At 42.0% G+C, this 72,089-nt stretch overlaps 2 protein-coding genes across 5 annotated transcripts; one reads left to right on the forward strand and one right to left on the reverse strand.

Annotated features, from left to right (window-relative positions):
• The first annotated feature begins 1,604 nt into the window (after positions 1–1,604).
• Positions 1,605–38,728, forward strand: STAMBPL1 (STAM binding protein like 1). Of its 4 annotated transcripts, none has more exons than XM_045024222.1 (11): positions 1,607–1,918; positions 19,910–19,993; positions 21,245–21,462; positions 22,678–22,753; positions 24,331–24,426; positions 26,083–26,437; positions 26,988–27,070; positions 28,298–28,435; positions 30,504–30,616; positions 33,845–33,944; positions 38,421–38,728. In XM_045024222.1, exons 2-11 carry the CDS (start codon positions 19,910–19,912, stop codon positions 38,475–38,477), a joined length of 1,320 nt encoding a protein of 439 aa, XP_044880157.1. In that variant the 5' UTR covers positions 1,607–1,918; the 3' UTR covers positions 38,478–38,728. The 4 variants fall into 4 exon arrangements, 3 of the variants coding, with proteins under 3 accessions (XP_044880158.1, XP_044880157.1, XP_044880156.1); XM_045024221.1 differs by having other exon boundaries at positions 1,611–1,918; positions 26,988–27,112; XR_006581074.1 differs by lacking the exon at positions 30,504–30,616 and having other exon boundaries at positions 26,988–27,112.
• Positions 38,729–41,655: 2,927 nt separating this feature from the next.
• On the reverse strand, positions 41,656–57,033 carry ACTA2 (actin alpha 2, smooth muscle). The gene is made up of 9 exons (XM_045024226.1): positions 56,981–57,033; positions 54,155–54,325; positions 51,589–51,717; positions 49,705–49,815; positions 48,368–48,452; positions 48,104–48,265; positions 47,656–47,847; positions 44,094–44,275; positions 41,656–41,951 (listed from the first exon to the last, which is right to left on the reverse strand). The coding sequence occupies exons 2-9, from the start codon at positions 54,281–54,283 to the stop codon at positions 41,808–41,810; spliced, it is 1,134 nt and encodes a 377-aa protein (XP_044880161.1). The 5' UTR covers positions 54,284–54,325; positions 56,981–57,033; the 3' UTR covers positions 41,656–41,807.
• Positions 57,034–72,089: the final 15,056 nt, after the last annotated feature.

A 72,089-nucleotide genomic window follows, 5' to 3' on the forward strand; every position in this document is an offset into this window, starting at 1 on the left:
TTCTCCTAAGGTATTTCTCAACATGTTATTTCTTTAGTTCATATACTGTCCTTTTAAAAAAAAACACATTTTGCAGACAAAACACATACCATGCCAACCCATAAATACATTTTATTAAATCTTTGGCTAACTAAATTAGCACAATGAACCCAAGGGTGGCGAATGGAACATATGAGACACACTATCTAGAGCCGGTGCCCCCCACCAGCCTGCCTTGGGCTCTGATCCTGCAAATACTTGTGTATGTGTGTATATATATATATATATATATATATCCTCACTATATGTTCCATTCTATGCAGCTGAAGAAGTGGGCTACAGCCCACGAAAGCTTATGCTCAAATAAATGTTAGTCTCTAAGGTGCCACAATTACTCCTGTTCTTTTTGCGGATACAGACTAACACGGCTGCTACTCTGAAACCTGCAAATACTTGCAAACCTGAATAGTTTTGATCAGGAGAGTGTCCCCCGCCCCCCACTGCAGGGCCGCCCAGAGGATTCCGGGGGCCCGGGGTCTTCGGCAGCGGGGGGCCCTTCCGTTCCTGGACCCGCCGCCGAAGTGCCCCGAAGACCCGCGGCGGGGACCCCCCCGCCGCCGAATTACCGCCGAAGTGGGACCCGCCGCCGAAGCGCAGCCCGGTCTTTGGCGGTAATTCGGCGGAGGGGGGCCCCGCCTCGGGTCCTCGGGGCACTTCGGCGGCGGGGCCCGGAACGGACGCGCCGCCCCCCCCCCCCCCCCGCCGCTGAATTACCGCCGAAGACCGGGCTGAACTTCGGCGGCGGGTCCCGCTCCGTCTTCGGCGGTAATTCGCCAGCAGGGGGTCCTTCCGCCCTGGAGCGGAAGGACCCCCCGCCGGCGAAGACCGGGAGCGGCAGAAGCTCCTACGCCCGGCCGCACAAGAGTTTGCCGGGCACCCCGGAGCGAGTGAGGGGCCCCGCTCCAGGGGCCCCGAAAAACTCTGGTGGGGTTCCCCGTGGAGCTCGGGGCCTGGGGCAAATTGCCCCTCTTGCCCCCCCCTCTGGGCGGCCCTGCCCCACTGAACCCATCCTGGGCGCAGTTATTCACAGTGCAAGTGTCTGCAGCCTTATCAGGCCCTTATCAGGACGGTCCATCCACAGAAGGTTTGGTAGGATGCGGCCAAGCAAGGAGATGGGAACTCGGTACGAGGTGGGGGCTTTGCCTTGCCACATACCTGTCCCATTGTCCGCGCGGCGGGAGCTAGGGGCGAGCCCGACCCCGCGCTTTGGGGAGGGGGCTCCTGCGGCGAGGGCCAGCCCGACCCCGCGCTTTGGGGAGGGGGCACCTGCGGCGAGGGCCAGCCCGACCCCGCGCTTTGGGGGGGGGGGGCTCCCGCGGCGGGGTCCCCTGTTCTGGCGCTGGCTCCATCCGGGAGGACGGTGCCCCGTGACTCCCAGGCGGCGTTTCCAGGCTCGCTCCCTGCAGCCGGACCGGCAGCGGGGAGGGAGGGGGGGAGGCTGTTCCTGCCATGCTGCTGCCTGAGTGGCAGGGCGGGCTGCGGAGCTCCTCCTCCCCGTGCCTGGGGCCGCGGCTCGGCTCACTGCGGCGGGCTCGCGTCGGTAGCCGCCGAACCAGCTCCGCTCTGCCGCAGGGGCCGGGGGCGCCTGTGCCCCGCACCGCCTTGGGCGTGGGGCTGCCCGGCCCCGCTGCTGCCGACGGGGACGGGACGCCCTGCCTGCGCGCCGAGCTCGCTGGAGCGCCCGGGCGGGACGCAGGCGGCAGGGCAGGGCATCCCCCTGCCCCGGGAGCCGGCTGCTGGCCGCCGGGAGCCGCCCGCCTCAGGCTCGGCCCCTCGCATCGCGTTCCGGTGCGACGCGCCTGCCGCCCGCAGCCCCCGCCCGCCGTCCCGCGGATGCGAGCCCCAGCAGCCTGCGCCGGGGGACCAGCCCGGCTTCCTGGTAAGAGCCTCCCCCCGCGCGCGCATCTGCCTCTCCCTCCAGCGGGGCGCTGCGGCGGCTCCGGGGCGCGCAGCGCAGGGACTGGGGCGCCGCCGCTGGCTGCAAGGGCGCAGATGCGCTCGGAGCCGGCGTGGGGTGCGTTGGGAGGAAACGAAACCTACCGCATCTGGGGGTTGCTGGTAAGGGGGGGAGGGTAAGACAGAAATCTCCTCCCTAAAGAATCAGGAGCTGTAGGGGGCGGCATCCCCTTCCCTTGTGCGCCTATTGTTATTGGCTGCAGGTGTAGTAATGGCACATTGGGTAGCCAGGGGTGCAGCCCCTGTCATAGGTGCTGGGACTAAGGTGCTGCCACACCCCCTGGCTTGCAGTGGTTTCCATTATATCCAGGGTTTACAGTTTGGATCAATGGCTTTCAGCATCAGCAGCCCCACTGTACAAATTGTTCCAGCACCCCTGGCCCCCGTAGGCAGCCGCAACCAGGAATGTCCCCGATCCATTAGCGATGGCGTCCTGTTGTACCATAGCCAATTCTGGGTCATCAGAGTGCCTTGACCAGTGGCCCTGTGGCAGAGGCACTGGAACAATTTGTACAGTGGGGGTGCTGAGAGATATTGAACCAAACTGTAAATCCTGTGTAATGGAAACTGCTTGAAGCCATGGGGAGAGGCAGCACTTCCAGGACCTCCAGTTCCAGCACCTATGCCCTGTGGAAAACAACAGCTGTAAGATGGCACCGATAGCATGCACCTGGAGAGACTCTGAATAGCATAACCCTGTGGCAGAAAGGGGGTCAACATCCGTGTTAGCTCTTGATGTGCCTGGGGCATGGCCAGCTCTGACATGGTGTCATAACCTATGACACTACATTTTGCAGGGCTAATAGGAATGGGCCAAATTCTGCCCTCACTGCCCTCCAGTGTAAATCTAGGAGCAAAGTTTGATCCAGTATTCTTTAGTTTTTAAAAATATCATGGTAATAGATTTTTTTTTAATTGCACACATTCTTAGGCCCTATATATGGTCTGGGCACTACAGTGGCATAACTGCAAAGCTATGCTGCTGTAGCATCTTAGCGTAGATGCTTTTTACATAGAAGGGGTTTTTGGTCAATGCAGATAATCCAGTTTTTCAGGAAGCAGTAGCTAAATTGATGGAGGAATTCTTCAATTCAACCCAGCTTCATCTACACTGGAGGTTAGGTTAGCTTAACTGTGGCACTCAGGAATGTAAATTTTTTTACACCCCTGAGCAATGTTGTTAGGTCAAATTAAATTTTAAGTGTAGGCCAGGCCTTATATATGCAGTCAGGCAAAAAACAGAAGCATCATGATAATAGATTTTTAAAAATTGTACACACAATCATGCAAAGAACATGATCAGTTTGGAAAGTGGAAGAAGAGGGTAAAAAGAATGAAATAGAAGCAATATTTAATTGTAGTGTCTGGAAACCTGAGACTTTTAAAGTATGCAGGTTCTTGTACTGTGGTCCATCACCCTAGTGTCTAAGTGCCTTTCAGGCTTGCATTAAGCAATGTGACTAACATCTGTCATGTGTTTGTTCTCTCATGCACTTCCAAGGGGGAAAAGTGTGTAGTAGAGTGTTTTGTTTTGGAATTTATTTAAATATATTTATTTAAATAGTCACATGTTGCTATGTGTTTGTCAGAGAAGGTACGGCCAAAGAAATGTGCCTTGCACTTGAAATGGAAAGTTCATGATGGTTCTTATTTCTTGGGGGAGTTCATTCCAGAGTCTTTGTCTGGTCCCCCAAAAAGCTTTGTCTCCTGCAACGATGAGCTTTACCCTTAATATGAGTTCCATGGTCTTAGTGGAGTGCAGTTGTTGACCATGGTATGTATCAGGGGCAATGGAAGGTCCCTAAAAGTGAGGGGGGGCCACCGGCACCCGAACTGTCTCCCCAAGCCTCGATGTTGCTCCTTCTCCCTGAGCACCCGTTGCGCCTCTTCCCTGGAGGCCCCTCCCATCTCTCCTCTTTGCCCCCCCCATCGCTCGTCCTTATGGCTGGTAAAAAGTGGGGGGCATAGCCCTCCCACTTTTAAAAGTGATGGGGCCTTGGCCCCTTGGCTCCCCCTGTTCCAGCACCTCTGGTATGCATCCTGAAGCTTAAGTGGATCTTCTAGATATCCTGGGCCCAGGCCATAGAGCACTTGAACATAAAGGCTAAGACCTTGAACATGATTCAGTATTCTATGAGAAGTCAGTATAGGGAATGGAGGACAGGTTTTAGCTTTTACGGTAGCCTATGTTGCTGAGTGTTGCAGGGCTGGAGCAGCCACGGAAAAAAATTAGCAGGTACGTAGCACCCACCGGCAGCCAAGCTCCCCTCCCACACCCCCCCTCCCTCCCTGCCAATCAACTCTTCCCCCTCCCTCCCAGCACCTCCCGCCCACCACAGATCAGCTATTCTGCGGTGTTCAGGAGGCGCTGGGAAGGAGGAGCAGGGATGGGGTGCTCTGTCGGGGGAGGGGACAGAAAGAGGCGGGGAAGAGGTAGGGGGTGTAGGGTTGGAGCAAGGGGTGGAGTGGGGACAGGAAGAGGTGGCAAGGGTGGGGGGACGGGGTGGAGTGGTGGTGAAGTCTGCAGCTGAGCACTCCTGGGGAAAATTAGAAGCCGGCCCCTGTGGTCCCATAGCCAACTTGAGATGGTAGAAAATGTTTCTTGTAGATACTGCTTAATTATAATCGCACAAATTTTACTGAACATATCACAGATAATATTGTGCCAATTAAAATAATTGTAAACATGAGATTTTTATTTTAAAATATTGTGATAATGAAATAAATAATGGGATGTAATGGCTTAATCCTGCAAACATACATAGAGTAACTTTACTGAAGTGAGTAGTATAATAAGACTTCTCATATGAGTTAACTTACATGCATAAAATATGCGCAACATCAGGTCCTAAGGCATTTCCTGGAAATTGATTACCATCTTAGGGAAAATTGATAGCCCAAGGTGAAAAGATATAATTAAATCCTGGGCTGTTGAGGGAATGACAAGGCAAATTTTGTTAAAAAAAACTTTTAAAAGTTTGATAAAAATAAATACTGAGCCTTTGTTTTCTTTAACATTTAAACAAACAGGTTTCGTTGTACTTATCTGACTCAGATGTTATTTCCTTGTCAAATATTATATTGATACTGTGTGTTACTTTCTAATTAATGTATTTTTCTTTATTTTTAATAAATAGATAAATGTTAATCTTTAAGAAAAATTTTCTGGTCACAATTTCCAATGTTAATGAAATTATCGCTTCATTATATCAAAGCAATGGGTGCTTGCTTCTAAAATTCCTGGTAGTTGGATATTATTTCCTGATTAAAAATCATTAAAAATGATTAAAAATGAATCAGAAACCAGCTTTATATTATTTTTAAATAATACTTTTATCAATAAGATGATTTTTGCTTGATTGAAGGGAAAATGTTTTCTGCCTGTTCTTCCATTAAATTATAGGAGCTGTATCCCTAATTCTCCAATAAACAGTAGCTACCAATTAAATCTCCAAGTTGATGGTGGTGAAGGGAGGGATTATCACAATACCCCAATCTTATTTATTAATTTTATTTATTAGTGACTGGAAGAGGAAACCAATATTGATTATATGTCCTATATGAATGCAACACTATACAGAATAATAGCTTACATTTATGAGTAGTTACATTATTTTTTTTTCAGTTCTCTGTAAATTGTAGATTCTTCTGTAGCTCTGATTATCAGGTCAGAGGAAATGTTCAATATGGGTATTACTGAAGTAGAACACCTTTGTCTTAGGAAAGAAAAGTTAATTGTGCCCTTACTACCCATTGACAAAAATGTCTAGTTTCCCACAGAACTGGCTGAATGATGTTTGTTTAAAAAAAATTATTTGACAAATATGATACATAGTGAATATTTTTTTAAATTATTTGCCTGGCTCTGTTAAGTAGTCTAGAAGTATAATCCAGTCACAAGTGCCTTAAAAACACTATTCACAAGCCAAATTTAAAAGGATGTACTTTGCTCCCATTTACATGTTTACCCTACCTGTATATAAAATGAATTATCCACTAATCAAAGTGCCTGAAGTCAAAGGGACTACTGATGTGCTTAAAGTTAAGCACGTATGTAACTGTTTGCAGAGTTGTGGCCAGAATTCACACCTTTAGCAAATATATAAAAAATTAAGTGTTACAAGTATCTGCCAAATTTTTTTTGTAAGAAAAATGGTACTCGTTAAAGCACTCTAAATTCTTCTGTACGTGATTTTCAGTATGCTTATAAACATGAAATATTCTGAATCATCTAGAACAAATCATTTAGGTCAGAGGTTCTCAAACTGTGATCCGTGGACCACCAGTGGTCCGTGAGTTCCATTCAGGTGGTCTGTGGATAGTTCCCTCTAAGGTGTGCGCGTGGGCGGCTGCACATGAGAGAATGAAGGGCAGGCATGGCTCCACTAATTAGATACCTGGACCCCGGAGAAGACACACATGTAAGGTGAGGTGGTGGCCTTGGGGGCAATAGGAGGTAGGTAGGATGCAGTGGGGTCAGAATAGGGGGTGGGGGGAATTTGGGATGTGCAGGGCTGCGGCGGCCAGAGAAAGAGGTGACTTTCCCCAGCTTGGGGGCTTCGGCTGTCAGGGAGAGACCCACCCCGCCTTCTTCCCAGCCCCAGCCTGGGGACTGCGACTGCTGGGAAGAGACAGCCTTCCTTCCCAGCACCAGTTCAGGGGCTGCCGCAGCAAGGGAGAGAGGGCACATCCATCGCATTAGAAGGGTAAAACTACTGATATGAAAATATGAGTTGTGTGCTTTTATTTGTAGAAAAAAAAGTTTATTATTATTACGTGTTTTTTAGATCGCGCTTTTATCCAAATCGCTTTACAATAGTTAGCTAATGGTACAAACAACATTTGCTAATCTAATTAAGTGGTCCGTTGAGACCCTCCGCAATTTTCAAGTGGTCTATGGAAAAAAAAGTTTGAGAACCACTGATCTAGTTTGTTGTTGTAGTAAACTTAATATTTTAGAATGGGAACGGCTAACCGCAGCCACTGGGAGGTGCAAGCGGTCGTACCTGCGGACTCTCAGGTAAACAAACATCTCCCGGCCTGCCAGGGGCTTAATCTGAACAAGTTGTGAACCAAGTTTGGGAACTCCTGGTCTAGACTGAGCACTGAGTCCCATTGGGTAGATAGAAAGATTAACCTAAATAATCTATACAGAAGCCCCTGGAACCCCATAAAATGTCCCTAATCCATGAACTATTGGAACTCATTTACAAAGCATTTCTTAAACATTACATGAATATATTGTCTCATATTATAGAATTAGAATTTATAATCCCTATTCCATGATGAGATGTCTTTGAGCTATAATGAATCTTAATTAAAACATCTTTAGATAGGTGTTTTCCTCAAAAAGCATTTTATAAAAAAAATCAGATTTAAATTTAAAAAAAATCCATTTTTTTTAAATAATTGTTTTTTATCCACCCTGCGTAGGAGCGCTATTCATAGACCATAACCTCACTGTGCCAAGGCAATCTCCCCGAAGAGGACAGGGATACTGCCTTGAAACTATGCAACCAGCAAATCTGCAAGGAATGCTGCATCCAACACAGCAGGTCCTAGCAGTCTATGAAGTGTGCCAGTCCCTCCATGCTGCTCTTTGCCGCTTTCTCATTTACCTTTGCAAGGTCTTCCACCCTTTAGTAGGTCACAAGACACAGTATGAAGATTAATTTTGCAAGTAGTATTTTAACTTGGTTGATGCTGGTGGCACCATTTCTGGTGGTATTTCTGCTGCTTAGTCAAGGAGTTTGTCATGTGAAAATGACTGTTTCTTTGGCTTCCCCCGCTCTCTGGCCCCGCCAAGCTGTGATGCCCTACCTGTGCAGTGGTCTTGGGGAGGGACTTTAGCAGGTCTCTGAGGGGAAGGAGGCTGATGAATTTTAGCTGACACTTCTACTCTAGCCCATTTTCTTTGATTTTGGGGTTTTATCTGCTACTCCGTGCCTTTTTGTTTTCCTTTGGGGATTTTGACTGTGGGATTTTACAGACATAATTTTGATGGACCACTGGAAAGATGGTGTAATGAGGCATGTAATATAAATATATGAATGGCTAGTTCAGAATGTTGTTACTCCTAAAGGAATATCTGCTTCATGAAATTTTGGCACTGGTGATATTTTATCAATGTAGTAAAAAATCCTTTTCTGCTTGTCTTTTGAGATCTTTGTGCAATGTTATCTGAGGAAAAAAATACAACTTTTAGTTTGACACCACAAGTCAAGAAAAGAAGAATTCTCTTAATAACTTACATGTTAGTGGCCAGCAGTTAGCATTCTGAAAACTTTCCCTTAGAAATGACCAGCTGCTTGCCTCCCATGAAGAAACTATTACAGAGTATCTTAATACATTTGAATCCAGTCACGATTGGTTCAGAAAACTCAAATGAACAGGCATTGTGAGGGTTTTCCATAGTTTCTGGGAAAGCATCCATTCTCCTCCCTCACTAAACTTCTGGATCATGCCACAGCCACTATTACAGCCTCATGGCCCTTCGCTCATCCAGGGTGTGATGAGACATGAATTTCTCAATGGATTACTGGCTGCATACTTCCCCCAGAAGATGCCTTTTTTGCCTTCAGAATTTGGCCCTTTAGTGAACTAGTTTATGATAATTTGCTTCTTCAGTAGCGTCAATATAAAGGTGGAGAGCATGTGTACTAATATGCAGTTATTTATATACAAGTCCCCAGCTGTCTTCATTAGAAACTATGTGCACATAAAGAATGTAGGATAATTATTAAAAAATATGTGATTTGTTTGAAATGCCACTTAAAATACTAAGATTTGGAGAGCCAAATTTCTGTTCTGGAAGTCACAGTCTTGTTCTCAACTCCAACTGAAGTAAATAAGTATTTGAGGGCAGTATTTGGCTGTAAGATAGAGAATTTTGTTTCAGTTGGTTTGGCTGTAACCCCACAAGGAGAGGGGATGCTGGTTCCAACCCCCTATTCTAGTAGGGTCGTCTGTGCTGGAGGGTGGGTGGTGTCACTGGGGACGCCATTAAGGAAGTGTATCTTTAATTAATGATGAGATCTCTCTGTAGGTGCAATCTTGGCAAGAGCTGCACAGCAGATGTCTTGAAACCAGAAATAAAAAGTTGACTACTTGTCTGGCTGTTGTCTGTGTTCATGGAGTGTCAGGAATCTTAGCGCTGTCCCTGTGCCAGACTGGGCTCTGCTTGCTTTCTGGGCCACACTTCTCAGCTTTGTTCTCCCCACCCCACAGCAGCTTCCCCTCCACTTCTGGATGGAGACATGACCACATCTACACGTCATTGTGTTTTAATTCTTCATTTTAATCAGGACCTGTAATCGTATACGGGGGCGGGGGGAGAGGCGGGGTTTAAAAAGTGGTGTAGTCATTAGAAACTTTATATGTGATGTATTATTAGAGCTGAGCTTCACAATATTATGCATAAAATAGATGAAGATTAGAGTCCTGCTTTACACTTTAAAGCTATGTTGAATGAGGTTTACTACTGTCTTTGTCACTGAATTCAAATTTCACTTTACAATGAGTGGAATTTCTGTTTTCTTAGCAGTGGTAATTTTTCTTTTGCCTATTAAGCCATTTGGCATATCAACTGTATCAATATGTTGAATTGTAAACATGTGTCCAGAATTTTTCCATTTCATCTGTCTGCGTTTGTTAACCATTGATCTCAGCGGCTTGGTCTAGTGATCTATGAATTGAGCATGTAGATGCCACAAGGCAGGAAAAAACTGAAACAATACAGGCCTCATAAAGTTAAGAATGTGCCGAATAATCTAGGAATATAAAGATAACTTTAATATGTTGTTGTTAGTGCCCAATATAGCAAATGAATAGTCTGTGATTTACATTGAATGGAAATGAGAAAATCAGTAGTTAATGAGAAACTAGTTTTATTATCATGGACACAATACAGCTGAGTAAAAATTGTGTTGTCAATCTCCAGATTGCTGATAACTTGATTTGTGTGCTATTAGCAGTATTGCACCTGGATATCTGAGCCCTTGGACACACTGTAACAAATCTTTCTCATTGTATTGCTGAAGTATCTCTGTTTCAGAGTCAACCTTAAAGTGGTAACAGTGGTATTTTTTAATATAATATATGGAGATATACCTAGCTCATAGAGCTGGAAGGGACCTTGAAAGGTCATTGAGTCCAGCTCCCTGCCTTCACTAGCAGGACCAAGTACTGATTTTGCCCCAGATTCCTAAGTGGCCCCTTAAGGATTGAACTCACAACCCTGGGGTTAGCAGGCCAATGCTCAAACCACTGAGCTATCCCTCCCCCCATGTAAAAAGTGAATCTGTTCCAGAAAGAAATCTGTTGTTAGAAAACAAGTAAAATAGATGGTCTTGCACCAAAAATTGAACTTCAGTAGCTTTCTTATTCTGAAGAATTGCAAACTAACTTTAAAGTATAAGTCTTGGAAGGCTTAGTATACCCTTTCAGCTGCTTTTAAGGAAAAATCTATTTTAATTTCACTCACATTTTCTTGTAGAAGTGAGGTTGAATTGTTTGACTGTAAAGAGTAGCACAGAGAGGTTTAATCACTTGGACAAATGGTGCCAGGCTTATGCCCCCTAGCACTGCACATAGGGTCCTCTCCAGGTAGGATCTCCCCCTTTGTGCTAATTTGCCATTGCAAAACTATACCTCTCTGCCACTAAGCCGGCAGGGAAGCCTTGCTGCAGGTTTAGGGTTGCCAACTTTCTACTCACACAAAACCAAACACCTTTGTCCTACCCCGCCCCTTCTCTGAGGCCCCACCTCTGCCCCACCCCTTCTCTGAGGCCCCACCCCCTCATTCCATTCCACCTCCCTCTGTCTCTCACTCTCCCTGCCCTCACTCATGCACTCATTTTCAGGAGGTTGGCGTGTGGGAAGGGGAGAGGGCTCGGGGTGTGGGCTCTGGGGTGGGGCCAGGGATGAGGGGCTTGGGTGGTGTAGGAAGGTGCTCCGGGCTGGGGCCATGGGGTTCAGAGTGTGGGAGGGGGCTCTGGGCTTGGGCTGAGGGGTTCAGAGTGTGGGAGGGGGCTTTGGGCTGGGGCAGGGGGTTGTAGTGCAGGAGGGCTCCAGCTGGGGGTACAGACGTTGGGGTGAGGCTGGGGATGAGGGATTTAGGGTATAGGAGGTGCTCCAGGCTGGGACCAAGGGATTCAGAGGGTGGCTAGGGGGATCAGGGCTGGGGCAGGAGGTTGGGGCACTGGAGGCTCCGGGTGGCACTTACCTGAAGCAGCTCCCAGAAGGAGCGGCACATTCCCCCTGTGGCTCCTATGCGGAGGCGTGACCAGGTGGCTCTGTGTGCTGCCCCGTCCGCAGGCATCACCCCTGCAGCTCCCATTGGCCCCGGTTCCTGGGCAATGGGAGCTGCAGAGCTGGTGCGGCAGGTGCAGTGTTCAGAGCCCCCTGGCTGCCCCTACACATAGGAGCTGGAGCAGGGACATGCTGCTTCTTCCAGGAGCCGCACAGAGCCACAGCAGGCAGGGAGCCTGCCTTAGCCCTGTTGTGCCACTGACAGGACTTTTAATGGCCCTGTTAGCCGTGCTGACCGGAGCCGCCAGGGTCTCTTTTTGACAGAGCGTTCCGGTCGAAAACCAGACACCTGGCAACCCTATACAGGTTATGCACAGAGGAGACGGCAAAGACTGGGCAGATATAGGTGGAGGCTGGGATGAAGCACTTCATCCCTCTTCTGGTTCATGGAAATTATGTGAAAAGAATATAACCCTGCCCACTATAATGTCTCTTGTATTGCTCTCCAGCTTTCCAGTTGAGGTGGTCATAGGGACTGCCAGGGCTCAAGGGAGACTCTGCTAGTCAGTTCAAATGGTGGTATGCTGCTGATTAGAAGCACTGGGGGCAGAGCCTGCATGGAGGCAAGGTTCTCTAAATGGATGACATGGATTCCTGGGGATCATCCAGACTTATCTTCCATCTAAATTAACAGAACACTGCCATTGTGGGCCGAAAGAGTTAAAGGTGCCAGCTACTGTCCATGATTAAAGACTTTGATACATAAAGACTTCGGCCTGCTTAAGACCATGGCAAACACACTAAAAAATTAATCAGTCATGACTCATGGACAGATGCTTTCCGACAGTTGGTCAGCCACAACAGCTATTGCTCTGGATCCTGACTTGCCTCCCTGGGCAGAGACATCATTTGGTTGGTCTGGTCAGGTCCTTCTCCTTCACTGGTCCTTCTCTGACTGAGCAGAACTGGATAGGCTGTCTCCTCTCGCCATGATGCTGCCATGCGGTTAATTTCAGGATCAGGTGAAAAGCAGAGAGCGAGAGGACAGGTGAAAGATAGCATGGGCAGGGGGCAGAGTTGGAGGGGAGCTGGGCTGTGCAAAATGAGGCACACGAAGGAAGGGAAAACTGAGCAGGATCTCATCTGTATCATGTTGGGACCCTCACTGATACAGCAGCTATGGTTAGGAGTGTGCCACTTTCTGGGCATTAAAATGAAAAATCTCTTCACAGTGGCTGTTGTAGTGTTGGTAGTAGTGTTTCCCCCCATTCCCCAAAAAAATCTCTTTTAACGGGTCCCAAAAGGGGTGAAGATGGAATAGCTCATGCCTCATTATTTTGTCCACCAATTAGGTCTAATTTCTGGTTTCACCTGCCTCTTGTTTACCAGACATGATCTTAATACAGTCCTTGCACAGTATCAGTAGACCTCTTTGGTTAAATTAATTTAGTCTTTCTATCTCCTTCTCACATCTTTGTCTGAAACAGGCTGTTGCTCTCTTTACGCTAACTGAATCATTCTGGTAGTGAACACTTATTCCAAAAGCCCATGTTTATTTATAGACAGCCATCTTCTGTACAGACTGAACTGTTAGAAGGCAGCTGTTGCTGTTTTGATTATCTTCAAGTAATCTATAAAGACAGAGTTTCTGTCCCATGACTTAAATTTTCAAAGAAGCCTACGTTATTTAAGTGCCTACCTCCTATTGAAATGCAGTGGAAGATGGGCACTTAACTTCCTTCAGCTCCTTTGAAAAGCTCAGCCAGCCTGTACTTTCTGTACAAACTATTTATTTTTACTTTTGGGTTTGATACAGTGGATTTTAAAAATGTAGGGCAATGCCATGCCACTAATTTTTAAGATTACCACCTATGGTAATCATGGTCTTATTTAAAAGTTGTTGAGACAGTTTGGGCCTGTAATTAGGAGTTTAAAAGTTTCTTGTGTTTTTGTATTTCTCCTCATTAAATTGATGACTTCAGTAGTGACTGAATTCTTTTCCTAGAATGCACACTTTTACATTAGAAGAAAATCTGCATTTTTGATACATCATGGTCACTATAACATTGGTAATAAAATTGTGGTATGATGGGATAAGTGCAGGGCAGAAATTGTAGGTACCATGCTCTTTGTGAGCAAGTTGATGTTCTGTATGTAGCTACCAGTGGGACTGGGAGAATTTGCTTAATCATTATATGTATATGAAGAAATAGCCATTCAGTGATTATGTAAATCTTGTGTTCCATTTTTCTCAGGGCATTTAAGTAATCGTTACATGGACTTGCACACTGTCTGATTATTAAGAAATAACTGTACACTTGTTATGCAAATCTGATTTACTCTCAGCCAATTGAAATGCCCAGGATTGGATAAGTGAGAAATATGCCAATAGCTCTATAGCATTCCAACACTCTAATTGGCTGAGATGGTTCCCAGTTAGTAAAATGGCTCATATCCCCTGCATTGGGGGTTTTACACAGGGTGGATTTGATTTAAATCACTAGTGAGGAAGACTCTATTTAATCATGGATTTCTACCTAAAAGTCCATTCTTGTTGGTTGTTATAACATTAATACATATTCTTCACAATTCAGAGATAGGTATAGGTTTCATTTTTAGAAGGTACACACTATACATTTTTAAGTGATTTATTTTGAGAACTTTTCAGATTAGTTTTACAGCTATATCAGAAAATGAATGATTGTTTGGTTATTTCATTTACCAAAGGTAATTGAAGCAGATATTTATGAAGTCATTGAGAGGTGAACTATCTCCAGTTCAACAGAATAATCATTAATATTTGAAGGATTTTCTTGCCATGCTGTATTAGAGGAGATTATCACCAGACAGACGTTTAAATTGTTTTATTTAACTAAAACAACGTTATGTATTCTGGATTTTTTCTCTTCAACACCAAACATATTTTAACAAAACAAGCATGTGAATTTTTGAAATTAGTTAAACATTCAAGTTTTTTAAAATCAGGTTTGTTTTTGTTAAAATTGTTTTTAACTAAAATAGTTAAATGAAAAATTATTAAAAAAAATCTTTAAATAACAAACCATTTTTGCTGTTAACAAGCATGTTATCTCTGGAGACACAAATCCACAGTTTGAGAACTGCAAAACTAAGCATTTCTGATGGTATCTTCTAGACTGAGCACTGAGTCCCACTGGGTAAATAGAAAGATTAACCTAAATAATCTATACAGAAGCCCCTGGAACCCCATAAAATTGGGTCTCTAATCCATGAACTATTGGAACTCATTTACAAAACTTTTCTTAAATATTACATTAATATATTGTCTCATACTATAGAATTAGAATTTATAATCCCTATTCTACGATGAGATATCTCTGAGCTATAATGTTTCTTAATTAAAACTATCTTTAGATAGGTGTTTTCCTCAAAAAGCATTTTATCAAAAAATCCAATTTAAATAAAAAAAATATTTTTTAAAGAAAAATCATTGATTTTTATCCACCCTGGTTTTACATATTAGCATAATTGTTTTCTGTATCTGAAAAATGAATAAAACTATACTCCATTTCACTCAAAAGGATTACACATTTGAATTTCTCTTTGATCTATAGAGTACTTCATTACTCTTGTTATTAACTTATATTTCAATAACACTTAGAGGCCCTAATCAGGATAAGGGTATTTCTTTTGCTGTGCACTGTACAAACATATAACATGTTCATGTGCAAATGCAAACAAAGCTGGCCAATGTCGTCGTCTTTTTTTTTTTTAAGAGTCTTAATCTTCTATATAATAGTAGTCTCCTCATTATTCGTTACACTTGGATACATTGGTCAGAAAGCATATTAGAATCCTTATAAAACATGCCAGTGCTTTTGTAGCCATATTTTTTTTATTTGTGCTGTATGTGGTATTAGGCATAACATTTGTATCTTTTTACAGTATTTTTTTACAAAAATGTCAAGTTTGTCCTAGCACTGTATTTATTGTATCAATTTTAAATATTGTTCCCCAACCCAAATTGCCTTCTATGTTGGAATCCACGAGGGATTTTTTTTAAAATCAAGTGCTTCACTATTTGTCCTGACTTTTCTGCTAACCTCTTTTGCTGTGTCTTGGCACGGTGTGCGTACATGCAGGAGTTTTCTCTTCAAGGCTTTCACAAACACCAGTGCATCATTTGAGGAAGTGTGAGTTTCTGCTGCCACCAGATGTCTCCTCTTAATATGCCTGAATTTGTAATTGAACTTTATTTCCTATTAACACTTCTTTATTTTAAAGAAATTAATGAGGCAGATGTAAACTTTTGTACTGTTAGTGTTAAGGCATGCTGGGAAGGTTGGGGCTGGAGGGGGGGGAGGGGAGGGGAAGGGGAATTCCTTGATGAGTGTTTGTGCCTCCCCGAAAGAGGAATCTGTTTGTATGGGGGAACCCTGTCCCAACAGAGACCTCTTCTGGGATGGTGGCAGACAAAGAGCCCATCATTGGTGGCCTTCCTGCTCCACAGCCGACTGCTTCCTGTTTGAGAATGGACTGTGGTGTGATCCAGGAGGAGGGGAACCTCTGTTCTTCTTCAGCAGAGGGTTCCATATGTGAAGCCAACATAAAATGATTTATTGGGTGGGAGCAGAGCAGCACTGATTGATTCATTTAGTGGTGGTTGGCATTGTGGTTGGCTCAGTGTTCAGCCCTCAGGAGACTGGGAGCTTTGGGCGAAAGCAATGGGAGATGGGGCAGTAGGGGGTGTGGCTCAGGGTAGAAGTGTGCTTCAGCCTGGCTAGTAAGAGTGGAGGAAACCGCTAAAGCCGTGGTGGTACATTGTCACCACTGACCCATGTTGGATTCAGGCCAGTAACCTAGTTATGAAAAAATTGTCCTTCTCCTGAACTGGCAACTTCTTTAATGAACTTCTACATTTTATAAGGAGAAAAATGTTTTTAAAATGAAATTTGATCTACTTTATCCCTCAAGCAGTTCGTTGTAATACAGATTTTATCTCAGACACATGCTCATGCACAGGTTTTTTGTTTTTGTTTGTTTAACAGACTTATTGGAGTGTTTCACTTGTTGTTTAAGGTTGGTTGTGTGGGATGGGAAATACTATTTTTGATCCAAGGTAAATGCTCGTTTCTGATATCTATCCTGATCAGTTTCTTTCCCCCCTGCCCCCATACTTCCTCAGTTCCTTAAAGAGTGAACAGTAATGCTTTTGAAAAATAATAGAAATGTAGCAGGGGTAGACTTAAAATTAATAATTAGTTCCTGCATAATAGATGAGACACTGAAGTCCTTGCACAGGTAAAATGTCTGTTGTCTCCAGTGAGGGATTTCCTAAGTAAGGACTATTTGGTTCAGGATTTGATCACATTTTATAGGTTGAATCTGCAGATACACAGAAAACACAAAATATTGAGCTTGGGACTTGACAGGTAAGTGAAGGAGGGAGTGATTTCATACTCTTTATTTTAACATGAATATATATTGTAGTAAGTTTTGATCCTTCAGAGGCATTTGCTTTCTGTGCCACATAAATCAAAGAAGACTGGATTCTGTCTTTCATGCTGAAGATCAAAAAATACTTCTCCATCTCCCCAAAGGGAAACTGTGGGGCCGCAGGGGTAGAAAAGCTTATGAAAATGAGTTCCTTGTCTCCCGTTATTTTCTTCCTGATTCTTGACACTGTCTACAGTACTGTAGTTCCAATAGTCTGGCTGAGCTGAGTGGGTCTGCATGGAGCTGGCCAAGGGCCCCTTTAGCCCTTGGTATATGTTAGAGCAGGCGCAGGCAACCTAGGGCACGGGTGCCGAAGGCGGCACGCGAGCTGATTTTCAGTGGCACTCACACTGCCTGGGTTCTGGCCACTGGTCGGGGGGGCTCTACATTTTAATTTAATTTTAAATGAAGCTTCTTAAACATTTTAAAAACCTTATTTACTTTACATATAACAATAGTTTAGTTGTATATTAAGATCATAGATTATTAGGGACCTCAAGAGATCATCTAGTCCAACCCCCTGCTCAAAGCAGGACCAATCCCCAAACGGCCCCCTCAAGGATTGAACTCACAATCCTGGGTTTATCAGGCCAATGCTCAAACCACTGAGCTATCCCTCCACACTACTGAGCTATAGAAAGAGACCTTCTAAAAACGTTAAAATGTATTACTGGCACATGAAACCTTAAATCAGAGAATAAATGAAGGTTCGGCACACCACTTCTGAAAGGCTGCTGACCCCTGTGTTAGAGCAAGTAGCATGTTGTGCCCAGCTGCTGTGGCCTCAAGGGTCTGTTCTACAAAGCAGGATTAGGCAGTATTCTGGCATTCTCCCTTTCCCAATTTTGTGTGTGTGTGTGTGTGTGTGATTTTCCAAGGTACCAGCAGCTACCGTGGATTTCTTTTTTTTTTTTTAATTTCATTACGGAACTGTGTATTGAAGTCACAGTACAGCTTCTTGAACAGTGCTAGCAGTGGTAAAGACTGAGCCAGGAAACATGACAAAGTAACACTTTGAACAATAAATCTGGAGACCTTAGTGGCTTGTCACTAGGGTTACAAAGCAAACAAAAAAACCTCTCACTTAGCTGAGGGCTATTGTGATTGATTGGAAGATGATTAAATTCCCTTGTGTAAAATCTGTTCATGTTAAGGTGATCTTTTTTAGTTAACAGAATTCAAAATTTCCCCTGAATAAATTGACTTCTGCATTTTATATCTAGGTTGTGTAAAAGAAAAGGTCCCTCTTTGCAACATGTAGCAAAACTTCTTGCTTTATAAAATTTGGTGGATTTTTTTTAATGTTGCCCTTTGGATGCAAACACTTCATGTAACAATCATACCTAACTCATTACAGGAACATGGTTTATTCTTGAAAAGAAATTTCACTGCTTATAGTATTCCATGTTAGTATATGGAGCACATTTTCACTGTTACATATAATAGGAGAGTCTCACATGAAACAGGAAGCATCATATTACAATCAGGTTTCATCGTCGTGTTTCTAATGTCCTGTCCTGAGAATTTTAATTTGGCTGAAGTTTAGAGTCTCTAGAATAGAACCATTTTTGGGGGTGTACATACAACAGTAAATGCGAGTGAACCAAATTTACATTTTGGATCCAGTTTTCAAAGTAGCACTGCAAAAGCATGCAAGTATTATGCACACATCTGCTTGAAAATTTAGGCCTTAAAATCCAATTCACAGGCTCGTAGCACACTTAGCAATGATTGTAAAAAGAACCAGGTCTGGCAGTGGAAAAAGTGGGGATGGACCCAAGCAAGAATATATAGTCAGTAAGACTTATTAGGTAATTATAATGACTGCAACAATGTAGAATTAGTTATCTAATCAAAGAGAATAAGTGGATTAGTAAAGGAATTTACGAGTAAATCAAGGAGGAAACAAAACAAAAAAGAAAACTGGCCAGTTAATAACTGGGATGAAATTGTTGACTCTAAAATGGTTAAGATAATGGTTAAAACTAAAGGCTGACCTAATATATATGATTAGCCTTTGGGAGGCAAAGACAGGAAGTAGTGGAGTCACAGAAAACATAACTAATTATTTCTTTGTAAAAAGGCACAGAAAAACAGCCCTAGGAGCTGCTCTAATTTCTGCCAGGGTTCAGACTAGCCTCCAGAGAGGGAGAAGTCCACATTAAGTCTTTGCTGCAACTCCTCTGAGTCTGGGGCTTCTGTGATGAACCAGTCTAGCCTTTAGATGTTTGTAATGTGCATTTTCTATATTGCACAAAACCTTTGACATTCAAGACCAATCTTCTAGCTTGAGCACTGAAGTGTTAGGAATTAGAGCGCCCACCTTACCAGATTCAGATTCGTATTAAAGTATAACTTAATGAATCATTTCCTTGTCAGAAGCAGTTTTTGTTGATGGCCCCAGCACTTTTAAATATTTGCCTTTACTTGTTACTATTTGCCTTTACTGACGGGTTGTGTTAACTCTCATCTCTTACATGCTGAGTGCAATTTTCGATCACTTCTTGCAATTAACCAGTGCTAGATGGTTCAAATAGTGCTAGAAAGATTTCATATACTTTTAGTTACTAAACATGTAGTTTCCATATTGAGATAGGACAGTTGCCTGATTTAATTTATAATTATAGATCTGCTAGAAAAAAGTGCTCAAATTCACACTGTACATAGATACATTTACCATGGCATATGCAGATGGAAAAACAAATGCACTTATTAGCCTCTGAACTTTTGATTTGGACTCTTTCTCCCCCCCCCCCCACTTAGTGTTTGAAAAGTACTAGTTTATCATTTAAATTACAACTTAACAAAATATGAAATCAATTTATTTTAAAACTACTTAATATACTATTATATACTGAGGCCACCTGTAGTAACATGTTTATTAAAATGCACAATTTGACTTGTTTGTGTTGTGTTCGATTTTAAACTGTTACGGTACTTGGCATGGCGTAAGAACAAGATGTTTGAAGACATTTCCAGTTAAAATGACTTCATTGTCATATTTCATGTTAGCACATGGCGACAATCAGAATATTTGTACTGAAGTTCCTCTTTGCCCATTAAACCATGACTCATGGGCCGGGGGGGGGTGTGTGGGGGGGGTAATTTACTACTAGCACTGAACATTACATTGATTTTTTTTCCCGCCCTCCTCCCCTGCACCCCCCCCCATTTTGTTCTTTGTGACCAGATGGAGAGATTGAAAAGAAATAGTAATCTTCTTGGTTTGCAGACCGTGGGCAACATGGAACAGCCATTCACTGTTAGTTCATTGGTATGTATTACATTTTGATATTTAATGCTTTGGCATCCAGAGTTTCAAAAAAGCAGCAAACTATCTGACACCACCCACACTAGTTTAGTTGTGCTGACCGCCAGCTCAAGGGTTTTTCCAAGGTTCTAACCACCTTTCCTGCTACCACCCTTATTCTCTGCCCAGCTGCCCCTTCGTATGGAGTGTAGCACGCTGGAATTTAAATATTTTTCTAAAATATTATGTTGAATACATTTGATTTGTTGGGTTTCTCCCTCTTTTAGTTACTGTGTACTTCCTCTGGGTGTGTGTTTGTATACACATTCTGAATTGAAAGACTGAAGCCTTTAAAATATAATAAGGTGAAGCAGTTTCTCAGCAGCAGTTTCATTCAGGAATGTAATCAAAATTGTTTTAAGTAACGGTATGAAAGAGAAAATGTATTAAACCTTTTAGAACATGAGTTCATGGCTTTTCTTGCTGGCTTCTCTTCCTGTCCTGTTAAATAGCTTTAGTTTATTCAGCTGTAAATGAATGCTTTAATCTGTAAAGTTAACACTGAAATGAACTTCTGGTGTGATCCTGCAAATTCTGACTGCTGTCATCAGTTAAGCTACACCCAGTAGTAAACATTATATCCAGTGGTGCCTGCACTTGAAATTCTACAGCCACAGCGCTGCTGTAGCATTTCCAGTGTAGACACAACCTATGCCAACAGGAGGGCTTCTCTCCTTGCTGGAGGTACTGCATGTCCCTGAGAGGTGATAGCTAGGTCAACAGAAGGAGGGGAGAAGGGGGGTGATGGCATAGCTACATCTCTCCAATTTGTGGATTTTTCATACCCTTAGGAGATGTAGCTGTGCCTGTGTAAGTTCCAAGTGTAAATCAGGCCTAGGTAGAATACTTTAAATGTCTATAAAAATGGGACACTTTATGGGAATTCATATCTTGGGAAATCTAGGAAACTGCCAAATCAGGCTTATTCTTTTATTTGTTTCACTCTGGTTAATTTAATTTTATCTTTATCTTGTTTCACAACTTTTGTGCTTTTAATATAATTTATTCATTGTTTTTAATGCTATTTAAGAAGCATGATAAAGTTTTTTCATTCTTACTAGCATTTGTGGTTATTTATTGATTTGATTTGATTTGATTTAATTAATTTATTGATTTAAATTTAAATTTCCCACAGTGTCTTGAAGAAGGTCATGTATGAATGGGGTCAGCTGTCCAAGGTGAAATGTAATCTGTGATGTGTTGCTTGTTTTTCAGAAAAAGTTAGCAGCTATGCCTGACCACACAGATGTTTCAGTGAGCCCAGAGGAGCGAGTACGTGCCTTAAGCAAGCTTGCATGTAACATCACAATCAATGAGGATATTACGCCACGTCGTTACTTTAGATCCGGAGTAGAGATGGAGCGCATGGCATCTGTATATCTGGAGGAAGGAAACCTGGAGAATGCTTTTGTTCTTTATAATAAATTTATAACGTAAGGAATAATCTGTAGGTTTTTTTACCTTAATGATTCTGATGGATAGATTGATTTGGTAATTTCGCCCAGCCATCAAATAGACACAAAAAGAGTGGCTTTTTACTCCCTCATTCTACTATTCTTCCACACAAAGGCTAGACAGAGTCTGTCCCTGAATGAATAAGCCATTGCAAAGTGTCCTGTGCATACTTAGCATGTGATTTTTTTTTCAAAAGTTCATAACTCCATCAAATCAAAAGCAGATTTCACTAGAACACTCAGTTACTTCCTAATTGACAGCTAAGTCCACACCAGATTTAAACTTTCTAAGCAGCCACTTAGGCTGTAGAGCTTTACAAAAAGTTAAATATATAATAATGAGGGGGAATTTCCCTCACTTTGGTATCCTGTTTGTTTGTTCAGACATTGTTTAAAAACAACAACAAACAAAAGCAACAAACACAGGCAACTTTTGGGAACAGAGAGGGCCAGGAAATTTCTATTCTGGAAGATGAACTTTTCAGAAAGCTATGGGTGGCTGTAAACAGGGGTATCCAGTGTGCATCCTACGTGCACAATAGTGATTGATTCTGTCTGTTCTATATAATAATTTGTTTCACCTTATAGCACAGGTTGGTCTGGTTAAAAGTGAGCTGCATTAGTGCATGTCAGTATGACATGCATGACTTCACATGAAGTCTCTACAGAGACTTCCTCTGTTGGCAGCCTTCTCTCCTACACCTTTGGCACGTTATCATTATTATTATTTGCATTGCAGTAGCTCGTGGAGGCTCAATCCATGAACAAACATAGAATAAAGGACATTCACTGGCCTGAAGATCTTAAATAAGACCTAACAAGTGTGTTCAGAGTGAAAGGGGGATGGAAAGACAAGAATGATGCTGATAAGATCTGGTTACAAAGGCTAGCTAGTGCCCAGCATGGTGATTTCTGGTGCCATGTGTTAGGCAGTCCTGTTATTACCCATTGCTACTAAAGAACAAGGAAAGGTGCATCCACCTACAGAAAATAATATAGTGGGGGTTAAGATTTGTGCTGTAATTTCAGTGACTGGTTTAAACCTGTGAAAGCATAGAAAACTGCTATAAATCAAATTGGAATGCAGTGTTCAACATCTGTGATATGCAAAACTTGTTTTCCTCCCAACATAAAAGCTGTTGTGGATCTTCCTTTGGCTAATAAGGGGGAAAATGTGTGTGTTTAATTTTCTAGTTTATTTGTAGAAAAGCTGCCTAGTCACCGAGACTATCAGCAATGTGCAGTACCAGAAAAACAGGATATCATGAAGGTAGGTTTGCTTTTTCCTGGCATTTCTCAAATTGCTCTCTCAGTAACTGTATTGTTCTTTCCCCAGAACTAACAGATACATTCGGAACCAATTCAGCCTACCAAGACTAAATTCTTATAACTAGCTCCATTAGCAACAAAGTTTCATTTCAGTTTAGTCACTTGATCATTGCTGGGATTCTAATTGCAACTCCTAAAATGTGAATTAATTGGTATCACTGAACAGAGCCAATAGTATATGAATTGTTCGACACTTAGTTAAATCTGTTTATAAAGGATACATATATTTTAAATACCTTAATTTAAAAGCATTTAGGATCTCATCCTGCTTCCATTTAAGTGAATGACCCTTGACTTCAGTAGAAACTAGCTTGACCTCTGAATGCCGGAGGAACATTTGGAATTATTAGTGAACTGTATATTATCTACTTAACATGTGCTGATAAGCCAAAGTATTTTCTGCTTTCTTTAACACTAAAATATGTACTCCGTTTCCTTTTAATTTTTCCCCAATTTCTACAGAACTATATTGGTTTCATCATTGCTTTAATTAATGGATGAATTTTTTAATTAGTTCCCTCCTTAGTTTAAAACACCTGAAATTATCCATTAATATTCACTGAAATATGGAAAACTGTCTCTTCTAGCAGAACCTTGTGCCTCATGCTGCCATTCCACAGTGTATTCCAAGTGATTCCAGAAGGGGGCAATGCACTGATTTGTATATACTCAGATTCATCTGGCAAAATGCTACACTGATGTTAAATTTTCCAGTTTGTTTGAATTATTTAAACACCCCAATAATTATGGGCCCAAGCTATTGAACTCAATAGAAGTACTTATGTGAGTAAAACTAAGCAAGTATATATAAAGTGCCATGTGATTGAGGTCTATCTTTGTAAGTTTAATACATTTAATAAGGTTCCTTTTGAGGCTTGGTCCACATAATTTTCTTCCAATTCTTATTCTGCCTTGGGCCTTGAGTCAGAAAAGCATTCAGGAGAGGTGACCAAACATGTGCTTTAGTTCTGTTAATCATGGGATTAAGTACATTCTTAAGTACTTTAAATTAAGGTCTTGAAACATGTAATATCAAAGACCCCATTCCTGTGGTGAACTCTCCACAAGCAGAACCCTACATCTGAGTGGAGTCCCATCTAGGCTCATCCCAGACAGCTCGTTGCAGGATCTGGGCCAAAGCTGATCTGAAACCTAGAAACAAATTTCACCTGAGCCAGTAATGCCATTTGTCAAATGTTATTTGTGCCTCAGACTGGTTGGAAAAGTGATTTTCCTTTTCTATAAGAAATCTGTTGGCCAGATCTCAGTTGGTGTAAACTGGCATAGCTTCAATGGACTGTGCCAATTGATAACAGGTATGGACATGGCCTTATATATTTGACATGCCTGTAATTAGTATTTTTAACTTTGTTTTGAAATGATTGACTTTTTAAATCTGCCTTCCAGCTGGTTTTCCTTCCCAGCTAATTGTTTGTTTGTTTTTGTTTCGAAGGCAGGAAATCAGTTTAATTTTTTTTTATTTCTCCTCCCCTTTCCCCCTACCCCCAAACCTAAAAGAAACTGAAAGAGGTTGCATTTCCAAGGACAGATGAATTGAAGAAGGATCTTTTAAAGAAATATAGTGCAGAATACCAAGAATATATGCAAGACAAAGTAAGTCTTATCTGAATTCACATTTAATTTTTAAAGCATTTTTCATATGAATGTTTACTTATTTAATCAGGTAGTTATAAATATTACGTAATCAAAATTCAAATAAAAAAGCAGTTGTATGAGCAAAACCTCAAAATTTTACAATTGTTTATGCACTACTAGAAACTGCGTCTTTTGAACTTCTAATAAAGCAGTTTATTTGAAAATAAGTGATGTGTATGTGTGATTATATAGAAATAAATATGTAAATATTTTAGTATTTACTTAATAGAAATGCTTAATGTTTGGCTGTCTTTATCTTTTGTAGAAAAAGCCTCTGTTGCAGTTTGGTTAATACTATTTTATTTGATAAAGTCAGATACTGTACTAATGAGTATTTGAATCGGCTCCTTTTCCCTGAAGAAAAAGCAAAATTAGACCACAACACAACTAGTATTCCCCTGAACTCTGACATCCATCAAGGCATTATGAAAGGTACAAAGTTAGGCTAGGTTCTGGTCGACTCGTGAGTGTATTTAAGTAACTATTAAGGGCTGATAGTCATATTCCCACTTTGTGTAATAAAGTCACTGAGAGTAGGATTTGTAGTTCAAAATCTTGTAATGGAAAGAGGTAGAGGAAGTAAGGAACACTGTTCTTTCTCCTATAATGTTTCTCCTAGAATTTGGAATAAGAATCCAAGTTCCCATTTATGATTTGTTTGTGAGGTTTTATTTTGTTTTGTTTGTTGGTTATTGATTAAGTATCTATATTTTAACTTGCTTCTGAAAGTTTGTGTTGCTGTCTCTTTAACAGAAGTGGAGAAGGAATGTTGGAACCTGAAAGTTCCCTGCAGTTTGTGGAATAGCAGTTGGTGTTGGGGAGCTGGGGGGAGATGCGAGTACAGTGAGGACCTATGTGACCGAGACAGAACAATAAGTAGTGTGGAAAAATCCATACAATGCAAGGTTAAGGGTTGATCTCCTTGAAAACTTACATTGGCATAGCTCCACACCCCCGAGAGGCATAGCTATGATGACCTATCACCTGGTGTAGACAGTACTAGTCAATGGAAGAATTCTTCCTTCAACATAGCAACTGCCTCTCGGGGAGGTGGATTAACTACAGCGATGGGAGAATCCCCCTTTCATTGAAGTGAGGGTCTGTGCAGTGGTTTAAGTGTAGACATACCCTAGGTTTCATGGAAGCAGCCCAAGGGAAATTGAAGTGAAGAATGGAAAAGGGCAGGAGAAGGTGCCAGAGAGAGAACTGTGCTGTGAAATCCACCTGAAGATAAATGTGTCCTGGATGATAAAGGCTTGTTTGTGCCTCCTCCCTTTACCCCCCCTATTCAAAACTGACTTTTTTTAGACTAATTATTTCTGCTAAAATATAAGTGGGTCAATGGCAAATACTATTAATACTGAGGTAAATGCATAATGTATCAGAGGTGTGCAAAATGGGAGATCTCTGTCCTCTATCCCTAAGTACATCATGTTTATTATTTTAGAGCACTTCTGTGGGCACAATTGTATTGGGCTGTGTGGCTAACGTATTCCAAACAGTGTCGTTATTGTCTGATAATAACTAGTTAATCAGTTAGCTTTCCCCTCACCATTTTGTGACGCTTTTAACATTGTCTAAAGGACCTGACCACTTTATTTACATACGTTGCAGAACAAGTGTAAAGCTGAATTCTTAAAGAACCTGGAGCAGCAGAGGTTGATAGAAGCAGAAAAGAAGAGAATTGCGCAGATGCGACAACAGCAGCTTGAAACAGAGCAGTTTCAGTTCTTTGAAGATCAGCTTAAGAAGCAAGAACTAGCCCGAGATCAGAAAATTAAAGAGAATATGGTTATGTCTGAGCAGATTGATGGAAGTGTGTTGTCTTGCATTTCTATGCATCAGAATAACTCCTTATCTACCACATTTTCTGAGAAAGCCAGTAAGAGTGATGCCTCTGTTTCTGCTGGACAGTCTCCTCCAGTAAACCAGGCCTTAAAGCCAGCAGCCACTTTAAGCACTGTTCAGAGTAAGTGTTCAGTTGGGCTGTAATGCTCCTCTTCCTCTCCTAACATACTATATGATATCGACCTGCATGTGTTTATTTCATTGTAGCTTTCTCTGACATGGAGGACCAAATGTTCCTGGAATATGTGTGGGTCTGTGCATTACCCTCACCTAAAATGGATACGTACATCTGAGATTACCCATTTCACACCTACAAGTTCAAATAGCTAGGCCTGCAGACATCAGGCCCAATTGCTGTAGGAGCAGGACCAGGTCCACTGTGGTTGCATTTTTAGAGTTCTTCTGAAAATTTGGACCAGGAAGTAGTGCTAGTTCACTGCCTTAGTGAATGCAAGCCAGTTAACATTTTGTATTCTTTGATGTACATCTAATAGAAGAAAGGTCATGCTCTGTAAAGTTCTATATTATTCTGAACCAAAACTTCTTTGTGGCAAGTATGGCACTCCCCTATGTAAGTCAGTTCAGTTGATCTTTAACTGTGTAAACCTGTTACCTTAGAAAATTTTGCACTGAAGACTAAATTATAAATGCCCTTTCTCCTTGTTTATTAGATCAAGTGGCTGAAGCACTCCGAGGTGTAGTTTTACCCACAGATCTTTGTCACAAATTTCTGCTGCTAGCGGAGGCAAATACAGTAAGAGGAATAGAGACATGTGGAATTCTCTGTGGAAAACTGGTACAGTTGAACTTTCACATTTGTATGGGGAAGGCACTTTTGATAGTACTGTATTTTCCTGTAATGAACTGATATCAAAGCAAAAGCAGATCTGAAGTGTAAGGGCTAGTCTACACTACCGTGCTACATTGGCATAGCTGCCTTGATGCAACTGCACTGCTGTAGCACATCTGGTGAAGATACACTATGTCGACGGGAGAGCGCTCTCCCATCAGCATAATTACTCCCCCTCAACGAGAGGTGGAATCTGTGTTGGTAGGAGAGTGTCACTCAGGTGGGTGGCTTTTTTCACACCCCTGAGTGACATAACATACATTGACTTAAGCAGTAGTAGAGACAAGCCCTCCGTGTGTAATGTAATTAACTTTATAAAATAATCTTACAAATCCATAAGATTATTTTATTGAATTGTGGTCTGCTGTTTGCATTATTACAGACCTATTTGATTTTAAGTCTCCGTAGTTATTGTGGTCATCTACTGTTGGTAAGCTGTACAATTAACCTCCACTACAGGATTTTTCAAGAACATTCCCTGGTATTCATCAAACAAAATGAGGTTTAGTTACAGGAAAACTGGATATTAAAAATGTTAGAAGCTATTGGTGGATGTTATCAAATTCTTAAAAAAAAGATCCACCACTGTCAGCAAATAAAACAAAAATCACTGCTGTTTGTTTTTGCCTATATCCTAGATAATGTTTAGTGGTCAATTAGCTAACTTTGCAGCAGTACTTAATTATCAGATTGCTCCCAGAGCAGGAGGGATAGCACCACTGATCCTGATGCACAGACAGGCAAGTACAAAGAAGTTCAAAGTGCGTTAGACACACATAAAAACCAAGAATAATAAAAACAGGGAAGCATGTTGTGTTTCTAAGCTTCAAAGAAAGTAATCGTATTTTTAACTCTCTTGCTTTCATTCTTAACAGACATCATCTCTCCTTTTAACATTTTTCTGTGTATACACATTTCAAATACGTTTGTTGCTTCTCTGTCTATTGCTGTGATGAAATGCTGGCCAGATTCTTAGCTGGTGTAAACTGGCATAGTTTAATTAAACTCAGTGGAGCTACTGCAACTTATAGCAGCTGAGGATCTGACCCTTTATGTCCTCCGATTCATGTTTGGCATTTGTTCATTAGAAGACCATTAATTCAAGTCATCTTCCTACCATGTGTTTTACAGACACACAATGAATTTACTATTACCCATGTAATAGTGCCAAAGCAGTCTGCAGGACCGGATTACTGCGACATGGAGAATGTGGAAGAATTATTCAGCGTTCAGGATCAACACACTCTCCTCACTTTGGGGTGGATCCATGTATGTATGCCTTGTGGATGTTGACTTCTCTGTATTGGCTAGACAGGATATACAGAACCAGCACTGGAAACCTCAGTTTAAAGAAATAATTTGCATTATTTAAACTAATTTTCTCTCTCAGTTTTTGTGCTGGTGACGTGATTTGACACAACGTCATCCACTGATACAAGCTGTTCTTTACAGCTTCCTAGAAATAAAGTGCTGCTTTGCCAGTTTTGCTTGTGCAACTTCTATTTAAGACAATAGGATCTGTCTGTTGGCAGAATTTGGCCCAAAATTCTATCTTACATACACCTCATTCAATACCATTTACATGTCTGACATGTATCCTCAAAAGGAAAAGAGACAGAGACTTCATAAAGTCCACTAGGACTTTGCTATTGATTTTATATGGAATTCACTCCGCTGCTACGGTGACGGACAGCCATTTAAAATCCTAGTGTGTACAAGATAGAATTCAGTGCAGAATTTGGCCCATTTGGCCCTGTTTCTAAAATCATTACCTGCAGGTTTTCAAACTGCAGAGTTTGGATCAAGCAGTTTTGAGCTTTGTGAGTTTATTCCAGGCATGGTGAGAAGAAGAGTTGTGAAATAAATATTAAGAAGTAGAATACTTGACTGAGTATGTTACATAATTTTTTTAAAAAATCAATAGTGAAGAAGATTTTTTTTAAGATAGTAAACATGACAAAAAGAAACCTGCATGCAAAAGAAATTTCAGGCTCTGTTTTGTTAGACTATCTCTTAGATTTTTTTTTTCTATTTCTAATTTGGCTAGTCTTGTAGTCCATGAAATATAAAATGAAACATTAAACATAAATATCTTTGGAAATGAATAAATCAACTCAAAAGTGAACTTCCAAGACTTAGTGCATTAATGACTAAGATCATAAATGGTGAAGTAATGGCTGACCTCTTTGGAGTTCAGGGGCCTGATTGTGATCTCAAATACCACTGTAAATCGGGAATAGCTCCACTGAAAGCCAGAGCATCTGAGATCAGAAGCGCACCCCAGATGTATAAATCACGAATTTGTATAGCTGCTCTGGAATTTTTTGACTATACTTTTTTTGTTATTGGAAAATGCGAAATTGTCAAAACTGAAACTTCTTGGGGAATGGTCGGTTCTGATGAATTTCCAATTTTGAAAAAAAATTTAAATCAAAGTTTTATGAAGTTTTTTTTAAACATCCCACTTTGACTTTTTCTAAGAAAAGTTCAGTTTTTCCTTTTGGAGTAACTTTTTGTTTAAAAATTTTAATTTATAGTGTAAAATTGTTAAATGGAAACAAAACATTTTAAAATATCAAAACAAAATATTTCAATTGAATTGAACTGAATAATTTTGGTGAGTTTCAGGACTCAAACATTTTTGAGATTTCAATTTTTGGTCCTGATTTGAGTCAGGATTTTTTTTATTCTTTTTAACTTGAAAATTTTCATGGGACAGGAAAATGGTTTACTGGGGCCACCCAGCTATGTCAGTTTCATATTAAATCCATGTTTGCATTGGAACCAAAGACAGTGATGTAATGTGAACACCATGTAAAATTTCAACCTCCTTCATGCTTCCATTTTCTTATAGGTATTGATTCACTTTTTACCTTCTAATGACAGTTACTTTCAATTATGTTCTAATTTTTACTTTCTACTTGATGTGGTTGGTGTATGATCCCACTTATAGGGATTTTGGACAATTAAATTAAGTCCTTTGCTCTCTGTCTGCCATCTTGTTATATTCACACATGCCTTTTCAATCTAGATTTGTTTCCTTTCATAAGAACATTAATCTGACAATGTAAGCCTTCATACACATGGTATTAGGGATTTACTCCTGACACTGTAGCATTTAGCTTTGGATTGCTGAGTCATTCATGAAAATTGTCCTCAGAGGTGTGTTGTGCCATAGAAAAGTTAAGGTTTACTAGCAAATAATAAAAACTGAATCTGGGGGAAATGCTAACACTTTCTCTTGTTACAAAATCCTGTTTCTTCTTGAATGGATTTTTGACCTTGACTTGACTAAGAAATACTTTCACTATGCAGAGCTTTCCCTTTCTTTTTGTAGACGCATCCAACACAAACTGCATTCTTATCCAGTGTTGATCTTCATACTCATTGTTCTTATCAGCTAATGTTACCAGAGGCTATTGCAATTGTTTGTTCACCAAAACATAATGAGTGAGTTCTGTTTTTTCTAAGTAATGTTTAGCTATCCCTCCCAGCCTGCTATCTCAAAACTAGATCACCTGCAAAACAGCATCTGAATGTCAACTAAGGTGAAGGAGATAAAAGGTTGTGGTTTTTTTCCTTGTGTTCTAAATTGATCTAGGCTTGCATTCCAGTGAGCCTGTGTGTGCAATGTTATTTGACTTCACTTTGTCTCCTATTTAATTTTAAAATTCTGTAAATGTTGATGCTCCACTCCACTTGGTAGGTATGACTGCATTTGACTGTAGTAGTTCTAGACTTCATGGATCTCCTTGTCAGGTGTCTCACAGAATTCAAACTGCACTCTCCTTAGTGAAGAAGGTGGATAGTGTAGGTTTTTTAGCTTGTTAATGAAAAACACTGAAGCGATGGGAGGCTAGAGATAAGTCACACTTTATATTAAGGTTCTGTTTTACCAATAGTTTATAAAGTACAAATAAATTACTCAAAGCTGTTTCAAGTACATTTTTTTACAGGCCAAATTTGTAAAGGTATGTTAGCATTGCTCCTCTCGGCATTACAAGGCCTAAGGTCTGGATTCACAAGGGGCTTAGGCATTGCAATGCTGAGCATTGCAACGTGTAACTCCATGGTACCTGGAATTCACACACCCAAGTTGGGTATCCAGGCTCCTCGGGGGGCGAATTAGGCATTAAGAAAGGCATCAGAAGCCAGAAAACTGAACTGGGAGCCACCTAAGACACCCAGGAGTGAAATACAAAAGAAAGGGCAGGGCTCAAGGCCCAGATCCACCTGCAGCTGGCCTGTGTCAGCAGGGCTTGGGCTAAGAGACTGTTTAAGTACAGTGTAGATGTTTGAGCTCAGGCTGCAGCCCAGGCTCTGGGACTCTCCTACCTCACAGGTTCCTAGAGCCTGGGCTGTAGCCCGAGCCCGAACTTCTACACCACAATTAAACAGCCCCTTAGCCCGAGCTCCAGGAGCCTGAGTCAGCTGGCACAGGCCAGCCGCAGGTGGCTAATTGCAGAGTATATGTGCCCTTGGGTGCCAGAGGCTCCTGTCTGTGCTCCAGCTTCACAGGCTTGACCCCTCTCCTGGAGTTAGGTGCCCAAGAATGGTCAGCCTTTTCTAGCAAAAACAAGAGTAATGAACCTTCCTTCCCCCACTGATGATAGTTCATACCCAGGGATTAGGGTGTTCACTTGGAATGTGGGAGACCTGTTTTCTAATCTCTGCTCTGCCTGATGTGGAGTAGGTCTCCCATGTTCCAGGTGCATGTCCTAACCAAGTTATTTGTTATTCCAGGTTCCCTTTAGAGGCAACATGAGTGCAAGAGACTGAGACTGTATATCCCAATGGTTAGGGCACACACCTGGGATGTTGGCCAGTCAATTTCAAGTCCCTGCTCCAATAAATATGTAGTTATTTATACAAAGTGTAACCACTCTAACAGGAGCCATTGAGCGATACCTGCCTCAGAATAACGTGAAGTTTAGGGCACTCACTTCTGAGGTGAGAGAGCTGGGTTCAAGTTCCTGCTCCAAATCAGGCAGAGTGGGGATTGCAGCCTTCTGAGCTATGGGGCATTCTGGGGCACCCGTGTACGCCAGCAAGCCCTGAAAATTCCTGGCTGTCTTTGTGCAGGTTGAGTATATTGTAGCACACCTACCGAATCGGGTCCTGAGTTTGAGAATCCCACCAGCCAGGGCTAAAGCATGAGCAGCTTGTGAGCTGTGGGGTGGCTTCAGGATTTAGGAGGCTTGGCACATGCCTACCAGCAGAAATGAAGGTGCCTTCAGGTCAGTGGTGGTTTTGTGAATGCCAGTGGCACCTAAATGTTGAACATAGATACCTAACTTCCTCTATAGGCACATATGTCCCCCTTGTGAATCTAACCCTTAGGAAATGCTGAGTGGAGCAATGCCTACATGCTTTTAAAAATAGCCATATGGAGCAGGTCAATAGATTGCTTGTAATCATGGCTTTTAAACATCTATAATACCTTCTACTGCTATGCTTTAACATCTATTGCATGTCTTACTCATGTCTAACATTGATTAATCCGTTATTAATCCTTTATAAACAATTTATAAATATCAGAGGGGTAGCCGTGTTAGTCTGGATCTGTAAAAGCAGCAAAGAGTCCTGTGGCACCTTATAGACTAACAGACGTATTGGAGCATGAGCTTTCGTGGGTATCTGACAAAGTGGGTATTCACCCACGAAAGCTCATGCTCCAATACATCTGTTAGTCTATAAGGTGCCACAGGACTCTTTGCTGAATTTATAAATAGAATCTTAAAGTGTGACCATGATAAAAAAGCACATGTATGTAATCACTAGCAATGCAGTTTTACCCAGGAGCTGCATGTTATCTTAACTCATCGTGGCTAAAGGAATACAACCAGCATACACATTCTGTCTCCACATACCCCCTACATGTGGCAAAGATATAGCTCTCTGGAACCCCTGTACAAAATTGCCCTGTACAAAAAGCATTGCTGGCTGTGATGGCTCCTGTGGTCTAGAAGTGGCAGTAACAACCTGGAACATGGCTGTGCCATGACCTGGGTGGTGGAGGGTAGGCAGGATTCTGTTTCTCCTCCTTTCCCTGCCCCTCCAGCACATGTAGTAGGGCCGATCTGCATGGGCTTTGGGCAGGGGATAAGAATTGGTCTTTCATTATTCTCCTCAGACATACAAAAGTAATAGTCTTCAGCAAAAGTTTGTACATCAAATGTGAAATGATGGGCCCAAAGCCTTGTGTAACAATGTTTCTAACTCAGTACTCAAAGGAGTACTCAGGTACCCACTCATGTGAGGTAGGAACTAATCATTGAGTAAGAGTTTATATAGGACCAGCCCCTCCACTTGTATTTCTGATGTTCTATTTTTTATTCAGTTTTAGGAACATTAATCAAAGTGAATTGATTTGTAGTCAGGTGGCTCTTTGTTCTTCTGTAGAATTTCTTTTTTACTAGTAATAAAGACTCAAAGCAGAGTATAGATCAGCTGTATCTGGCAGGATATTTTCTACTTCATAGACTCATAGCTTTTAATGCCAGAAAGGACCATTTTATTATCTTATCTGATTTCCTGTACATCAGAGACCATTAAATTTCACCCACTTACTCCGTATTGAACCCAGTAACTTGTGTTTGACTGACTGACTAATGCTTGTTTGAACCAAGTTCTTTTAATGCTACAAACCTTAAGTCAGTTTTGTTCTTTGCTTTCCAGCACTGGGATCTTCAGACTTACTAATGCTGGCATGCTTGAAGTTTCTGCTTGTAAAAAGAAGGGGTTTCACCCACATACTAAGGAGCCTAGACTATTTAATGTAGGTATATTACTTTAAAAATATTCTTAACATATTCCAAAAAAATAATCTAAGATGTGATCATTGTAATCATCGTCTGACTTCTGTATAATATAGGCCATAGCACTTCCCAGAATTAATTCCTGTTTGAACCAGAGCTTATCTTCTAGAAAAATATCAGTCCCTTCAAATTCTCACCAGTGCCTGTGCTGCAAGCAGAAGTTATACCAGCATTAGGTTGGGTTTCTCTATATTTTTCCTTTGATATCTTTGGCCATGTGTAGTTCATGGTTCTTTCCTAACTGACAGGTGCATTCCTGATGCCTCCTTCTAAGAGCCATTCATGCCTGACATTTGCTTCTGTCACCTGTAAAAGTGATGTTTGTTTATGTTAAATAGAATTGTGCTAAAATGTAAGTAGAGAACTTAAATTTAGGCTTGAAGATAATGAGGCCTGGTAAATTGTGGGTGAAATAAAGTGATATAGCTCAGAGGTAAGTTAAGACATAACCACAGGTCATGTTGTAAACATGTTTGGTTCTAACTGGTTTTAACAAAAGTTTTGGATGTAATGTGAATGTTTTGGAAGCATATTATCTACAGTGATAGTTATTGGAATGGTATTTATGCAGATGTTAATTAAAGATACTGTTTAATATTAAATAGCCCATGAGAGAATAGAAGGTATTTTAATTATGATAGTAGAAATATAGATATGGTAAAAAGCAGGTTTAATGCTAATTAATTAAGTGATTATAAAAAAGGGTAGCACACTAACTTTTAAACTAGCGCACTCATTTACCATCATGGTACGGTTAATGAAAGGATTATACACCCATTCTTCTTATCCAGGGACTGATTGCCTCTGGATGAACTCTTTCATCTTGGAATGTGAATATAACTGCAGCGCATAGTTTCATCGTCATTCCTGTTTGCTTTAACCAACTATTCTATTTTAAATAAAGTCTTTCATTCTATGACTCACAGTTCCCCACTAAACTAATTTATCTGTAACCACAGCAGAGAGCCAAACCTAAAGAAATTAATTTGGTTATTGAGATTATGACTATGTAAAATGTAAAACAAAGGTTACACTTCTTATCACTACTTGAGAGGCAGTAACCAGTAAATGTTATGAACAGCTCTCTGACTAACTTGAGAAATAGAATATCAGCCAGAAAAGCAGCTTTCCCACATTAGGATGTCTTAGTGCTCCCTAAGCATGGAAAATATACTCCTGTTGTCCTTCTTAACAGCTGGGCAGTAGTCCCATGCCAAGAGGAAAGGGCCAGAGAATTCCCACAGAAGTTTTCCATGACCACTTAAAGAGATTTTTTTCCTAACAAAGAATCACAACTGGCTTCCCCAGCTGTGAAGTCCAATAAGCCTGCAGAGCTAACAGCCACCATGAAGGATAATTTTCTCTATTGAACCTCTTCTTCCTTTCACTCTTTCCACCAGCCTCTCAGAATTCATTCCAGTAACCACAAAGTAGTTCTCCAGTTAGTTGGGTGGTCAAAGGTTCTAGTGTGCTCTTTACATGGCTAAAGGGTTTATAATGAGAATCTGTGACTGAACAGTTAAATAGTCATTAATGATGATCAGAAATGTCATTCCGTTGTTTGAAATAAAGGCAATATGCCTTCTCTTGGCAGAGTTCCCAAATATGGAAACAGGGCTACTGGAGAGTTAGCCGGAATTGATAAATAAGAGCACAGACTTACTGCATGTAGAGGTACAGCTTCTACCTTGGGGGAGTGGAAGTGGAATACAAATGCTGGAACCCAAGCCCTAGTTTCCTTTGGGGTGGGATTTTCAAAAGTTGACCATGAGTTTAACTCTGCCCCTGTTGACGTTAATGGCAGTTTTCCCATTAATTCCCGTGAGAGCAGAGTTAGGCAAATGCTAACACTTTTGGAAATCCCACCCCAGGTTGTTTTGGCTCTTGTAACACTGGCTCTTGCTACTGAACATTACAACCATGTTTTGAAAAGGCAGTCCCAGGCTACGTAGCTCACTTCCTTCTCTGTACAAGGCACCAAGTACACAACTGCTATCACAAAGCATGGAGCTATTACATTTCCCATCAGAGACCGACGTAGCTCACCCTGTCATCTTATAAATTGTCTTTCAGTGTTACAAGTCTGTCCCATGTTTCAAGTCTCTGTCTTCCATTGTGGGTGTTTCTGCTGACACCATAGCCTTCTCCTTTGATTCACAAGTATTAAAGCTGATGTATAACATTATCAAATCCTCCTGTCAAGCTTCCTGGAGTGGTTCAGGAGCATGAGTATCAACCTCAGGACAAACTGTTAAGGAGCAGGGCACACATCAGAAATTGGTTGTGAGTTCTATACTTAGATTTCACCAGCCAAGGATCAGGTGTGAATGTTTCAGGCCTTAACGTGGAGTCACAGACAGTCCCTTTGGGTACTCCAATCTATCCTGCCACTCAGGTAAGCTTTCCTTTGTGAGAGATGGTCCCTTACACCAAAAATAACAACATTCAGGTTACCCCAAGTCAACTGCACTAATGATCCTATACCAAAGACAATGCGTGTAGCCAATCCTATAATAAATTAACCAAATATTTATTAACTAAGAAAAAGTAATGTTTTTACAAGGTTAAAGCAGGTAAACATACACACACACAAATGAGTTAGTCTTAGGTTCCAGAAGGATATGAAAAGCTGCTGTAAGCTATGTCCTTTAGGGCTAATCCAGGCCAAACACTGGGCCGCTCTTGCTTACATTAAAAAAATCGTTGCCCTTCATAGTTCAAGCAGAATCAAGATAATTTCTTCTTGGCAGGGATTTTATTCCCCTTCCCAGGAATTCAAGCTGATGGGCTGTGCTCGTGCATGCCTCCTCTTCATGTGCGTGGAGGGAAGCAATTCACAATCTCTTGTCTCTTGTTGCACATTGGTTCAGCTGGTGTCTATGGGCCGCCTTTTGCAGGACACAAGATGACACCGCTTGTGATGAACTAGTATTTCACACTTGTTAATGCTTCTCTTCTGCCTATGGGGGTTTGCAGTTCCATTGCAATTGCTTCTATAGTTACAAAGCAAACATTTAAATATTACCTTAAACATGGACTACAGTTATTGTGTGTGAGATGAATACAGGCAGCAACTTACGAGCATTTCATAGAGCCTAAACACATTTTTTAAAAATCTACACATATTTTAACAATACTAACACACAGGTGAGCCAGACTGCTTTCCTGCTATGTGTTTGTCAGTGTTCAGTGAGACCTATGGGGTGCCGGCATGAGCTGGCACCTAGTCTGCCAGTGTCGCACTCTCTTGAACCAGAACATAATGGTAATGTTTTGAAGCCAGTTTATGGCCAACAGTGTTTGGCTGTTTCCAAACATAATCTTTTAGGGCTAGATTACATCTTTAAGCACAATCTTGAGTGAACCGTAGGGGGTAAGAGGAAACTCCGGAGGCATTTTGCCTCAAATACCCCCAAAAGCCACAGGTCCAGCTCCACTTCCCCCATCGGAGTAGCAAATGGCAGCTGACCTTATATCAGCTGAAAATTCTGACACATCTTAAACTAGCTCAGTTTGGCTGGCTGGTGCATTACTAGGGTGGGAGTATAGACTCTGCCCACCTGTCCCAGATGAGGAATAGTGGGCACCCAGCTCCCCCTTTTCCCTGCATATCCAGCCAAGCTACAGGCAGCCTAGTCCGATACATAAGTGAGAGCACAAGAGTGATAGCCTGTGTAAAAAAAATCTAACCCTTCAGCACTATTCTCGTTAAAGAACACATGGCCTTTTTTGCAGCTATAGTCACTTTTCTGTTAAACTTTCAGTCCGTGCTTGAAAAGTTAACCCTGTACATGTTAACAGGCAAACCTGGGAGCCAAAGAAATTGTGCCTATATAAAACAGGCTCAAAACTTAAGAGGAAGTCCCAAACCACATAGCTCATTGGAGTCCAGCCCAGTTTGGTAATGTACAAAAGTGGCTGCCATCTAATGGGTGCTTGTGGCCTATATGAAATGATTTGTGGGTTTTAGGTCTGTGGATACAGCAAGCCTCCAAAACCATACTGACAACACTGGTCGACACCCTTATTAGCAGTCTCATCAAAGACATCATGATGTGAATACAAATAACATCAGAACTACCCGTTTTGCCATGGTGGTAGGGCTGGTCAGGGGTGAGGAATATTGGCAGAGCCATATGAAATAATGTGCAGTGCCACTGCCAGTGGTTTACTGTTCTGTTGCTAAATGGAGAGTGTTGGTATCCAGGGCTGTTACTCAGCACCTTAGAAAGTACTGGGAACACTGAAGTAACTTTTTTGTAGCTGTCACCGAGAAGAAAGCAGAAAGAACATACAGGATATGGAATAGCTCTTTTATGGTTTGGTTTGGTTTGGTCTGGACCTGGTGCTCATGCAATTTTGCCTGACATTCAAATGATATATTACCTTCATTGGCTGCTGTCAGTGAATAATTAATGGGTTGATTTCTTTTACAGACCTGTAAACATGTAGTTGGGACAGAAACAAAAATAATTGTGCTGGATCTGAGGTGATGCTGATGGAAGACAAATGGCCTACCAAACAGATGCCCAAGTAGAAAAATGGCTGCCGGATTTTCCAATGATGTTTTTCAGCAATTACTGATGTTTTATATTTATACATTTTAGATTTAATGATTTGATATTTATTGCTCTTGCCATTTTCAAGTTTTGTTGTTCTGTCAAGACAGAGTTCACAGTGAATTAAAACAAAAGTTGTACATGTATCTGAATAATATGGTACAACAATAAAATGAGCTTCAAACAACAACACTGGTAAAACATGTACAGTGCTGCTGAGGTGAAGGTCCTTGTCATCAGCTATTTTCTGTGCAACAGATTTTTCAACAATGGTGTTCTATAACCCTGGCCTTCCACAGTCAGTCTGACAAACACGTTCAGCTGACGTGTGCAACTAATATGAGCTAGGGGTTGACTAGGTCAGATGTACTCCAGTAGTTGACGAAGCACAATTGTCTGGGCCTGTTGGGCGTCCCAAGCTGACTTTTGAGACATCTAAGAGATGGGTCTGGGGGTTGAAATGAGGACAGAGAATACAAAATAATGTGCTCCTCTCAGAGTCCTACTCAGAAGCTGTTCTGAGAATCGAGATGGCCCTGCCCCTTCCACCATGCCTCCTACTAACATTTATTTTCCAGTACCATGTAGAGGCCAACCACATTGGAGCCTGTCATGGGAAAACTGGCCCCTTTCAGGGCAGTCATGACCCAGTCTGCCTGTGACTACCTTTTGCTGACCCACCTGGGAGTCACTGACTACACCAGATTTCTGAGTAAGGGTTAATTATTAGAAAACAAGCACCTGGACCTAATAAAGTTTACCCAAGCTCAGTTAGAGGGAGATTCCCAAGGAAACGCGAGACTCCTGTGAAGAGGAGCTCTTATGAGGGCAGAGCCGGGAGCATAGAGGGTGAGTTCCTGTCGGCAGAGGATATGGCTACACTGCCATAAACAACCTGGCGCTGACCCATTGCAGCTCATTTGGGCTGGGAGTGTAAAATTTCAAGGTAGATGGTGGGGCTTATGCTGGAGGCTTGGCTCTGGGAGCTCTCCCCGATTGTAGGATCCCGGAGCCCAGGCTCCACCCTGAGCCTGAAAAACCTACACTCCAGTTACAGCCCTGCATGCCCAGCCCCATGAACCCACAGCAGCTGACATGGCCAGCTGTGGGTGGTATTTTTGCAGCTTAGCCATCCCCAGCCAGGGGCAACTGGAAAAGCTGCTTGTAGAGAGGGGAGACTCCTAGAGGCAGAGCTGAAGTTGTCAGCCCAGGGAGGTCCCCTAGACCGTGTCAGGAAACTTAGAGATGCTGCCGCAGGGAACAGCAGATATTGACAGTCCACCACCGATGCCTGACTCCAAAGAAGGCCTCTACCCATGTACAGACCTTCCTCCTGGGGTAAAGGCTTGAGTCAAGAGGCACCAGATGGGGCAGGGCCTGGAGAGAGGAGCGCAGTGGACTCGTGTGACAGACAGAATTAAGACTGCCACAGTCTCCCAGCAACCATATAAAATGGACTTGTTATTAATCTGAGCCCCTCCAAAAGGATATTCATGTTATTTAAAGGTCTTTATACCCCATGTGTGGGGAAATCAAGGCAGTGCTTGTCTGTGGTGTCACACCTAACCACTAAGGGGGAATCCAACATGGCCTGCCTTATGACAGAGCCCATTGTGCTAAGTGCTGTACAGACATAGTGGGAGCCCCTGTCCCAGCTAGGGCTTGATTTTTAGATTGTAGCCTAACAGCTGGAGGAGACTAACAAGTGGGTCAGATGAGGGAGGGGGCATGCAGGGTAGCAAAAATAAAATGTAATCTGAATCCATGAGAGAGAGAGAGCGCAAGGTAGTCACTCAGTGCATGCCCCAGATCTGTTCGGCTAATGATGGGGTTTTCCAAAAAAAAAAGACGTGCCCTTGATGGGACGTGTTATATAGTTATTGTTCCCAACTTTGTTGTAAGGCACAGTTATAGCTGCTCCCTGGAAATTGCTGAGAAATATATTCACCAATATCTGACAAACTCAGTATGTACGTTCCAGAGACAAGGTTGCAGCGGTACTGTCTTTTATTGGACCAACTTGTGTGGCCGGCTCTAACTTTTTTGCCGCCCCAAGCGCCGCACCGCCCCGCCAAAAGAAACAATCCCCGAGCACCACCCTGTCGAAACAAACAAACGAAAAAAACCTTGAGAGCCGCCCTGCTACCCGAAGATTGGCCGCCCCAAGCACGTGCTTGGTCGGCTGGTGCCTGGAGCTGGCCCTGTGTGTTGGTGAGAGCGACATGCTTTTGAGCTTACAGAGGACTGACCTGAAGACAAGCTCTGCGTAAGCTTAACAGGTTCTCTCACTCCCCAACAGAAGGTGGGCCAATAAAAGTCACACTTCACCCATCTTGTCTTACTACTAGCCTGGGACTGACACAGCTATAATACCACTGCATATGCACTTTCCTGACAGCGTCATTGACTCAGGCTTGAGCTTCCTCAGATCCATTGAGAATAAAATTGTTCAACATTTATTTCATCTAAAACAATAGTCAAAAATCAGCTGCAAATAAAATTTACCAAAAGGAAACCGAGAACTATCAATCATTTTAGCTGTTCAGATTGTGATTCCAAGGAAATGTTATGTGATTAACCTATAGTGCTTGTTCTAGAGGTAGCCAAAAATCACAGCACTAAAATAATATTGCTGCAGTCAATCCAGCCACCTAGTGACCTGGTCTGAATTGAAGCCCGAGTTCACCCTGATTGCCACAGCTTAGACACGTCAGAAATAGGCTGTTTAGGTCCTGTAGAGAAGACAATACCTTGACAGTACCTTTCTGAGCCATGCCCCTGCTTTGGCTGACACACACACGCACCACTGATGCTAAAAGAATGCGTCAGCCCCACACCAAGCCTGTGTGTATCAATCAATAATACTAAGAGCTACAGTGTGGTGGGGGACCAGAAGCAGACTACAACTGGTTGTGATGACACCAAATTGATGGCTCTGCTTGGGGCTACTCAGCATCTCTGCAAATCAGGTCTTTGGTTTAGGTGCCTAAATGTGAAAAAGCCTGGGACAGGTACTTAAAGTGTATTCTGACATTACCACTTGAATGAAGACGAAACCAGTTCAGAAGCCTCCAAGACAGCCCACACCCTTTTGTAAAATAAAAGAAGTTACTAGACACATATTTACTATTTATTCAAAAAAAATACATCATATCCAATTAGAGCCATTATTATGAAAGATTTTGGAATGAAATTATAAGAACGTGTTTATTCCTGAATACATTCACAGCAATGTGCTGAAAAATACATATACAGCTAAGCAGATTAAAAGCATTTGCGGTGAACAATGGATGGGCCAGCTTCATCATACTCCTGTTTGCTGATCCACATCTGTTGGAAGGTGGACAGGGAGGCAAGAATAGAGCCACCAATCCAGACGGAGTACTTACGCTCAGGAGGAGCAATGATCTGATAAGGAAAAATACCACCTTGTGTTATGGGGTAAACATGTTTGGTGACAAAGTGACTTAAGCAGTGATACTGATGTTGATGGAACCCCTCTGGAAAAGCTACAGTGGCATCCCTGACATGTGAGTTATGGGCCAATATTTCCTAGTCACTCAGTGTATAGTCTGACCCTAGCTGAGACTGAGAATTTGAGCGCCCTCCCAGTCAAAGCAGTACCAGTGACTGCAAGCGAAGCAGGGGAAGCTACAACCCTTGAAACATTTAACGCCAAACTGGCTAATGGATTGGAAATATATCAAGGGACAATCCTGCAAGTGCAGAGGGATGGACAGTGGATCTCACGCTGTGGTCTGTGGAGCCCTTTCCTGATGCCATGGAGAATATGATATTTCAAGAGCCAAGGAATGGAGGGATTGTGGTGCCAGGAGAGAAACTTTTTTTTTTAAGAAAGTGATCAGTTGAAAGAAAAGGTTGGAAAATGCTTGGAGTAGGGGCAGGGGCACCAGAATGGGAGGAGAGGGGGAAAAGGAGGCCATGGTCCCATCACTTTTTACCTGCCTTAAGGGCGAGCGATGGGGGGAGGAGGTGGAGAGGCGTGAGCAGGGGGCAGGGCCTCGGGGAAGAGACAGTGTGGGGCGGAGCCTTGGGGGGGAAGGGAAGAAATAGGGGCGGGGCCACAGTTTGGGCACCGGTGGCCCCACCCCACACTTCTAGAACACTTCCGGCACTCCTGAGTAGGGGCCTGATCAAAGCGCAGGAAAAGCAATCGCAGTGTCTTTGAGTCTTTAGATTCCTGGCGTCAGTGGGAAACATGTTAACTTAGGGTAAAATTTCCTAAAGTTCCTGAGAGTGGGATTCACAAGGAGGACTTAGGCTCATCACTTCAGCACCTAACTGTTAGGTGCCCTGCCGCCATGGGAATTCACAACCCTGGTTAGGCACCCAGGTTCCCTGTACATTGCAGCGGGCGCGTTCGTCCCCTAACAAAGAGATTCATAGAATCCAGCATGTGAAGAATGAACGGCCTAGGCTAGCCAGTGCAAAATGCTGAGGAGCTGGGTGTTGCCTAAGCCCTGCCCCTCAATAGGGTTAGGTGCCTAACTCTGCACAGGAGGGCGGCAGCTCCCTCCAGTCAGGCTTCTCAGCTGTGAACCCCCTCCTGGAGTCAGGTGCCTGAGCCAGGCCAGCCCTTTCTTAAGAAAAACAGAGGAGGATAAAAAGCTGGTGCTTTCACCCCTCCCCCCACTAGCCCTGTGGTTAGAGCAGTCACCTAGGGTGTGGGAGGCTTGGCTTTAAATCCCCACTCTGTAGAGCAGGGGCTTGCACCTGGCTGAGTGCTCTACCTACTGGTCTATTGAATATGCTGGGTGGGTCTCAATCCCACCGTGGAAGCTGCCCCACTTTGTATAAAATACTTAAATATCCACTGGACGAGAGAGCAAGATTGATTCGATAGTCTGGTGCTTAGAGCACTCACTGGGACATGGGAGACCCCCAGCTCCAGCCCCTTCTCCACTGGGTATAAAATCCTTAACTAGTCAATGGAACGTCTTCGACTGGTGAGATAGAGAGACTCACCCCAGAACATCCCATCGCGCAGTGGTTAGGGCTCTCGCTTGAGAGGTGGGAGACCTGGCTTCAAATCCTGACTCTACATCAGGCAGGAGGATTGGAACCTAGATCTCCCACATCCTGGGGGAGTGCTCTAACCACCAGGTTATTGGCTTTAAAGGCAGCTCCACATCCTCAGGCTGGGCTTTGTACAGAGCCCACTCAGGTATGTGACAGACACTGGCCAGGCCCACGGGGGGAGTAAGCTCCTACACACAAAGGGCTGATGTAACTTACTCCATGCTGGGAACAAGGGAGGAACTGGGATTCAGTCACAATTCATTCTCTGCTCTTCTTCTGGGGCAATGCAGTTACCTGCCACCCCTTACTCAGGGCAGATTATACAGGTACAGTCTAGCCCAGAGTAAGGTACAGCTCATCATGGATCAGGGTGGCAAAACTGGCCTTTTGCTAGCAAGCAGAGTATGTATTAGTGATTACTTGAGAAAATATGCACATGAAAGAGCTGAACTCCTCTGCCCCACTCCCCCCATCTTTGCAAAAATCTGCCCACAAATAATTGTGCTGTACCTTGATTTTCATAGTGCTGGGAGCCAGAGCAGTGATTTCCTTTTGCATCCGGTCAGCAATACCCGGGTACATCGTAGTACCGCCAGACAGGACGTTGTTTGCATAAAGGTCCTTTCTGATATCAATATCACACTTCATGATGCTGTTGTAAGTAGTTTCATGAATGCCAGCAGACTCCATGCCTGTGAAAAAATAGCAGACGGTTTAGAATAAGCAATAAGTAAGTGAGTAGTCTTAACACTATTAAGTAAAATGAATAGAAGCTGCTGTTTAGAAGGCACCAGTCTCCAAGGCTTGTGCAGAGTCATTCTGCTGCTAGCTAAACTATAGGGCATGGCTACACTTGCAGATGTACAGCGCCGTGAGTTAAACCCGCCTTCAGAGAGCACAGTAGGGAAAGCGCTGCAGTCTGTCCACACTGACAGCTGCTTGCACACTGGTGTGGCCACATTTGCAGCACTTACAGCGGCATTGGGAGCGGTGCATTATGGGCAGCTATCCCAGCATGCAAGTGACTGCAACATGCTTTTCAAATGCAGGGGTGGGGGTGGAGTGTGACAGGGAGTGTGTTGTGTGTGGGTGGGGGAGAGTGGGTTTTTGTGGGGCTGAGAATATGTCAGCATGCTGTCTTGTAAGGCTCTCTCTCTCACACAGCATTCCTGGCTGTCAGAAACGGAACCTTCAAAGGGCATATCTGCATTCCTACAGTGATTCAAAACAATGACAAGAGTGGCCACTTGATTTAAGGGGATTATGGGACGTTTCCAGAGGCCGATCAGAGTGCAGTAATGCAACACCTCATCCACACTGGTGCCGCAGCGCTCCAGCGGAGGCGCAGCAAATGTTATTCCACTCACCAAGGTGGAGTACCAGGAGCGCTGTAGCCGTGGAGTCAGAGCGCTCTACATGCCTTGCCAGTGTGGATGGGTAGTGAGCTAGGGCACCCAGGGCTCCTTTATTGTGCTGTAACTCGCAAGTGTAGCCAAGCCCTTAGAATATGGCTATGCTACAGCAGAACAGCTACAGTGTTGCAGCTCTGGTGCCGTAGTGTAGACACTTCTCATGTGAACGGAAGGGGTTTGTCCATTGATGATGTTAATCCACCTTTTTGAGGTGGTAGCTAGGTTGACAGAAGAATTCTTCTGTTAAGCCAGCTGCATCTACAATTGGGGTTAGGTCAACCTGCCTAGGTCACACAGAGTGTGAAATTTTTCGCAGCCCTGAGTGATGTAGATAGGCTGATCTAATTTTTAGGTATAGACCAGGCCATAAGTCAGAAGTCATTTGGGGCACAGACTGCTTGTATAATTGTTTCAAACAAGAAACCAAAGGGTATGGAATGAAAGAGGAGTAGAGTCTCCATTAGAATTTTCCATCCAATTTCAAACAGACTATAAGAACTCCTTACAGCTTTACCGGAATTGTTTGTTTTAAAAAAAACCCTACGTATGTCCTAGGAACATTAGGTGTGCAACACTATTATTGCTGGTTGGGAATCCTGCCCTCTCACAAGACTTACAGGTGATTCCATTTGGTTTTGTGGCAACCTATACTCAAGTCTGTTCACTAGCATGACATTGTGCTAACGCCTCTTTTCTAAGGCACAACACCAAATATACTCCGGTTTAAACAGCCAGTGTACATAAGAATTAAAGTGATATTTTCTTTCATCTATTAGCACATTGAAAGTACAATAGTGACACTTCCTAGTTAAAGAACACCTCTGGGAGGAAGTACAGCCTTCCTTGGCTATTTTTTAAATACATGGTTATATTACTTTACTGTTTCTGTTTCCTGATGGGATGAGTAATTCTTAGCGACAGGTTTCCTGTGTAAAACCTTGTATTTACAAATTCAATACTCACTTTCCAAGAGCAGTCTCCAATTTTGCTTAAAATCTGCTCTGTGCATAAACCTCTTGCCAATAAACTAATTGTCCTATGGTAGTTATGAAAAGCAAACACAAAAGGGGGCAAATGCAGTCAAAGCAAATTATGATCGTTCAGTATTTATATTACAGTAGCATCTAGAGGCCATGGTAAGGATCAGGACCCATTGTGCAAGGTGCTGTAAAAATAGGAGCAAGACGGTGCCTGCCCCAAAGAGTTTACAATCTAAGATGATGAAAGAATATGGAGATGTAATAATTTTCTTAACACTGTATGACCTGATCAGTGAGTTGAAGTTATTGTATATTGGATTACAAGACTTTCCTGTATTAATATATTGATCTACCTTAATAGAGGGCTCTGAGAAAAAGAAGCAGGGAAGCAACACAATATACACAACTTACCATTTCCTAGCAAACACTTGGAGGGAAATTACAATACAATGGACCTACCTCCTGTCTCCAACTCAAAGTTACACACCAATTTTGCCTGTGTGGAGGAACATACATATCAAAGCTCTACAAACAATTAAATAGCTTGTTCTCTGGGAAGAAGGGTAATCAAAAGAATGAACATCTTTTAGATGGATTCTCCTTGAAGCAAAGGGGGGAGTGAAATTTTTTTGTGAGTAAAGGGAACAGACTATGTAATCCAGCCCCTATGGGCCTTAGGGGGTCTATATCAAGCTAAGATCAGGATCCCCATGTGGAAGATGGATAAACACCTGGCAAGCAAGATATTCATCAAGTCTGGCTACTGCTGAAAGACCTAGTTTTTCTTAAATGGTTTTGTTCTAAATAAATACTACTTTGCTTTAAGGGGGCTGCTTGGTTACTGGGTACCATGGTCATTGCTCCTGGAGAGAGTAGACTAGCAGGTGCTGAACATAAGTCATATCTGCTGAGGTAATCACAGCTGATCACTGGGGAGCATAGCCCAGAGTCTGTTCTGAGAGTGGAGGAATCCCATGATTCCACCCCAAGAGAGATTTAAATCTGACATTTGGAGAGACCAAGAAGGGTCAGAAGTGCAGGTATTGACAGCTTCCATTTAATGGTCCTATGATACAGAAGGAAAACAGAAGTGAAATTTGAATTTCCAGTGGTGTCTATGGTTTTATAGGAAGTGGCAGGGGTCCCAGGGAAGCAATGATCAATGAACAATGATCCTGACAAAGCAGAAATAAAATCTTCAGGCCAAGTTCTGAGCTGCTGTGGTGGCTAGGACCCCAGTGATAGTTCACCCACTTAAGCCAGATCTGAATTAGACCCTTCAATGTTTTTTGAAAAGCATTAGTTACTAATGGGCTGGGGAGTGACTTGTTGGTCCAAGGCTATTAAAGCACAGTAGCTGACTGTACAATCTATGAAATGATGTTCATCTCTATCTAGGAGAACAGGAATGAGTATTTTTTGTTTTTATTTTGAAAGTGTTTATTACTTAGCTGATGAACTGTGCCTTGACATTAAACTCCTTTACATGAATGGTGCTGTTATAATATAGAGTCTTAGACCCATATTAACTGAAAATATATACTAGAACATATGCATCTATAGGCACCGTATGCTATAGTCTAAGTAAACAAATGTGGAGCAGGGTATGGATAGGAATTAAAGGAGCACAGGGATGAGCTATTAACATAAATTACCAAGAGAAGAAATCAATTAACTTACCAATGAAGGAAGGTTGGAATAGGGTCTCGGGGCAGCGGAAACGCTCATTACCTATGGTGATCACCTGCCCATCAGGCAGCTCATAGCTCTTCTCCAGAGAGGAGGAAGAAGCAGCAGTGGCCATCTCATTTTCAAAGTCCAGGGCCACATAACACAGCTTCTCCTTGATGTCACGGACAATTTCACGTTCAGCTGTTGGCAGGACTCAGACTTTAGAATGGGAGTTAAAGATTCATGCATTTTAACAGGTTGTCCATCACTTTACCCTACCAGCTCTTCCAAACAACTTGTGAAAATAAATCCTCTCTCAGTAATGCTGGGTGGGTATTTTATATTCTGCTCAATTTCTTTATGCTTCTGCTGCAGCTCTAAGAACAACCACTGATCTTTTAAAGCTATCAGGAATTTTACACATTAAGCAAATCTTCTAATTTATTATTGTCCTTACCAGTAGTCACAAAGGAATAGCCACGTTCAGTGAGAATTTTCATGAGGTAGTCGGTTAAGTCTCGGCCAGCCAGGTCCAGACGCATGATGGCATGGGGCAGGGCGTAGCCTTCATAGATTGGCACATTGTGGGTGACACCATCACCAGAGTCTAGTACAATCCCTTTGAGAAAGGAGTACAGATGTCAGTTAACCTCAGATTCCATTTTTAAAAAACTGTTTAAATTTCACATTTTCCCTTCCCCAAAATCCCAAAGTCTCATACCTGTGGTACGTCCAGAAGCATATAGGGACAGAACAGCCTGAATAGCTACATACATGGCTGGTACATTGAAGGTCTCAAACATTATCTGAAATGTAACAATAGCAAATCACTGTAGCTATAGGCATTTTTTTAAATTACAAACAATAAGTAACTCGTTAGAAAGGGGAAAGGGGGGGTTAGTACAGATTATTGGCAAGCAGTGGTAGGGAGAAAATCAAGGGGTATTCTGTCTAAATTCTATACATGTAGGCTAGAACACCAACTATTCTGGATTTGTTCATGTGTGCATTTTCTCTCACACACACACAAACACACACACAGCATCACTTACAGTATTTTATTTTCATCAAATAGCTGAGATCAGAATTTTGAATGGAAAAAAAGCCATTACTCTTTTTTAAAATAGCCTTTCATATAAAAAAAAAAGATTTAAAAGCTGAAATGTGGCAACTTGTATACGCTAGTTCAATGACCTAATAAAAAAAGTTTAAACTACAGAAACGTAAATTTGACAACTTTCATTGGACCAACTTCTGTTGGTGAAAGAGACAAGCTTTTGAAAGCATTTGAAAAGCTTGTTCTTTTACCAACAGAAGCTGGTCCAATAAAAGACATTACCTCACCCACCTCGTCTCTCTAATATCCTGGGACCAACACAGTTTCAACAATAGTACAAACAACAATTTGACAACTAGCCACACTGTCATAACTTCCATAACTATTTTATTATCATTAATATCAATAACATATGATGTACAATTGTTGTGAGTAATTGTAATGATCATATAAAAATCATACAGAATCCACAGAGATTGAAATGATTTAAGAGGAAGCTTCTCAATGCCATTACAGTGTCAGAAAGGGGTTTGGGTTTTGGTCCTTTCACCATATTATAGCTTTTAAAAAATATGGTTAGGAAATCTAACTTAACCAGGGCAAAGGATAGAAATTCAGAGCTCTGGCTGCTACTTTATATTCAGCACCTAACTACAATTTCTAAATTTGTATGACCAGTGGTACATAGTAACCCAAAAGTGACTAGGTTTTACTGGAGTTTTAGCACTGCAGATAATGAGTACAGTAATACCTTCGTTCTGAATGCTCTTGCTCCTATAAGGTTAAACATTATTTCATCAATTTAATTGACTTACTGGGAAGTTTTGATGCGGGTGATCTCTGTTCATGTGATTCTCTAGGTATGAAAATGTATCCTTTGTTACTTGTCTCTTAATTTACCTGGCACCCCTATTTGTCATTTGCTTTGCATAGAAGGGAAGCACTGACCTTTCTAAATAGCCAGTAATGATCATACTGTATTCAGATACTGGTATGCTTACCTGGGTCATTTTCTCTCGGTTAGCTTTTGGATTCAATGGAGCCTCAGTAAGCAGAGTAGGGTGCTCTTCAGGGGCAACACGCAGCTCATTGTAGAAAGAATGATGCCAGATCTGGAGACAGTAAGAAAAGGCAACATGAAGAAACATCAGCAACCAATAGTCCATAAGCATCACAGTTACTTCCAGCCACATACCATGCCCCACAGCTACAAGTGCTTCTAGCACCAGAAATTGGCCAACAATATCTGACATTCAGTTATCCTGGATGGACATGACTGAATTCATAGTGGAAAGCTAAGTGATCAGCACCTGCAACCTACTTCAGGTTTTACCACTAATAATGTTTTGCTTATTGTAAATCAGTTTTGGGACTCCTAAGTTAATACAAAATAAATACATTGAGCTTCAAAAAGCAGATAAAGACCTTTATATTGTTTTTGGTTTAGAGAAAAATGCACAGTGAAACAGCATCCACTGAAACAACTTGGATCACAGTTCTGTTTGGATTAATTATTTTTTTCACACTAGCCATCTGTCCATTTAGAGAAGGAAAGAAAACCTCTCACTCCAGATGGCAAGGGAAAAGGTCCATGAAAATAGATTTACATGAGCAACTTAGAGACTACAATGTGACTCTTTGTAGGTGGAATAAACTATAATAAAAGTGGTATCCATACAGACAATGATCAGTTTTTGTGTTTATACACTGTTCTTTGCTCCAGTAATTTCATGACTCTTTCTAATGAGCAACATTGGTAAAATAGGACACACCTTAGGATCCAATGAATTTGGCCCTTCAGATCTGGGGCAGACTCCTCAAAAGGTCTATCAGCAAAGATTGGAGTTAAAATAGCCTTGCAATTAAATCCAGTTTCCCAATATTCCTTAATGTGTCTTTGGCGTTGGCCTCTATCTATAACATCTGCATGGCTCTGTAATACCGTTCAGTAGATAACAGGGCTACTGAAAACTATTTCCCAGATGGAGAAGACTAGATTTCATGGGTGAATACATCCTGTTCTTGTTTGTAGAATTTCTCTGAGGTCAATTGTTTCCTAAGAATTTGTGACTAGCCCCACAAGAGATTTGCTTTTATTCCAAGCAGATTCAGTTAACAGGATTTTTTCATATATATATATATATATATATATATATATATATATATATGAAAAAATCCTGTACAGAATATATAAATTGTTTTCAAAGCATTGGTGATCACAGATCAGTGTACACTTTGGGCCTTTAGATTGGGGAAGTGTCATTATCTTGCTAAAGTGCTGATCCTTCTGCTGTTAAAGCCAATAGGAAAACTTCTGTCTAGGCCAGAGCACTTTTATGATGTGTTGTACTGCTTGCACAGTTCCGAACTGCTCTAGTTCTGTAGAACTACTTTAAATAGCTACATCATCAACATCTTATAGATAAGTTTCAACAGTCTGTGGCAACAGACCTGGTTCTAGAGGCACTGAGTCTTGGATTTGAATGGTGGCTCTGCAATTGACCCATTAGGGCCCCAGTCCTGCTAAGCATATGCATAACATTGCTCACATGAGTAGTCCCACTGACTTCAAAGGATCGGGACACATGTGGCCTTACCCAAGTCAACTTCTCTGACTCAGCTTCTCCATCTACAAAATGGGTATAATATTCACATACCTTGCAATAACTAATCAGGTATACACATCATCTTGGAGAGTAAAATAATAACTCTGGGGTGCTGCATAGATGTCAATTATTACTAGATCAGCTCCAGTATTCAAAAATAAAATACAATACTACTGGATAGCATGCCACTTCAACCTTCAAATTACTTTGTAATCTTTTGCTATTGCACCCAAGTAATTATATCTACTGGTGACATAAGTAAACAAAATGTTTAAATACCTTCTCCATGTCATCCCAGTTTGTGATGATACCATGTTCTATGGGGTATTTCAAGGTCAGGATACCTCTCTTGCTTTGAGCTTCATCCCCTACGTAGCTGTCTTTTTGACCCATACCCACCATCACGCCCTAATAAATTACATAAAAAATGTGACTCTCTCAGTGAGAGGTGCTAAGAAGCAATCAGAATACTAACTGTGAAATAAACGTATGAAATTTTAACTGCTGGCAAGTTTACAAAACATTCATTGACTACTAATCTTGGGAGTATTACTTTTATCTTTAACGCAAAAATTACATCTTGTAATAGTATTTTATTTTCATCAAATATCTGAGATCAGAATTTTGAATGGAAAAAAAAGCCATTACTCTTTTTTAAAATAGCCTTTCAATATTATAAAGCTCTGGAGTTCATGTTCTTATTATAATTAAGTAGGTAGAGTAAGCAACACTAGCCTAATATAAAAATCATCAATACAATGTAGAGAAATTAAAGATGGGCTTTTAAATAATAATTCAATTCATAAGTAGTAGTCATGGAAGAAACTATCACTCAACCAAATACACATCTGGAGGGAAAATACTCTACATAGTGCCATTTAGTGGTAAATAATGAACAGTATATTTTTCAAATTTACCCAAGGGCCTGTCTGTATTTTCCAGAGTGGAAGAAAAGCTATCACTAGCTATTAAAAATGTTGGCAATTTTGAAAATGTAAACACAGTTGGCTGCCTTTACTATATTGTGTTCTTGTCAGAGCCTGATAATTACATACTCCAACCCCTCTGTTTTTCAGACTGATCCATCTTGGAGACTGATTACTTTGATCTTGTGTTCTATGATGTCTGAAGCTCCGTGAGACAGTCTGAGAGCTGATCCAGGATGTGGATGATTCTAAATAGCTGCATTCAATTGCATGCAAGCACTTATTTTCATTATGACTAATCTGTTTTTGAGCAATGAATATGATCAGTACACTGATCAGAAAATGGCATTTGAATTACTATTCATTATTTGCAATATGCTAGTGCCCAGAGGTCTCAAGCAGGATCTGGGCCCTGTTGTTCTAAGTGCTGTGCAAACATAGAGGTATATCGGGTCCCTTTCACAAAGAGCTTACAATGCCATGCACTATTTGCATGATCGCTATGCAGCCTCGACTTAAAAATCAAAAGAAAAAGAAAATGGAAAAAAGGAATTCCCAGAGGTGGCACAGCAGCATCCTCTTGCTCATGCTGTGGAAGTCTCCGGCACTTCGTTTTGGAGCTTCTCACCCATCCTCTCCATGATACTGGGCACTTAAACCATTACAAGGTACCCAACAACACATACAATGAATTGTCCAGTATAATAAGCACAAAAAGATTCAAAACGGGTAGTAGCTGCCACTTTGTTTTACTCTAGCTAATCTGTCTCAGACACAGACCAGCCGTAACTCAAATGCCATGCTGTTAGCTTCTTTCATAGTTACAAAAGGAGACCAGGAAGAGTGTAAATACTTTCAGCGACAAGGTCAGATCATGGGCTACATTAGGGACGCTTTACTCTCCTTACAGTGTTACTGTGCTGGGACCTGATCCAAAGCCTCCTGAAATCAATGGGAGCCTCACAATTGTCTTCAGTGGGCTGTGCGGATCAGGTCCCTAGTCCTAAATTACCCTAAAGCTAATTTACCCAGTCACTGGAGGATTCCCATTGCACAGGGATCCTTGACTGGAGCAGAGCCTCTGAAGCTGATCCTAAAGCCCCCAATCCCAGCAGCCAGCCCAGCAGGGTGAGCTGGGTGTCTCAGCACCACAGTAACTGCCTGCAGCTTGCTCTAGCTTGTGCTGCTAAGGATGTGGCTCATAAGCTGTGTAAATTCAATCGCATTCAGATGAAAAATGCCTTAGCACACATGATACAGCCTGTCATATGTTATGTTGTAAAATACTTATCTGGGCCCTAACCACCCCTTTCCCCCACCTCCAAGCTCATGAAATTCTTTCTGGCAAGTAAAGAAAGCAGAACGAGGTTACTAGGAAAGCAGGGTGAAAATAAATCAGAAGTTTTTAAATTTCAATGAAAAAACTGGCAACATTTTATGGACATTTTGTTTTAAGTGGTTTTTTTTTCTGGCTGTGTTTTCAGCCAGCTTTTAAAGTGGTCAACATTTGTACAAACATCTAATTTTTTTTAACCACAGGAAAGCAGAGAAATCGGTGGGCCCAGTGACAGGGTGATCCAGAGCCAAGGAGAAAAGGAAGGGACATTGAAAACTTTGGGGAAAAGGACTTCTCCAGCAGACAACAGATCAGAGCTAACTCAGGCATGTACACCTGCAGGGCCTGCATGGTCTTATTTTATCTGGAAATATCATACAAATTAATGACTTGCAGCTACAACACCTGGCTCTGTGGTCTCACCTGATCAAACTAGTCAGGACTGGGGCTGGCGAGTACTTTCAGGGAAGAGCTGGGTGCTCCAGGAAATGGTGTTGATATTTAAGGAGCTGAGTCACTACTATCTCTAATACATTCTGTTTAACCCCCATGCTGTGCTTGAATAATTGAACTGATAATTCACCTGGTGCCTGGGACGACCCACAATGGAAGGGAAAACTGCTCTTGGAGCATCATCCCCAGCAAAGCCAGCCTTACAAAGTCCTGATCCATTGTCACAAACCAGGGCAGTGCTGTCCTCTTCCTCGCACATCTTCTGTGTCAACGTCCGCAGGCCTTTCCGACAAAAAGAGCCCTACAAAAACAACACACAGACAATGGAACAATTCTGCAGGCAAAATGCAGGGGCTGCTGCATGAAGTGGACCTGCCACAGTCAGGATACACATGACATCCAGTAGGAACAAGAATGTTATTAATAGACAATGTAAGGATTCAAAAGAGAGTGTTAATCTCAGAGTGCAGGAGCCTCATATTCCACCTGCCCTGCAGGAAGAGGAGGTGTTTAAAACAAAAACAAAGCAACCCCCAGGAATTCAATGTTATTCAATGGAATTTCCCCTGAAGGACAGGAAGTCTGATCTAGGAGAGATGGAGTTTTAACGGCTTTAAACATGTATTTATATTTTAGTGTATACAGTCAGTGGTCAAAAAAGGTGCTCGACTGACAGCTCTAGAGAGAAAAGGTACAGTACAGGAAGGGGCAGTGCAAGTTTCCCAGTGCTACCTATCGCCAGGCCAAACCCCTGCCGTGGACGAACACTTCTAAGGGTGAGAGAGTAGCTTGCCATGGGCTTCCTTGAGTTTGCCAACAATGTTGTCAGATGGGAACCATTATAATAGTGGCATTTCTGTTGTGAAGACTAGAAACAGGGCTAAGATGGACAACTCATTTCATACACACAATTGTTTGTTTAAAAAGAGAAAGTGATTATGCTAATCAACCCCCTTTCCTAACAGTATTGTAGTGCTTCAGTGAAGATGTCCTTCCTTGACATTAAAATTGGAAATCATAGACAGCATCTTCATTTAAAACAGCCACAAAACACACTGCAGCCTCATTTCAAAGTTGTCCAGAAGATCACTCTCTGCTACTATCCATGTTTATTTTGCCATGGTTCCCAGATGGAGTAAATACCACTGAAATTAGTTCCCTTTCTAAAATGATGTTGTAAGGAAAGTGACACATAAAATGCTTTGAAGTATTTTGAATGAAATCAATGAGAGAAACAAGCATTGTGCAGAGCTGCAGAGACACGTTTGTCAGCAATTCATATTGTTAGGGAGAATCCTCTGAATAGCTCTGGACCCACTGTTTGGCTTGCAAAGGCCTACATGTGGAATTCAATGTTTCAAAAATGTGTTGAGGGCTAAGTGAGACAGGGACAGGAAGAGACACAGCTGACTGCACACGCTCATTAAGAAATTCCAAAACGGGGGTGTTAGAAATGTAGGAAAGGGTGGGAGTCAGGTTGAAGTGATGCATTGCTGAGGTGAAGTGGAGTCTATGTTGGGTGGCCCTCAATAGCAGAACAGACTAAAGAGTGAAAAATGGAAAATTCCCCCAAAATGCGATTTGTGCTGCCACTGTGCAGAAAAGGAATCCAGGAGACATTGCCCAGTTCAGCTACTGAATGCTGCATAGATGCTGGCTGCCAGAAGAAAAGTTGATACATAAATCCTAACTTGAAATGTTCTAGGTTTTATGTACTAGGGAAAAAAGGAGGAGTTTTACAGTTGTACACGATTATGCATTTCTTAGGGGCAAGAGCTATTTATGTTTAAGCATTCACTTAATGGAGTACGACTTATCTACCATGCATGAACAGCCCAGTTTGGAACAAATCATTTCCTAATTAGGAAATAGATTCTCAGAAGTCTGCTTTTGGAACAGAGTTCGAGGTCAGGGGTTTGCTCAGACCAATGCAAACTAGTACTGTGCCAAAAATCACTTGGGGGAAGGGAGAAGGAAATGCTACATTTCTGAGCTTAGTGGACTCAAAATGAAAACCATATTTAGTAATAAAGCACCAAAGTTGAAGAAATCAAAGCTGAATGATTTCAGGCAGGAGTCTCTGCTGCCAAACACTGATTTACAGCTCAGTATTGCCATGGAGTGCGGCAGTAACAGTCTACAGTAGCAATCAACACAACATTGTGGAATAAGGTAAATATGCGCTATACATCTCAAGTCATTAAAACATGGATTTAGTTGCTACCCACCTTGTTGCTGCATGCTTTCTGTTCAGAGAGAGAGAGTGAGAAAAAACTGATCCCAGAACCCTCCCACACAAGACTGATAAAAGATTTCAAACTCATAAGAACCATTCTATCTGTAATCCATTCCTTATATAGAATTCTTGGTGTTTTACACTGTGGGTAGTTTTCTGTGTAAATAGACATCACCATCATCATATCATGCTAGATACCAATATCACCATCTTTCACATATTTAGCCCATTTAAAAGCATGTTTCCAATAACCTTTCTAACCCAGCATGCCAACGTACAGTAAGTCTACAGCACTAAGACACATCCACAAGAAACCATAAACTGAATCCCATCCTACAGCTAGATCCAATAGGCCAATTTAATCCACTGAATCCAAAGTAGATATACCATGGGTGAATTTGGCCCAGTGTGCTTAAATAGAAACGCTGTCATAATTCCAATCATGTAAATATTTTAAATATATCTCTTAATATTATTTTACTGCTGATGAGACAGGTGAAATGACTTGGTAGAACTAAACTTTTTCCAAGACTATAAAATATCTTAAATAAAAAGGCACTAAAATATAAAATGATTGGAATGTTTATCGGTGCAATTTTAATATGAAATACATGACAAGTTATAGAAGAATAATACATCCTCCAGGAACACTTTCTGCTTTTTCTTTGTTAATAAAAGTCCTCCTGCAATCTGTCAAACTGTTGGTTCAGTGCCACTTACCCTGAGAGTGCTTGGCTGGGGATAGCTGCTCTGGGACGGTATACTGTGAAGCTGAAAACTGCTGGTTATATAGCCCCTTGGCCTGTTCCCCTCCCACTAGCTTCCCAAACAAGGAGCAGAGACAAACTTCAAATCCATCTCTCAGTCTAGCAGAACCATATAGGGACCTCAGCACAAAAACCTCTGATCTGGGTGGCCACGGGTCTTTTCCACTGCATTCCACTGCACTACTCCTGAAACAGGAGGAGAATTCAGCTGTGTAAGATAAACACCGTAAAACTTCAGGATAACTGCTAAAATGCACTGAGATACTGTACCAGTGACAGAGACACTCATCTGCAAAATACAAAGTAGCATAAAAAGCTAAGGAGACAGCAGCCAGTTATAGAAAGGGGGTTTCTAGAAAACCCCTGCCTTCGTGTTCACATTAGCTAAAGATTATTTGGCAAAAGCAATAACAATGATTGTGATAAACACACGAGTTGCTGTACTTTGCGACAAATGCTGTTGAAAGTGGCATATAAATAGATGACTCCAGTAGATCAATAGCGCTAATGGGAATAGGAGTTCTGAAGGGCATTCTCATTTGGCTCTCTGGGGCACATAGTTATGTAAAGGCACAGTAGACATGCTTTAATTCTGCACTGGTTGTAAAGCTGCACTGTAAGAACAATCCCTTGTAGACAGACAGTGTTGATGGGCTGGAATTCTTTTTCTTCCCATAATTGAGTTTTAAATCACTGGAAATTTCGTGTAACTCACTGGACAAACTTGGTCCATTAAATTTACATCTTAGACATGTTTTCTGATATAGTTTGCTGCATTATGAGCCCACAGCTAATGCCACAGCTACATTTAGTGATCAAAATGAGGGTTTCTACTTACATATTGAAAAGTTATTCCCAGGGAATGGCAGGATTTTACAGCTGTAGCCAGCTGTTCTCTACAGAGGCAGACTCTAGTAGAGAAGCTCTTTCATAGGATAACAGTGTTTTGCCATTAGGCTTGTAGTAAAAAACAGAGACCAAAAACCACATTTTAACATTTGCATCACTGAGCCATTATGAAAATCAAACTGCCCCAAGCATTCCAGATGAGATCACTGCTTTTTCTTAACTGGATGTGTGTGGCTGTTTGCACATGCCCACAAAATGTTTGGTGTCTAATCCTGTAGCCCTAATGCAAGAAAACTCCCATAAGACTTGAATGGGAGTTTTCCCAGTGGAAAGATTTAAGGATTAGTAGGCATCCTGCAGTCTCGAGAGACCATGGGTATGTGTCCCTGAGAGGTAAGGAATTTACTGGATTGGTTTTATGGCAGCTGTGTATGTGGCTGAAGAGATCCACTTGAGAGGGACAATCTCTGCAGCATCTGTCACTTTTAAAGGTGATGTTTCGACCCTTTGGGCTCTGCTTTCTACAAGCTCTTTTCTCCTCTGCTAAGTTGGATGGCGTCCTCCCGTAACTCCAAAGACCTTTGTTAAGCTCTTGTTTCCAAAGGCTATGGTCTTGAGTGCAATCTTCCCAATTGTCCACATCCATGTCCATTTCTTTGAGGTCTCGCTTGCACACATCCTTGAGACACAATTTTGGGCATCCTTTGGGTCTTTTTTCCAGATGCCAATTTGTCATAGAGGATGTCCTTTGGGGTGCGCCCATCATTCATTTGGCACACATGCCCAAGCAAGCAGAGATGTCTCTGTTTGAGGAGTGTTGGGTATACTGGCACGCTTGAGCACCTCACTGTTGGTGACTCTGTCACTCCAGGAGATTCCAAAGATTTGACAAAGGCAACGCATATGAAAGCTGTCAAGCCTCTTTTCCTGATGAGAGTATAAGGTCCATGTTTCACTCTCATATAAAAGTGTGCTGATAACACATGCACACAGATCTTTGTGTGTTCTGTCAGTTTGTTGTTTTGCCATACCCTCTTGCTCAGTCTAGACTTAAGTATTAGGCAAGTAGTATTGGTAGTAGATGGAAAGAATTACGGATAGAGGACTGTAGCAGGGTGGAGCCCTGCTCCGGCCCTGAAGGGGTTAAAAACAGCCCTGGGAAGGGGCCGAGGCTGGAGAAAACAGTCTTTAAGTGGGCTGATTGGGGAAGTGGCTGCAGCTGGGCCACACCCCAATCAGGCCGCAGCTGGCCACTATAAGAGGCAGTGAGCCAGAAGCCCAAAAAGACAGTCTCTCTCTGCCTTCAGAGAGAGAAGGGCCTGGCTGCAGGGAACTGAGACAAAGTACCTGAGGGTGAAGCAGGGCTGGGGAAAGGCAGAGGAGCTGGGGAGCTCCAGTCTGGAAAGCCCCAGGCTGCGGCCTAGCAGAGGGCTAACAGGTACTGGGGGTTGCAGAGGGCAGCCCAGGGGTAGGCCAAGGCAGCAGGTCCAAACCCCTTTGCCTTTGATGAGTAGGCTGATACTGCAGTCTGCCCCAGAGTGTGGGGCTAGACAATGACTGGCAGTAGCCAATAATGAGGCAAGGTGGGGATAGAGGGTGGGGGGTTCCCCAAGGAGGGGAGACCCTAAGAGAAAGGGGGTTATTGCAGGGGGCAGCACCCCCATGTAAAAGGGCACCGGGTCCAGGGAGGGACACGGGGGCCTGAGGACAGGTGGATCACCAGCCTGCAGAGGTCGCTCTGGATGCTGGACTGAGCTGATTCCCCAGAGTTACCAGCAGGAGGCGCCGCAGGGGTGAGTTGGCCCGTCTACAAGGACCAAAAGGAACTTTTAAGGAATTTATTTTCTTTTGAAGGTCAGAGAAGGAAACTAACAGAAATTATGGCGCATGGGCTACATAATTATTTATTTAACGATTTCCATTTACCCATCACAAGGGTGTCTGGGCATGTGGTATAAAATAAAAACAACGTGAACTTCCCACAGCAGTCAGTATAAATAGACTTTTCCTTGTATTGCTCCAGCTTGTCACCATCAAAAAAATAAAATCTTCCCCAGGAAAGAATAATAGTCAAATAAATGGTTGCCCAAAATGATGTATCTTGTAGGATTCTCTATAAATTAGTATGTTCAAACCAAAAGGCATGAGAGTTTCACATCCGAGGACCTGCCCCTGAAGATAGCTGGGCCTGATTTTGATACACACCAGTTTTACGTCAGCGTAACTCCATTGACATGCTGATTCACATTGCTGCAAATGAGAAGAGAATCAGGGCCCCTTCCTCCTGTCCTCAACTATGCCCAACTAGGTACCGTCAGCCGCAGCACTACAACTGATCTTAGCTGTGGCAATGGTGTATAGAGAGAGGGAGGACATTTTGAAGGTAACCAAATCCCAGTGTATACATATGGCTTTACGCATTGAATTGGATCAGGGCGTAATAAAGTCAGTGCAATGCATGCAATGACAGATGTAACTTGTTCGTGCTGATCCTGTCCACTAAGCAGGTGAGTCCTTATGCCACCTGATGCTTCCATGTGGTCTTCAAGACTAGTCACAATTGGAATGCATTGAAAGAGTCCAATCTGGAGGCATCAGATATTAATGGCTGGAGGGGAGTCTTGCACTAAAGAAAGCCTGTCACCAGTTAGGTAACAGCAGATTTTAAAACATGTTGCAAGCTACCACTGCTATCGGAATCCAAGATCAGACTAGGTCCCAGAGTAGTCAAAGGTAGTGAACCTCCTAGGATGAACATACTCTACCAATAGAAAGTAGTTCCAAATCCTTGCTAAATCCTCTAGTTGCTCTTATGGCCAATCAGTAACATGACTGTTGTATCCAGACTGAGGCTGAAACAACTCGCTCTCATCAACATCCCTGCTTCAGCTAGGTGCCAGGGAAGCAAGGAAAAAACATCACTCTAGCTTGAGGAAGAGGAAAGGTAGAGTAGATCTTGAAAGAGGAAAGGTAGAGTAGATCCTTTTCAGGGATCTCACCGTGAATTGTTGTCACAGGGACATTGGAGACTTACTCTTAGCATGGGAGAAAAAACAGCCTAGTCAAGTGGATTCTATCTTGGCGACTTAGTATTTTTATTATTATTACTTGATGCCAGACAAGTAGGAGGCCCCAAATAGAACAGAGCAGAATAGCAAAGAAGAACCAGGCTATTGAGAACCAGAATCTAAATACAGCATGTGAGGGGCCAAATTTCTAAATCTGCCTCTAGAACTCCACATGTGTGTGCAAAGTGTGTGAGCGTGTCCAAAACTCTGCATTTTTGCCCATACCATTCCCCATTGCAGTTCTCAGCATAGGTGGCATGACAGAAGCATGGTCAGGAGAAAGGGCATATTGAGACTTGGGGCTTAAAGCCACTCTTGTCCCTTCTTCCTGCTCCCCTTCCATCTCTTCTCAATGGGACCAAGCAAAGCTCTGGTACACTGAGGATCGGGTTCACTGTCTTCAAGTATTTTTCAAGACATCCATGGCAAAGTTAATTACCGATTCTTTTATTTTTTAAAGTTATTGACTTAATTTATCATGTGACTTTTGAGATGTGACACTTACAGAAAATGTGCTTGGGAATCCATGCTAGCAGTAACTGTACAGCTTATATGACTGGGAACTGGGCTGCTGGTACAGTTCTGCCCTAGAGAATGTTTTCTCAGAACTCCGTGGACTAACTAGTAGATGTCATACTTTTTTGGTAAAGGAGGCCTGGAACTGCAGAGTTATCCTGACTTCTGCAGAAAACTGGGAATAAAGTAACCCCTCTACACATAGTAGACAAAATACTTACATGCCTTTACTTTATAAGGGAAGGCAGCTTCTTCGGTTTCTGTAAAGATCTTCCTACTTAGTTTTAATTGGCTGCTCAGGAATAAGGCTCAGCTAAAAATGTCTCTGACTCCCTTTGATTTAGGGATTTCTTTCATGTTGCTAGTAACAGCAGAATCTCTAAATGTTTTGGTTTATCTGCAGGTGCTCTCCTGTTTCTCATTGATAGGCTTCAAGCATTTCTCTCCACTTCTCAGTAAAGAGAGAAACAGCTTTAGGGAGCAGAATGATCTTTTAAGAACTTGAGTTACTGCAGCTGTCATACAGTTTGATGTGTCTGTGAAGTGTCAGACCCAGTATAAACTGTCAGGTATACAGACTTGCTAATACAGTGTTCTCAGACTGACATTGGCCTCTCTGAGGAGGCACTGGCTGCTTCCCAAAGACCTCAAGCATGTCCAGAACATGGGATAGGAGTGTGGGAGGAATAGACTTTCTTTCTTGCTTAGGATTTTCCATAAACCATTATTGACTGTTCAGTACTGCATACTAGCTAAATATTTTGGGTCAGATCCTCAGTCCCTTGTAAGTGCCTTTTGCACTGCTGCAGCTGCCTGAAGGGGACTTAAAGGCTACCTGAAGACAGCACTTGAGGAGTCTCTCATTGTAGGCAACTCCTCAATAGCTGTAGGTTCCATGTAGCCAGCACTATGCCAGCCCTGCCTCGTAACAGGAGCATTTTGGGGCAGGAAAGGGTGAGGCCAGAGTGCAGTTTTGATTGGTGGAGTGGCTCTGTTGGAGCTGCAATCAACTCACACAAGTTCGAGTAGCCTCCAGGCTCATGCAGTATCCTCACGAGGCTCTTTGCACTGGGAGCAGGGCAATGGGAGAGATACTGTGGCCTAAATTCTCAAAAGTGACTAGTGATTTTGGGTGCCTCCCCATTTTGGCACCCAACTTGAGACATTTGAAAAGGTCCTGGTTTTCAGAGGGCAAGTACTCGACCCTTTCTAAAGTCAGGCCCCTTTGAGGTGTCTCACATTGGGCACTCAAAAGCTGAGGCACTCCTCAAACCATAAGCTACTTTTGAAAATCTAAACCAATGCCTAGTGGCTCTGCTCCCTCCTTACAGCTCTGGGAGCTTTAAGGAAATATTTATTCTCCTCTGCGCCATGCCATGTAGGGGATGACGGACACTCTAGTTTATTAATTCACTCCTGTCCTTCCACCTTCCTGCCAGGGCATATTGCTCTGTGATCTCTCTAATAAAGATCCTTCTAGTCCAAAACCCAAGAGGCATATTCACAGCTGAAATGTGTGAATAGTTCTTTTCTGCTCCAATTTATACACTCTCACTTATACTGATGTTACCTTGGTATAATTCCATTAACTTCAATGAAGTCCCTCCTGATTCACACTAGTGTGAGAATATAATCAGGCCCATTCGATCAGGACTGATTCTGCAAAGTTTTCATTTGTTTGTATTTGCCTGGACATGAAGTCTTCCCATCTGATATCCATTTAACATTTACAAGTAGGCATCAGCAGCTCCAGAGCCATTCACTCTCCACTCATTTGTCCATTATATAGAAGTAGTCAATCAAAGATGCATGTATATAGGTGCACTATGTCTACTTCTGTGCACAGCTGCATTAACCTGGTACTTATTTCAAGCTATTACAGTTCTCTATCTAAGTCATTCAGCTGTGGAAAACAGTCCTTAGAGAACATTTTTTTAAAATCTTTTTTAAAATGATATGCATACACACAAGGTTGGGTACCTCATGACCTTACTATGACCAGTATTACACCCTTCACTGCTTGAGATTTATTGGTTGGTGGCATATGAAGTACAGTTTTTGTTTACCAAACTTTAGGCAAGAGTTGAAGATGGGGAAATTTTCAGAACCACTGAAGATTAATTTACATTTTCAATTGAATTTCAATTTCAGTGTCATGAAAATTTCAAAGAAGAAAAGTTTGTTGTAAATCATAATGTTGACCATTTAAATTTATTTAAATATATATATATATGTTTACACAGAACTGCTTCACTTACTGTACTGTTCTAGGTGGTCACTATCAATGGTTTAGCAGCTCTAATGATGCCTACACTTGTGCCAACTGTCAATTTGTTGTTGGGTTGATAATAATACATGGGTGAGTGTATGGGAATTGCCCAACATTTATTTCTACTGTTTTTATATAGTCTTATTCTGGGTTTCAGAAACTCTTGGCATTGGGGTTCCACCAGCTTTTTGCATTTCAAAAGAGATCTAACTTCTGTTTCCTCTTTGAGAGTCATGGTTACATATTCACCTCATTCTGGTCTCCTCGTTTAAATGCAGAAGTGAAAGAAGAGTCCTTCTGCAGGTCATCGTGTTCCTTTATGAAAGCGGAAGAGTGAAACCTTGCCTTCTGATCTCCCTGGTGCTATATATGCCTTATTTGCATATGTAAATTGGACAGTAAAAACTGCCGAGTCAGACAATCCCCCTCAACAGAATTTACAGTGTATACGTGGGCATTCCCATACAGAAGACCAATTTCCAGTCCCCTTCTCTAGCTGTTTGGGCTTGGAGGGTTCCACCAGCAGGGCACAAAACTCTTGCAGCATAGGTACCACTGCTGGAGATGACAAGGGAAACATATTCCTACTGCAATTCTTTACTGTCCTCCTTATGCTCCTCCCCAGTGCGACTATTAGACTAACATTCTCACTCCTGATCTCCCACATTTTTGATGTGGTTGAACCACTGCGCTGAGAGGAAGCAATTGCTTTGTGTTGCATAACCGTGACCTTGCCACTGCCAGCCACTGTCTAGTGCAGAAGGAAGCCCTCTCATTAGGATGCTGGCCATGACATATGGCCTCTTCGAAGCTCGAATATGTGGTAAAAAGACCCCTCATCCTCACCCTGCCCCAAATTATTTTGGTTGTTGATAAGAATGTGCATAGAAACATACAAGCTCAGAGCTTGTATTATTCACGAGAGTACAGCAAGGAATGAAAACGTAATGCATTGCCTCCTCCACTCTCCCAGCGACACCAGACTCCATACTCCGTTCGCCTGTTTCTGCCACAAGTACCTTCATGCTTTCTTCTATGCTGCCCATTATTCATGGAACACTCTCCGCAAATTAACCCTGAAGGCCTGTTTCTACTGACCCACATACAGGAGACTGCAATGCATAATGATTAGGGAGATGGCCAGGAATAACTTCTGAAATGCACCTTATTGATTTGACCTATGTAATGATTTTTCCCTATTCTTTTAAATACACACACACACTCTTTCTGCGTCCAGTGAAGTGACAATTCCAATTCCACAAACAGTCCTGTCTGGTGTCGACCACCATTTTTGCAAGATCTGGGGAGTCAAATTGATAGTTTGTGTTTGAAATACCATTATCAGTTGTGACTGCAGAGTGGACTTAGAGAAATGCTCTGTCTGGGAATCAATATACACACAACACTTGTGATCTCACTTTTTCAGATCCTCATAATGGGCCTGATCCAAAGCCCATTGAAGTCAATGGAGAAACTCAGATAGCAATAGGCCCAAACTGATAATTGTAGCTAGATTAGAAATGTACAGTACATAATGCTATATTACAACTGTGTGTAATAGGAGAACTGGGTTCTCTTTTTCTGGTTTGGTTTTCTGAACATTTGTCCATGTTTTATGGCCAAATAATGTTCCTTCTCTTCCCCCAAGATGGATTTTTCATGCCCACAGATGTTTGTTTGCTCCGACTTCCTCTCATATATCCAGACCAAAGAATATTATTTTGCTGTTTTCCATCTACTAATACAAGAAAAGTCTTACACTCACTCATTTCAGAGAGATGTTAAATTATTTTTTTCTCATCTTAGGAGAAAGATTCCGCTAAGCTCTTAATTATTTCATTTGGTGCCATTTATGGCTAAATTCTTCTTCCATTGAAGACATTGGCAAAACTCCCATTGAAATCAAGGGGAGCAGGATTTGCCCACAGAGCTAGAGGCAAAGCCGACTGAGGTCAATATGAGTCTCTCCATTTGTCTCAATTGCAAATGCTTATATTAGTCTGTGTAATTTTATATATAAATATATAGTCTATGTTGATTGGTAGTGTCTGTTGTTAAACACAAACCTCATTCTCATGCATCTACTTGAGTAAGGAGAAAATATATTACCTGGCATCACTGGGACAGTCTCAGTGTTTGGAGAGGGTCTCAGGCAGTGCTTAATTCATTACAGGGCTTGCCAGGGTTGAGCCATGCCACCTCTAGGCTTGGCAGTTCTTAGCCCCAGCACCTCCAGGCTTGCCACATCGGTTATGAAAGTAAAAAAATTGCTTGAGCCCCGGCATCTCTTGCATTACAAATTAAGCACTGGTCTCCGGTATATGTAGAGAGGAAGTTGTAAGGCTCCCTGTTTAAAAATTATTTCCTGCTCTTACAAATTAGAGAATAGATTACAATAAAATGCATCCGAGGCTTTCTACGTACCTTAAATCTTGGGACTATGGCTTCTGTGATCACACGTAGGCATGTCCAGTGTGCTCTCTCTTAGTATTTATAAGAACATAGTCCAGGTTTCCTTTGAAGATTCTGATTTAGCAAATTCAGTTTAGGAAAACACTCTACCAGGTATCCATTAGTTTCTCTGGCACAATACACAGCAGCTTAACCAACTTCATGAGTTTCTTAAATTCAGTTTCCACAGTACTTACAAGAGCCTTGCCCGTCTCTCACTTTCATCCTCACAGTTAGCGCTGTTACTTATATGCTGGAATTTAGCAGTTTCTGGGAATCCATTTATGATGTCAGATGCTCAAGCCTCTCTAGTATAACATAAACCTTTGCTGTGCACTCATCAGTCTGTGTTATACAGGGTGAACACATTGTTTAATAAATGAGAAAATTATGCAATTAGCAGCTCTTAAGTATAAACACTTCCCTCTTGCTGAAGAGTGTGTAATCAAAACAGTTTAGGCTTATTATAGGCATCCTAAAGTAGTTCAGTGCCGCTGAGATTGTAAACAGTTTGAACATCTCATAAAACACTGGAAAGGAATCACATTCAAGGAAATAGTCTAATATTTGTGTGGTGGTGATAGGCTTTTTTAAGGCTTAAGAAGTATACAATACAAGCTACTGTTTCTACTAGAGCTATATTTTCCTTCTTAGGTTGATTTGCCCCCATGAGAAACTATTTTAATAATGTGTAGCCCTGCAGTGGAGTTACTTGCGTACAGAACTTTCTGTCAGATCCTGTTCTTCACTTAGGTACTTCAGAACAAAAACCAGTGGGGTCAGATTCACCTCTGGGCCTCTCAGGTTATAGCCAAGAGAGGTGGCTTTGGGACACTTTTTCCACCACCAAAATCTGGGGTGTTCCAAGGGCAAATTTGGCCCCCTGCATAATTTATAGCAGCATTTCATGCCCCTACATTGAGGGCTAACAGGGGATGGCCGCCAGTCCTGCACCTCAGAACAATTCACCAACAATAAGAATTCCCCAGTTACTGCCTTAAAGCAGCTTTATGTCTCCTTTGTGCACCTAGGGCAAAATCCTGGCCACATTCAATGGCAAAACTCCCACTGATTTCAGGGGTGAAATCCCAGCCCCACTGGAGTGGTACAATGAGAGCTAAGAAGGGCTGAGAACATCTACTTACAGGGGTAAGAGACTTTCACTGCACCTGTCATTATAGTTAAAGGATGAGAGCCCCATCTTGGTTCTCACACAAAAGTGAGGAATGAAGCAATGAACCCCTTGACTACTTCAAATCTGCGGTGTTCCTGAGCATCCTCATGAGCAGGGGAGGACTCTGACATGGGATGATATAGAGAAAATGAATGACAAATTAAGGATCTAAGAGGATAAGAACAGCCATACTGGGTCAGACTAATGGTCCATCTAGCCCAGCATCCAGTCCTCTGACAGTGGCCAGCCCCAGATACTTCAGAAGGAATTAATAGAACGGGGCAATTTATCTAGTGATCCACTGCCTGTCATCCAGTCCCAGCTTCTGAGAGTCAGAGGATTAGGAACACCTGGACTATGGATTGCGTACCTGACCATCTTCGGTAATTGCCATTGATGGACCTATCTTCCATGAACTTATCTAGTTTTTTTGAACCCCAGTATAGTTTTGGCCTTCACAATATCTCCTGGCAACAAGTTCTACAGGTTGACTGGGCATTGTGAGAAGAAGTACTTCCTTTTGTTTTAAACCTGCTGCCTATTAATTTTATCAGGTGAACCCTGGTTCTTGTGTTATGTGAGGGGTAAATAACGCTTCCTTATTTACTTTCTCCACACCATTCATGATTTTATAGACCTTTATCATATCCCCCCTTAGTCGTCCCTTTTCTAAGATGAACAGAACAGTCCCAATCTTTTTAATCTTTAAAGCCATTCCATACCCCTAATCCTTTGGGTTGCCCTTTTCTGTACCTTTTCCAATTCTAATATATCTTTTTTTAAGATGGAGCAACCAGAACTGCATGCAGTATTCAAGGTGTGGATGTACCATGGATTTATAGAGTGGCATTATGATCTTTTCTATCTCCTTATCTATATCTTTCTTAATGGTTCCTAACATTGTGTTGGTGGTTTTTTTTAACTGCTTCTGCACATTGAGCAGATGTTTTAGAGAACTATCTATAGTGACTTCAAGATCTCTTTCTTGAGTGGTAACAGCTAATTTTAGACCCCATAATTTTGGGGGATTATATTGGGATTATGTTTTCCAGTGTGCAATACTTTGCACTTATCAACATCGAATTTCACCTGCCATTTTGTTGGCCAGTCACCCAGTTTTGTGAGATCCCTTTATAACTCTTCAGTCAGCATTGGACCTAATTATTTTGAGTAATTTTGCATCATTTACAAACTTTGCCACCTCACTGCATACCCCTTTTTCCAGATCATTTATGAATATGTTAAAGAGCACAGGTCCCAGTATAGATCCTTATGGGACTGAGCTATCTACCTGTCTTCATTGTGAAAACTGACCATTTATTCCTGCCCTTTGTTTCATAAGAACATAATAATGGCCGTACTGGGTCAGACCAAAGGTGCATCTAGCCCAGTATCTGTCTACCGACAGTGGCCAATGCCAGGTGTCCCAGAGGGAGTGAACCTAACAGGCAATGATCAAGTGATCTCTCTCCTGCCATCCATCTCCATCCTCTGACGAACAGAGGCTAGGGACACCATTCTTACCCATCCTGGCTAATAGCCATTTATGGACTTAGCCACCATGAATTTATCCAGTCCCCTTTTAAACATTGTTATAGTCCTAGCCTTCACAACCTCCTCAGGTAAGGAGTTCCACAAGTTGACTGTGCGCTGCGTGAAGAAGAACTTCCTTTTATTTGTTTTAAACCTGCTGCCTATTAATTTCATTTGGTGACCCCTAGTTCTTGTATTATGGGAATAAGTAAATAACTTTTCCTTATCCACTTTCTCAACATCACTCATGATTTTATATACCTCTATCATATCCCCCCTTAGTCTTCTCTTTTCCAAGCTGAAAAGTCCTAGCCTCTTTAATCTTTCCTCATATGGGACCCTCTCTAACCCCCTAATCATTTTAGTTGCCCGTTTCTGAACCTTTTCTAGTGCTAGAATATCTTTTTTGAGGTGAGAAGACCACATCTGTACACAGTATTCGAGATGTGGGCGTACCATGGATTTATATAAGGGCAATAATATATTCTCAGTCTTATTCTCTATCCCCTTTTTAATGATTCCTAACATCCTGTTTGCTTTTTTGACCGCCTCTGCACACTGCGTGGACATCTTCAGAGAACTATCCACGATGACTTCAAGATCTTTTTCCTGACTCGTTGTAGCTAAATTAGCCCCCATCATGTTGTATGTATAGTTGGGGTTATTTTTTCCAATGTGCATTACTTTACATTTACATTCCTATTTTTTAATCAGTTACTGATCCAGGAGAGGACCTTCCCTCTTATCCCATGACTGCTTACTTTGCTTAAGAGTCTTTGGTGTAAGACCTTGCAAAGGCTTTCTCAAAGTTCACATATACTATATCCATTGGATCGCCATTATCTACAGGCTTGTTGACCCCCCCCTCAAAAAAATTTGAATAGATTGGTGAGACGTGATTTCCCTTTACAAAAGGCTTGTTGACTGTTCATCAACAAATCTTGTTAGTCTATGTGTCTGATAATTCTGTTCTCTACTATAGTTTCACCCAATTTGCCTGGTACTGAAGTTAGGCTTACTTATCTGTAATTGCCTGGATCACCTCTGGAGACTTCTTTAAAAAATCAGTCTTACATTAGCTATTCTTCAGTCTTCTGGCACAAAGGATAATTTAAGCAATAGATTGAACTAGTCAGGAGTATAATGGGAGATGCATATGATGCTGCTAGAAGGGACCAGAAGCTGCATTCTACTCACCCCACTCTAACTCTTCCACCTTATCTCCAACACAGACACTTTGAGCCTTGGTGAGACACCATCAGAACTGGCTATAAAGAAGTGAGATGCAGCAGCCAAACTGCTGTACATACCACAGAGAGGGAAGGATGCCTCTTCTGAAATATTTGGCTTCAAAGAGGTATTTGAAAAATTATTGGCTGAAGTTGAATATCAACATTTTGGCTGGAACGTAGTGATATACTTATTTAAAACTAAACTTCACTGCATCCCTACTCATCAGCATCAGTCCCTAGAGAAATCCAGTCCCCCCATTTCCAGAACAGATGCTCCAGTGATAAGAACCATAGGTAGATAATAATAGTTCCCTGGTAAGTTATTCAAGGCAAAAATAATTAGTTCCCATTTTCTAGTAATTTCATTTTATTTGCAGCAAAGAATCCTGTGGCACCTTATAGACTAACAGGCGTTTTGGAGCATGAGCTTTCGTGGGTGAATACCCAGTTCGTCGGATGCAAGTAGTGGAAATTTCCACTACTTGCATCCAACAAAGTGGGTATTCACCCACGAAAGCTCATGCTCATGCTCCAAAACGTCTGTTAGTCTATAAGGTGCCACAGGATTCTTTGCTGCTTTTACAGATCCAGACTAACACGGCTACCCCTCTGATACTTCATTTTATTTATAATTACATAGAGCTTAATCACCCATTGGGCCGTGCTCTGAAGAGGTGACATGGGGGAGTAAGACCCCCTTTCACCATGCACATGCCCTTCCCAGACTTTGAGTCTGGGTCTGGGTGTGCAGGAGGAAGCAGGTACTGCGGGGGGAGGGGGAGGCAGGGAGGAAGAGCAGGATATGGGCAAAGCCACACCACTCTCCCCATCCCCAAAGCACCAGCTGGCACATCTGAGCTGGCATAAACCAGGCCAAATTCAGCTTTAGACATCAAACCATGCAAGCATTATCTCTGGTGTTAACAGCTGTTTGTCTAAGAGCCGTGTTCTTCGTTATACACCTAATATGGCAACCCTAGTTAAAATGCATGGCACGGACCAGGTGGGAATTTTAACCTTTGGCTAGTAGAGAAGGAATAATGAGGAGTCTGGTGGGTGTCACACCACTTCTCGTTGTTTTTGTGGCTACAGACTAACACGGCTACCCCTCTGATAATAGAGAAGGAGTGATGCTGCTAACCTCTAAGCTAATATTCATATGGAGATCACTGCATCCTGTTCTTTCTGAAAGAGACAGTTAGACATCACAGGAGACTGACACAAAGAGACTGAGGGAGTAGCTCTGTTATATTCTTTTTTTTAAAGTCAGGAGCCATGAGGTAGGTAGAAAGAGTAAGAGGGAGGAGAACTTGGAGGGGAGACTCACCCCCTAAGCATTATTTTTTCTAGGTATGTTATTTTCACTTCAGTAAAGCACCCAGAGATGGGAAGATGACAAATGGGCTATGAGATTAATCAACCAATAAGTCCAAAACCAATCAAAAAACAACAAACGTTTTAATACCTTTTCACACACGTTTGGTGCTCTAAAATAGCTCTTTAAAAATAAAGGGATAATGAAACATTTTACACTGACTTTACACTACATTTTACACTAACTGGCCCTAAGTTCCTAAGGCTAGTAAAGCTTATCAAAAACTTAGTGCCACATTTTCCTAATTTTTTTGTGACTAGCTGGTCAGGCAGAGCAAGAAAGGATTCTGCTGCTTAGACGGAGTATGGAGAAAAGTAACTGTAAAAGAATGCCCTGCACCTAGTTGTGTGAAAGATAGGGCTTCCCTTAACCAAAGCCTAAAGGAAAGGTATATGTTGTGGCCTGGTACCGCCACATCCAAAGCAAAGGTCTAAAATGTGGCTCACTTCAGCCATATTTCCCGTTCCCCTTTACAGGTCTTTTCTCCCTAGTTTCACTGCCAGCTTCAGACCCGCACTCAACACGGCACATGCTGGAGAGGATTAATAAATTCTTCAGACTGACTCGGCCTTGCTATCCTATACAGACATGTGTG

The sequence above is a fragment of the Mauremys mutica genome, chromosome 7 (genome assembly GCF_020497125.1).
Source record: "Mauremys mutica isolate MM-2020 ecotype Southern chromosome 7, ASM2049712v1, whole genome shotgun sequence".
Taxonomy (NCBI): Eukaryota; Metazoa; Chordata; order Testudines; family Geoemydidae; genus Mauremys; species Mauremys mutica.

Coding starts and splice junctions, on each gene's coding strand:
- STAMBPL1 (XM_045024221.1), top strand. CDS start 19,910: ATGGAGAGATTGAAAAGAAATAGTAATCTTCTTGGTTTGCAGACCGTG. Junction 22,754..24,330: donor AAAAACAGGATATCATGAAG/GTAGGTTTGCTT, acceptor CAAACCTAAAAG/AAACTGAAAGAGGTTGCATT. Junction 27,113..28,297: donor GAATTCTCTGTGGAAAACTG/GTACAGTTGAAC, acceptor TGTGTTTTACAG/ACACACAATGAATTTACTAT.
- ACTA2 (XM_045024226.1), bottom strand. CDS start 54,283: ATGTGCGAGGAAGAGGACAGCACTGCCCTGGTTTGTGACAATGGATCA. Junction 49,816..51,588: donor ACTGGGATGACATGGAGAAG/GTATTTAAACAT, acceptor TACTGTCTCCAG/ATCTGGCATCATTCTTTCTA. Junction 48,266..48,367: donor TGCTTCTGGACGTACCACAG/GTATGAGACTTT, acceptor CCTTTCTCAAAG/GGATTGTACTAGACTCTGGT.